Source organism: Protobothrops mucrosquamatus, unplaced genomic scaffold, assembly GCF_001527695.2.
Source record: "Protobothrops mucrosquamatus isolate PMUCROS unplaced genomic scaffold, P.Mucros_1.0 scaffold712, whole genome shotgun sequence".
NCBI lineage: Eukaryota > Metazoa > Chordata > Lepidosauria > Squamata > Viperidae > Protobothrops > Protobothrops mucrosquamatus.
Window position 1 is genome coordinate 199,477 of NW_015386993.1, and position 72,089 is coordinate 271,565.

At 38.6% G+C, this 72,089-nt stretch overlaps 2 protein-coding genes across 2 annotated transcripts in view; both read left to right on the forward strand.

The window, feature by feature from the left end:
* Positions 1-4,333: 4,333 nt before the first annotated feature.
* LOC107289535 (receptor-type tyrosine-protein phosphatase V-like) lies at positions 4,334-40,019 on the forward strand. The gene is made up of 28 exons (XM_029284564.1): positions 4,334-4,475; positions 5,232-5,498; positions 6,754-7,023; positions 7,828-8,097; positions 8,721-8,990; positions 11,111-11,380; positions 11,641-11,913; positions 14,508-14,690; positions 16,981-17,253; positions 19,027-19,299; positions 19,880-20,161; positions 20,272-20,406; positions 20,503-20,713; positions 21,017-21,084; positions 22,312-22,438; positions 23,615-23,708; positions 24,851-24,941; positions 26,481-26,557; positions 30,673-30,807; positions 31,498-31,620; positions 31,955-32,115; positions 32,520-32,655; positions 33,337-33,410; positions 33,920-34,007; positions 34,566-34,656; positions 35,849-35,925; positions 37,494-37,628; positions 38,767-40,019. Exons 1-28 carry the CDS (start codon positions 4,334-4,336, stop codon positions 38,917-38,919), a joined length of 4,749 nt encoding a protein of 1,582 aa, XP_029140397.1. The 3' UTR covers positions 38,920-40,019.
* A 14,251-nt stretch (positions 40,020-54,270) lies between these two features.
* The window catches only part of LGR6 (leucine rich repeat containing G protein-coupled receptor 6), a 128,068-nt gene continuing 110,249 nt past the window's right edge, over positions 54,271-72,089 (forward strand). The window contains exon 1 of the mRNA XM_015818304.2: positions 54,271-54,497. Coding sequence (XP_015673790.2) covers positions 54,271-54,497 — 227 coding nt within the window. The remainder of the gene's footprint in view (positions 54,498-72,089) is intronic.

Consider the following 72,089-nt stretch of genomic DNA (forward strand, 5'->3'; position numbering starts at 1 on the left):
TTTTATTTAAGAACCATTACCTGTGCGGGATGTTATCTTGAGTCATGAAAGTCCCTCAGTATTATTGGCCTCCTGGAGTGAATCCCCAGGCGGGAAAGATGTCTACCAGTTGGTTCTCTACCACATAGATTCACAGGCTCTTGTCAAGAATGCAACCGTTGCTAGAGGAACCACCACTTTCCGCTTTGAAAAGCTTTTACCAGGCAGTGAATACGCCCTCCGTATCACCACTTGGGCTGGATATTACAAAGCAAGCACCAATGCACGAGGATGGACAGGTATTGGGAAATGGATAGATTAACCAGTAGGCTAGAGAATAAAATCAATTATGTGCAAGTGAAAGTATTAGCAGAATCCATCCAGCTGTACCAATAGGCCCCTGTCACCTGATTATGAAACATGTATGTTTCATAAATAGTTTGTGGGGTAGGGATATAGAAATTTAAGTTAGCATTATTGAGCCAGACTTGATAAGCCCATAAGAAGCTCATGCAATAGCCAAAAATCTATACCATCTTCAGATAAACATCAAGACAGATTTTTTTTCTTTTGAAGCAAAGCTGCGCAGTTTGAAGTATATCTGAAAGATTTGTGTGCAAAACCCCTCCAAAAGTTATTTCAAATTGTAATATTAAATGATACAAGAAAGAAACAATTCACTCTAATGAAATATATTTCATTTCATTAATTTTAAGAGTTTAGTTTAAATGTCAACATAATTAAGCCAACTTTGATATTTGTCCAAGTCAAACAAAGGCCATTTTGATCTAGGAAAGGTATATGTCAGTAGGTTGAATTTTAAAAAAACCTTCCAGATTCAGCTAGTTTATGAACATATTTATAAGGTAGCTGCAGTTCCATGTTCCCAAGACTAATTTATCAATGCAGGCTACAACAAAGGTATCTAAACACTCTTTCTACCTAAGGAGGAATCTCACTCCTGAGAGACACAGAGAGAAAACAGGGTTGTCGAGGGTCACGAGGGTTCCGTAACTGTAAGGTCTTGTTGTTAAGGTCGAGGTCGAACTGACGGAGTACCTGATTGAGTCTCCCTCGTCTTACCGATATAAAGTGAGACGTCTTGGACGTGTACCCTGCTGACAGCAGAACAGTGTCACTTAAGAGAGGCTTAACTAATTATACCTTCCAGCATTTGGAGCCTGGAACATTCTATCAACTGGAAGTTAAAGCCATGTCTGGGCCTTACCTGGTTAAGGGTCCCAATATCACTGCTTATACATGTAAGTATGTAGCAAGCTATTTGCTTACAATACTTGGCTGCCGGGAAGGAAGAAGGAGATTCAGCAAAGGTAGGAGAGCAGACCCTATGAATCAGATGAATTTCAGAAGAGGTTCACCTGTGTGAGAATAGAGAGTTTTTGTTCTAAGAGGCCAAAAGCGTTATCTATTATTGCTTTATAAGGATAGCAAATACTCTATATGAATAGATGGAATTTTTAGGCTGGTTATAAAGACAGACTTACAGTGTTTGTTCTCTATATATGTTTCTCTAGTACAGGAGATCCTCCAGAATTGTCCGTTTTTATAGGTACACTATATATATTTTATTTATGTAGTCACAAGTTTAGAATTTCAAAAAGCTAATTGGATGTACTTTCATTTAACTTACCTGCCGCAATTGATGTTTACTTTTTAAAGCAGGTAGTCCCTTCAGATCCCTTTGCCTAGCATTAAGCTATCTCTGTGTTCTAATACTAATATTTTCAAGTTTGCAAGAAATACTTTTTCTGTTCATTTTTCATCAGTATGACTCTCTCCTGGCATTTCTACATCTATGAAACACACTTTTTTATTTTCAATAATTATTGTCTGGTATGTTGTGTTTCAGGTATCTGTATTTTTTCAATTAGTCTGTACTTTTTCACTTTACTGAAATTATTTGAATTCTTTCACAATTTTTTGTTTGCATTACTATTAATGGACATTGGAGATGTCTGCCTTCTCAGTTGACATCTGACAGTTTGTTTGAAGCATCTGATAGCAAGGCAATTACCATTATAGCTCTCAGCCTCACTGAAGAGAGAGAATTTGTTCCAAAGGGAAATTATTATTGTTGTTGTGACAATTGTTGTTGGAAATTGTTATTATTATTGTTTTACTTTCTGGAATTCAGTTCTTGTTGGAAATCAACATGATGGAAATTGAGTCTTTTATCCCCCTTTCAATTTTTATATTCAAAAGACTTCTTTGAAGTCTGTGTCCCCTACAGCCATTATGTTTTTAATTAACACTGTTTCACATTTTTCTGCATATTGGATTAGATTCATATTCTAAATATATCCTTATCTATTTGAGCTATCCAGAGCAGTAAAGATCCATCCTGATTGAGTATTGAGTTGGAAGTGGTCTGGAAAAATATGCCTGTTTTGATACTTCTGTCTCTCATTATAGAGTCTATTGTACTAAGTAGATCTTCTAGCTTCAGGGATGAGATAGAGAACCAGGAAGTATGTGAGCAGTTGAGAATTTGAAGAACTATGATTGATTGATTAAGTGATAGATCTTTAGAAGGTTTATGTATCAGTAGTTTCTTCTTTGTGTGAAATAAGGGAGATGAATTGTGTGAAATAAGGGAGATGCATTCTACTCAAGACTTGCCCTATTTAATGGTCTCCAGATGGATTGAATTGAATATGTTTTTTAACAAAGTGTGATTATACACATGAAGTAATTGTCTCCAGTGCAGAAGCTCTTGGTGTACATGTAAAGCAACAGAATCATCATCATCATCATCATAATATTAATACTAATAACAGGGAGGAGTAAGAAAAATAAGGATAAATAATTTATTAAAGTCATACTATATGGTAAATATACATAGACAGTAGACAACACTGTGAGAATTAGGTGTTCAGCAGATTGATGGTGTGAGAGAAAAAAATGTCTGTGTCTAGTTGTTTAGGCCTGCAATGCTCTGTAGCGCCATCCTGAGGGGAGGAGTTGAAACAGTTTATGTCCAGGCTGTGTGGGGTCTGCAATATCTTCTCAGCCCACCTTTTGACCTGTGCAATATACAGGTCTTCTTTGAAAGGCAGGCTGGTTGCAATTGTTCTTTCTGCAGTCTTAACTATCCGTCGGAGGCTGTACCTGTCCTGTCTGAAATACAAATGACAGATTCAATAATTTCTCTATAAAACTATTAATAGCTTCTGGGCTGTCTGAATTTCCTGAGTTGACACTGGAAGAACATTTTTTGTTGTGCCTTTTTAATGATGGTTCTAATGTTAAGTATCTATTTCAAATCCTGGGAGATTATAGAACCCCAAAATTTAAAGGACTCTACTGCTGATATTGTGCTGTCGAATATGGTAAGAAGTGATAAAATAGAAGAACTCCTCCTAAAATCCACTCTCATCTCTACAGTTTTAGGTGTGTTCAGCTCCAGATTGTTACAGCTGCATGAATCATTGGGCCAGTTGTTCAACCTTCCACCTATATGTAGACTCATCATTGTTTCAAATGAGTCCACTGACCATTGTATCATCTGCAAATTTCCAAACTTTAACAGAGGGGTCCCTTGATGTGCAGTCATTGATATAGAGCAGGGGTAGGCAACCTTGGCTCTTTTATGACTCATGGACTTCAACTCCCAGAATTCCTGAGCTAGCATGGCTCAGCTTGGAAACCTCTCCCTTTCCCCTCAGCATGGCTGGCTCAGGAATTATGGGAATTGAAGTCCACGAGTCATAAAAGAGCCAAGGTTGCCTACCCCTGGTATAGAGAGAAAAGAATAATGGAGACAGCACACAACCCTGAGGGATGCCTGTGCTCATTGCCCGGGTACTAAATGTAATTTTCCCCTAGCCTCACTTATTGCTTCCTATTTCTCAAAAAAATGATTATCCACCTACAAGTATGAGTAGGTATAGTGAGCTGGATCAATTTAGAGTAGAGAATTTCTGGAATGATGGTATTGAGCTGAAGACCACGAAAAGGACCAGTGCATAGGTTCAAGTTGTTGCAGAATGTAGTTTAATAACATATTGACAGCATCATCTGCAAGGCATCTAACAGATAACTTGTATTAAAGTACATTATCTCTTTTATCAGTAGCCCCCAATGATGTTTGATGGAATTATGTAACACATCTCGAGGATATCTAGTTGGGCATGATTAATCGGAATGATTTCTAAATTATTTACTTATTATGAATGTTGAATCTTCCTTTCATCTTTTCATAGACCCCCTGAAACCAGACAATGTATATTTGATCAACTATGGCAAAGATAGCACTTTGAAAGCTTCGTGGAACTCAGTAGCTGGTAAAAGAGAATCTTATTTGGTGATTCTGCAAAAAGCAGAGGATGGCATTATGGTCAGAAATGTATCCGTGGGAGGGAACAGCACATATGTCATCTTTAATGACCTGGCCCCTGGAAGCCACTATACTGCTTGGGTTGCAGCTATTGCTGGGCCCCATAAAGCAACAGCAAAAAGCATCTCTGCCTGGACTTGTAAGTAAGAGCTGAACTTCAGATCTTAGAAGAAGAAATGGGGAAGAGTGGTTGCAAATTAACCTCTAAAATACCTCCCTGAAAATGTTTGATTTGAGGGGGATACTGGCTGAGAGAAGTAAAGATCCATTATCTTACACTCAGAGATTGTCCTCCAGGACTGTGGGGGTGGGTGGGTGTATATTTGCATTTGGTTCCTGGGGTCAGTACCTAGGACATTGTGGAATGGCAGCAAGAGCCAACAAAAGGCAGTGACATAAAGTGGGTTCGCCCAAGATACCAATTTTTTTTAAATTTTATTCTTGAATTTTAAAGAAAATGATGTTGACTTATTTTAGAGAATACTTTACAGTTTTGTTGTGTTTTCAAAATGGAAAAATGTGATCTTGATTTTTGGCAGTTACAGGAGGAGAAAGCTCAAGAGATTGCAATAAAAGGTGGTCAAACCCTGCTAGATCCCAATCAATTGCTATGATGATGGTGAACACAGAGTGACAGATAACATCTGTCTAATTTGAAATTACAATTTGGTATGGGACTAAATAATTTCTGCTGTGCTCTAGTAAGGAGAAGAAAATGAACATGTGATTTGAATATCAGGATACCAGAACAAACAACCATTACAGGCTTTGTGAGGAGGTCTTTTTTTTTGGCACTCTGCCATTCCTCAGACCACAGTTCCCCATCTTGGATTGTTCCAGGTCTTTTATAAGAAAACCTGCACACAACATTCTGGTTCTTTTTTCTCCCTTTCAGATCCCATGGCTCCATCTAGTGGGAATTTGTTGAATCAAGGCAGTTCCTTCATGCTTCAGGCTCACTGGCAAGAGACAGCTGGGACTGGTTATGTGACAACGTTGTATACCATGAAGCCCCTTGTTATGTTGCAAAACAGTTCATTGCCTAAGCAGTCCTCCATCCAACTTTATGAAGGGTTAAGACCAGGCACTCAATATGCCTTGGAGATCTGCACAGTTGCAGGCCCCCACATTTCTCTACCGCTCCATCTCAACAACTGGACATGTGAGTGTCAGAAGAGCAATATTGTTCTGTTATGGAGAGAGGTTCCAAGATGGGGCACAGAAAATGCAAAAAAAAAAAAAAAATTAAAAAAAACCCTCACATCAGGGATGCAAAAAAATGCAGTTATCCTGTATCCTTTTTTATTGCAAAGTTTTTGTGCTCTCTGAACTTGCAGACATTTCTTTATCCAGGCTAAGTAGCAACACTGAGGTTACTTAGCTAGGTAATGAATATGGTATTGGTAGTTTAGCGTTACAGTTTTTCTTCCAAACAACATCTGGAAAATAAGTATAGACATTGTATCGGTGTATATGTATCTACACAATAAAACTATGTAACCTATCCTCTTGGCTTGAATAGGAAAGTTACAATCAGCACAACTTCTCAATCTTAACCCCTTATGCAAGAGCTTGCAACCATAACAGCTTTAATGAGGAAGGGTAGAAATTCTAAAGAGAGCAATAGGACCCATCAAAGGGACTTGGCATGCACAACTGTCCTGCTGATTAAGAGAAGTTTCTCCTTTGCCTTTGAGAAAGAAGCCTCTCTAACAGCAAGCTATCATTTTATGAAACATGAGGGAGCTTTATCCCCAAGTGGGAGAGGCCAAAATATCAACTGTTTCGGGTTTTTTTTAAGTAAGGATTTTGGGTGAGGCAAAAAGAATGTCTCAACTCTTGCAGAGTTCTTTATCTCCTTCATCCCTCTAAACAGTCCAGTCTTAAAATGTGCTCCTCCACTTCACATTTGCTGAGAGAATTGTGCATTTTTGTTCTAACAATTATGATCTCTTCTAATATTGCAACACAAAAGCTGATTTGATTTTTTTAAACTTCTAATGCGCACAGGAGCCCACATAAGATCTGGGTTTGGCAGTCCTTGCTATACATGATTTCATATTATAGAGAATAAAAAAATGCATATAATTCCGTAATTATTAATGTTATTTTAGATTAGATAAAGCAGCTATAGGGAGAACATGCAACCATTAGCAGGTTGTTTTTTATGAAGACTCTATTGCACAGTCTATTCCAATGACAAGTAGGATCCAGCTGTTCAGAGCCTCGTGATCGAGATTTGCCTGAGAATCAACTAGTCTTGGTTTAGGATTCCATGTTTCCTTCAGGACAGATGTTATTATGCAACTGTCAAGGAAAGTTTTGGGCAACTGTCTAGGAAATAACTTTGGTCAATTGTAAGTATTTGCTTATAGTGTATAACCTGCCTGATATTGATTCCATTCTCCTTCCTTCAGATCCTTTGCCTCCAGAGCACCTGAAACTCAGCAATGATGGTCATAGAATGAGGTCGCTCCATGCTTCTTGGCAGAATCCTTTTAAAAGCGGAGGCTTCTACATAGGAGTTCTTCTGGAAACCAAGTCCCAATTAGTGATAAAAAATTTGACCCTGGCAGAGGCTAATATCACCTTTGAAATGCTCATTCCAGGACGTCAATACACTCTGAAGTTGGCCAGAGTGGCTGGATCATTTCAGTCTCATTTTCAAATAGTTAGTGACTGGACATGTGAGTATGCCGCCATTCTCAGTAGTAGTAGAACAAGCCTCCTTCTCCAATGTGATACTTTTCAGTTGTGCTCAACTACAATCACATCATCCCAACCCTCCCTTTTACCATACTGGGAGACGCAGTCCAAGTCGTCAAATTAATGCATTGATGAAAAGTTGCAGCAGAGGATTTCTCCTATTCTTCTGTTTGACTTTCAGTGAGTCATATACTTACAAGTAGAAAAAGTATTAGCAAACATAAAACATCTCATTGCAAATAAAGACAGGAAGAGGAAAAGCAGAGGTAGAAATGAGAGAATATTTGTGAGTTTGAATTTTGTAAGGATCCACCCTGATTTTTGTTGAGGTAAGAGCTCGATCTGATTTAGAAAGGTAACCGTATTTCATCCAAATTCAACAGATTTCCCGAGATTTCAGACATCATATTTGAGTTTTGTTTTTGTAATTTGTTCAAAAATTAATTGTATCACAATAATTCATGTTAATAGGTTAATTATATCTTAATTCACATCAATAGTTTACAATTAATAATTTACAAGGCAGGAATAAACCTAAGGTACCTGTATCTGTGTGAGTTTAGTATCTCTTTGCTATTATCGAGTGGTATCTGGATGCTTATAGCCCAGAAACAATATATTGATTAAATGATTCTCATATATGTGATCTTTACTACTTTTATTGATTGTTCCAAGATAAGTCACTTTTTTTACTTAGAAATCTTTCCTTCAAAATAAACTTCTGTTCATTGCCTGAATTCTCCAACTTGGAACGGAATAGTAATAGATTAACCTCTTTCTTTCAGATCCTTTGGTGCCATCAGGAGTGACGCTGGCCAGTAGCAGGCGGTCCAGCAGCCTTTTTGCTTCTTGGGGCCAGCCTCTAGGTGACAGAGACCAGCTCTTCCTGCGATTCTTCAGTCTGGAACATCCGTTGCAGAGGAATATCACAATTGGGCCAAGCATGCTAAATTTTACATTTGAAGGTCTTCAACCTGGCAGTCAGTACTTACTGGAGGTTACAGCAATGGCAGGACCATACCAAGCTTCATCTCAGGTGGTTTCTGCATGGACATGTGAGTATTTCTGCCAATAATGAGACCCTGTAGCTGAGACTTTCCTGAACACACAGTTTTTATTGCAGGCTAACATCTCAGTAAGGCTAAGCATGTATAGCGTGATGTACCAAAGTTGCCTTTTCAGGGGGCAACTGGACTTTCTTGTTTTTTCTTTGAAGACGTTTCACTTCCCATCCAAGAAGCTTCTTCAGCTCTGACTGGATGGTGGGGAATGGAAGGATTTATATTCCTTGCAGACAGCTGGTATTTGCATTCTTTTGGGGAGTTGTTGAGGCCTAAAATTTAGAGATTTACTTGTGTCCTCAGGGTCACCTGAGCAGTGCAAATGTGTGTGGAGCCTTCTTGGCTGCAGGATGTTTTCTGCCCTGTGTCCCTTCACTGTTGAAGACAGGCGCAGGCTGTTGGGGATGAGTCTGTGTTGTCTGCATCTCAAACTGAAGCGCAAATGGTTCCTGTAGTCTGTAATGTTTTCCGGAGATTTGTTCATACTCCCGCACCATTTGAAGAGTGTTCATCCCAAAATGCATGACTAAATGTCTATGGAGATTCTCAGTCATCCAGACCATGCCTGCCTTTTTCTAAATTCTGGCTGTGATTTGCCAACCTTTTTATCATTATAGATCCTCTATCTCTGGCAAATGTGAGTGTGAAAGGAAGCCAGAATCCCCAGCAATTGATTGTGAGCTGGATTGAATCAGGAAGAGGACGAGGATATTGGGTACAGCTCTATTCGGAGGAATCCCTGTCCATTATCCAGAATGTGTCTGTACCACATGGAACTACACAGGTGACTTTGGATAATCTGGTGCCAGGAACTCGGTATCGTGTTGAAATTGTCTCCAGAGCTGGACCTCACTACATTTCTTCCCAAACAGCCATTGGCTACACAGGTATAATTTAGGGCTCCTTCTGCCTTTTCTTCCATTCTGTTTATTCGGCCTGAAATAGCTTGGGACTGCAAATTTTTCTAGAGGTCTATCTCCAATTGCTGATTTTGACAGAAGGATCAGAGCTGGGTTATGACTGAGATATTAAGATCTAGCTAATCATTGGTTCTATATTTTCTCTCCCTTGCCTTTTGAATTTGCACCAATACTATCCCATATAATTACATATTTTAGAAGAGGTCAGACAGCCGTCATTGGGGATGTTCAGTAATTACTCCCTACTTTACAAATCCTGAGTGAAATGGATTAAACAAGAGGGACACCAGTATCACTTTTTGATAGTAGTAGTAGTAGTAGTAGTAGTAGTAGTAGTAGTAGTAGTAGTAGTAGTAATAATAATAATAATAATAATAATAATAATAATAATAAAGTTGGAAGGGACCTTGGAGGTCATCTAGTCCAACCCCCTGCTCAGGCAGGAAACCCTATACCATTTCAGACAAATGGCTGTCCAGTCTCTTCTTAAAAACTTCCAGTGTTGGAGCATTCACCGCCTCTGGAGGCAAGTTGTTCCACTGGTTAATTGTTCTAATTGTCAGGTTAATTGTTCTAACTGTTATCCTTTGGATATTTCCTTTCTTTTCACCATGATCAGCCCACTACTAAATTTTTGTAACATTTTTAGAGTGCTATATTGTAGTGTGTTTATTTACTATTTATTATTAAATTTACACCTTGTCTTCCTGATTATATAAGCACTCAGAGAGTGTATAATAAAATACAAAGCAAAACCAATACAATCAGAACAATTAAGATAAAAATTTAAATTAATGTTAAAATAATTAACAATTCAAAGTTTCATAGTACACATTTTGCTATTTTCCAAAGTAGTTGGTGAGGAACAACCAAAAATGCCTGTCTTGGGAAGGCCATTCCATAGCCTGGGAACCTTGCAGTAGAAAGCCTTTTTCCTCTGTTCCAGCTTTGCTGTTCTAAGTAACCTGGCAGATTCATAAACCATAGGTCCTGAGTCTTTTAGGATTTTAAAGGTCTATGAGATTTGGCAGAACTAGCCAAGACACATTCCTCCATCTCGTTTTCAATGTGGGTCAGCCTGAGATAACCAAAGCATTTAATCAAGTACATTCTGAATGAAAACCTGTTTGAAATGTGTCTGCATAGCATGCTATGGCTTGCGAAAAGTCGGGCACAACTTAGTGATTGAACAACAATATCACATGCAGTACATCTGAACCTTCAGAACAACCACTTTCTTGATTACCCTATTCAATAATGAAATATTTGAGATTGGTTTATAGTTAGAAAGGTGCTGGATCATAGGAGGATTTCTTCAGTGCATGTTCTATAACCACCTCCTTTAAGGAGACAGAAAATGCATCCCATGTTCATGGGGCAAGTGCCACCCAACCAATTTAATCAGTCAGGAATGGTAAATATTGAGCATGCAGAAGTTGGGATTCCATATATACTTTTTTTAAAAAGTATATCAGCAGAACATGCAACTACTATGCCACTCTATGTTCTACCCAAATGCTTAAGTCCAAATCAGAGCAAATCTGATTTATTTTCTCTTCAAAGAACTAGGCACAGCCTCCAACTGTTCTGACTCCTGATTCCAACATCTTGTTACTGTACTGGGTGTTCGTGTGTATGAGGAAAAATAGATAGGATTCTTGGTGTCAATAAAAAGTATGGTTAAGGGCTATCTGTGATTCATGGGTATAATGATAACTTAGTCTCCACATGCCAATATTAATATTTGTAACGTACAATACAACATTACATATATGTAGTGTACAATAACATTACATAAAGACCCAGAGCCATTATAAGAGACAATATTGGAAAAGGAATTGGCCTTTATCTCCACTAAGTCAATAAATGAGACTCTTATCTTTTCTGGTGTTAATGTTCACATTCCATATTGTATTCATTATTACCTAGTACTTCCTCTTTTCTATCATTATATCTTAATTACTTAACTATGTCTTAATTACTTAACTACCCTAATGGGACAATAAAAAACCAATGAGCCTTTGCACTTGTCTAATTATTTTTGTACAGCAAACATTTTCTGATACCACTTGTGCTGCTTCTTCTAGTGCCCTTGTTGCCACTATCTCTGAAAGTGATCAGTCACAGTTCTTCAGTGTTATCTGTGCAATGGAAGGCCCCAGCTGGGCAGAGAGATGGTTATATGGTGTCTGTATCTAAAGAGGGATCTACAGATACCAGTAATCACATGTTTGTGGGGAAAACCAGCACCAATATTACAATTGTGGGGCTAGCCCCTGGAACCTGCTATCTGATTGCGGTGTGGTCACTGGCTGGACCCTACAGCTCTGCTTCTAGGAACAGCTCAGCTTGCACAGGTAAATGTCGCACTGGGGTGGATTTCTAAGTGAGAACAAGAATGGCATATCTTGGATAATTGATCTCTGAACGTATTGTATGGTGCAATGAGTGAATTCTGATGCAAAAAGATTTGTTTATGTTTCTCATGCATGGACTTACCTACTCTTCAGTCTTGTTCACATTGGAAGATAATGATTAAATTTTATTGTTTCACCATGTACTGTATGGTACTATACTATGAAAACAGTTTCTGATTGAAACTTCTTTCTGACTGCAGCCCCTGCTGCTCCTATGAACCTGATTCTGAAAAATATGGGCAATTCATCTGTACTATACACATCTTGGACTGAACCTCCAGGAGGACGAGACCACTATAGGATGATCCTGTATAGCCTGGATCCTCCAGGCATGAAGAGAGTTCGTGTCATTGGCCCAGGGGTCCAGGATTTCCTTTGGACAGGTTTGCCAGCAGGAGGCCATTTTGCTGTGCAGGTTATTTCAGTGAAAGGACATGCTGAGGCCTCCTCCACCATTGCTGCTGAGTGGACATGTGAGTCTGGCTGTCTAGATCCTAGACTTATGGCTGTACTGTTATGCATAGATACTAGATTGATAAATTCTTTGAACAGCTCTGTTCTCAAGATCTTTTTTTTTATCCAACTCTTCCTCAGTGTTTTTTTCCATTTTCTTTAGCCAACTCTTCCTCAGTGTTTTTCCACATGCTTGATGATTGCTCATTAGGTCACGTTTCCTTTCCTGAAGTCTACTAAATCAAGCAATTGGATATAACCCCAAGTTGACAGAGTTTTTATTATTCTTGACTGATTTGATCCCTCTTCTATATGTAATTAGAGGAAAGGAAATGTAGGTCTTAGTAACAAGAAATAATAATCTGTAAATGTGCTTTGAATCCATTAGATTCAAAAATCCTATAAACATTGATATACATTAAATCCTCATGTGCATTCTCTCAGAGACAAGATAGGCAAGCTTACATATTAACATGAGGCCAAACCCGTTCAACTGTTTGCAGTGATGAAAATATGATGGTGATTTATTCACATAGAATGGTACCTACAGCAGGTTCTTACCACTGTCAGTCGTTAGGTTCATTTCACTTTTCACTTTCTCAGCTTGGTGCCTTGTATTGGACTTCAACTCCCATAACTTTCAACCAGCATGGTTGGTAAATATCAGTAGATGTGTAGATGTGTAGCATATCTGGGAGATACCAATTTGAGAAAAGCAAAGTGATTTTTCTTTGGGAAAAAGCAAAATGAATAATAAGAAAAATGGATAAAACTTAATAAATGTATTTACATATGAGGATGAAGGTTCGTTCTCCGAGGTTATGGGTTAGCTTTTGAATGTTTCATTACCAGGCTAGATAACATCTTCAGTGGATTTTAGGGGATGTCAGTGCAGTGCTCTTCTGTTTATAAGGGCTTTGTGTGGTCAGTAGATCTTATGATGGGTCAGATGTGGGTGTGTCAAGGGAGGGTCTTGTAATGGGTCATTTTGATGGGTCAGGTGTGAGTGAGAGTTTTTGATGGGGAGGTTACTTCAGTTGAAGGTCATTGGCAGGTGAGTGCTGGTGGGGGGGCTTGCGTGGGTTGGTTGAGGGTTGATGCTGTCTCTGGTTGTCTGTGCAGTTGATTTGGTTTCTGAGGGGTTTGTAGGCTGGTTGTAGGTGAATGTGTATGTTGATGGAATTGCTTGTGGAGTGCCAGGCTTTGATGAATTCACAAGCATGGCGGGTGGTAGTGTGGCCAATGATTTTTGTGTTGTTCCAGTTGAACTGGTGCTGTTTGGTGTTGGTGTGGTAGAGATTAAGGATTTGGGATTGTGGCGTTTGGCCAGCCAGTGTTTGTGGATTCTGGTTTTTAATTGATGTGATGTTTGTCCCACACAGAATTGGTTGCAATCGTTACAGTTGATTTTGTAGATTACACTATTTCTTTCATCCTTCTGTGTCTTGTCTTTGTTTTGGATAATTCCTGGTGGAGTTTGGCTGTGGGTTTGTGGGCTTTTGAGAATTCTGGCTGTCATTTCCAACATCCCTTTTGTGTATGGTAGGGTTAGTTTTTGCATGGTGGCTGGCTGTGTGTGGTGTGTTGTGGTTTGGATGCTACGTCAAAATACAAAGTTTTTTTTAGATAGCAGTTACAGAGAAAGACATCAAGCAGCCATTTCTCTTCTGCTTTTCTTGGTGTTGTGGTGCTGCAGTATGTACTGGCCCTTCTGAAGAGAGTCTAGACACAGTTTCATTTTTGTGTGGTGGGGTGATTGCTTGCAAAGCTGAGGATCTGGTCCGTGTGTGGGGGTTTTCAGTAGACACGAGTTTCCAGTTTTCTGTTGTCTAGTCTCCTTATGTTGATGTCGAGGAATGGGAGTTTGTTATCTGTTTTCTCTTCACATGTGAAATTACAGTATGCCTTCAAGGTTAAGTCTACCTGATTCAGGTTCCAGTGTTTCTCAACCTTGACAATTTTAAGGCATGTGGACTTCAACTCCCAGAATTCCACAGCCAGCAATGCTGGCTGTGGAATTCTGGGAGTTGAAGTCCACATGCCTTAAAATTGTCAAGGTTGAGAAACACTGGGTTAGAGCTAGAGAGCTGCTGACAGTAAAATAGTGAGTGGGATGGTTCAGTGGTCTGATTTAGTGTAAATCAACTTTCTGACGCTGACTTTGACCAGTCTTTATTATATTTTCTATTACTTTGTTCTATTTATTGATAATTGAGTATTGATAAGTAGGATTTACGCCTATCCTCCTCAACTTTGTAGTTCTGCCTGCTGTTCAAGACTGTCCTGTTTACTCAGGATGAACATGCTAATTATGTTTGTTATTTGGTAGATTTAAGGTATTGCTCTTGACAGCTGGTTTTAATCTTTATAATTTTGTGTTTTTTATTTTGTTTTGTAAACTGTTCTGTTTTATGTGAAGTACAACTTATACATCTAATAAATATTTTTATTTATATACATACAGAGAAACATAATTATTAGTACTATGGTATATGCCATATATAATCCATTATATAGTTACCATCTTCCCAGGCCCTGTAGTACTGCCATGTACTGCCATTTATGTCAATTACTGTTACTCGCTTTATCAAATAAATTCTTAATTACTTTACAGTTCCTCTGCCAGCTTCCTCTGTGCAAGTCTGGAATGGAGGATACCCAAACAGGCTGCATGTGACTTGGGCACCAGCTTCTGGAAGACTGGATGGCTACGAACTGAAACTGTACTATGCAGGATCCAGCACTTTAGCAACACAAGCACATCTAGGAAAGGATGCCACTGATTTTACTTACTCAGGTTTGACACCTGGAATCAATTATTTATCTGAGATTCTCTCAAAGGCTGGACCTCATAGGACTTCGGCAGGGAATTTCAGTGCTTGGACAAGTGAGTAAATGACGATAAGATCCTGCTCCTCTATTATTGCCATACATGATTCTAAAATGCTGCCCCTTGTTATAATGATTGGCTTCTCATATGTGTAACTTCAGTTGTAGACAGTAGGGTTTGCCCAAAGCAATTTACACTCTTACCTGAAAATAAAATGAACTTGCAAGGTAAAATAGGTAAGTAAGACAGATAGCCACAATCTGGATTGCCATTGTCCTCATCCTAATGAGAAAATCCTAATATTTTCCCTTAGTTTATTCTTGCGTGTTTGATAATCTCTTTGATACCCAACTATATATTTTTCTTCAAATCCACTTCAGTAGACTCACTCCTAAAAACACATTTCTTCCTCACCATAATCAGTTATTAGACAAATAATGTAAGAAAATTCCTTCATCAGAAAAAAAATAGTTAAACCAGAGTCATCAAACAGCATCTTTGCCATGCATTCCAAACAGAGTAGAATTGTCATGAGTAAAAGAAAACAGCACAAGTGAGTTCCTGATTCTTCAATTGCTCTTGTAATTTTGAAAATGATAAACTCCCTTACTACACTTGGTCTTGTGACCCAGAACAAAGACAGAATCCAGAAACTGTTTTAAACAGACCAAAATGTGTACATATGGCCAAGAACTTGTTAATTTAATAAACAAGTTTTATTTGCAGTTCCATTCCAAGCAATGCAGCATGTTGTCATTCTGAAGCTAAGAGGAAAACAGGTCCTGAATCTCACTTGAAATGGCAGACACCTCCCTCACTTAGGTCAAATAAGGAATAATGCTGATCTCCATAGCTTGCATAGTTTGATAGGAAATTTTTTGCATCAATAAATATTAGAATCAAGGAGGCCAAATATATCCAGCAATTAATAAACCCAGTAGCAATTTTAATATAGAAGATTAGCATCTGCTCCCAGAATAGAGTAGAGTAGAGTAGAGTAGAGTAGAGTAGAGTAGAGTAGAGTAGAGTAGAGTAGAGTAGAGTAGAGTAGAGTAGAGTAGAGTAGAGTAGAGTAGAGTAGAGTAGAGTAGAGTAGAGTAGAGTAGAATAGAATAGAATAGAATAGAATAGACCTGGAAGGGACCTTGGAGGTCTTCTAGTCCAGCCCCCTGCTCAAGCAGGAGGACCTATATCATCTCAGACAGGTGATTGTCCAGTTTCTTTTTAAAAACTTCCAGCGATGGAGCACCCACAATTTCTGGGAGTAAGCTGTTCCACTGGTTGATTGTCCTCACTGTCAGGAGGTTTCTCCTTAATTCCAGGTTGCTTCTCTCTTTGATCAGCTTCCAACCATTGTTTCTCATCCTTCCCTCTGAACAACCTGGCCCCTTCTTCTTTGTGGCAACCCCTCAGATACTGGAATACTGCTATCATGTCTGCACTATTTCTTCTTTTCTTTAGACTGGCAAAACCCAAGTTCTGCAGCCGTTCTTCGTACGTTTTGGTCTCCAGGCCTTTGATCATCTTTGATCAATGGCCAATTGACTAAATTGGTCAATTTGGAAATGGAGCCTTACAATTCTGCTTGGTTTCAACAAGCAGACATCTGATCCTGTTCTTCTGGTAATGCAGCCATTGCTACATCCCAAAATAAGGCCTCGGGGAGACACAGTCACTTCAAATAATGGCTGAATTATTATCCATCTTTCTAGGCACAAGGGAAATATTTAAATTTTGTTGTTCAGTCACTAAGTTGTGTCTGATTCTTTATGACCCCATGGACCGTAGCATGCCAGGCCCCCTTGTCCTCCACTGTCTCCCAGAATTTGCCAAAAATCATATTCATTGCATCGATGACACTATCTAACCATTTCATCCTCTGCTGTCCCTTCCTTTTGCCTTCAGTCTTTCCCAATAGGGTCTTTCCCAATGAAATTTAAACCTATTACATCAATAATCCTGGAACTTTACAATAGAATCAATAATTAATCATCGCATCTAAGAGCTGACCAGGTGTTTGGAATCCATTAGTTCACATTTGACTTGACCAAAAAATACTGTGTCTGAGTTTGCACTTGAGATCTGAGCTGCTGCTAACATTATACCAGAAAGAAGATCTAACACTTAAGTAATAGTGTCAGTAATTCTTTCCTGGCAATATCCATTATGTAAAAGATAAATTCACACCGATTTGTTTGTTAAATTAGTATCTCCTATTGATACACGTAACTTCCACTTCTCTTTCTCTTCTGCCTAGGTCCTCTACCTCCTCGCAAGGTGCTTCTGTCAAATAAAGGGCACACTGACAAGCTGAGTGCTACCTGGGAACCTCCTGCAGGAGATCAAAGTGGCTATGTACTTACACTCTTTAATGCTGCATTGGGCACTGTGGTAGCCAAGGTATCTGTAGAAAAGGACATTACTAATTTCACTTTTGGAAGGCTCATCCCAGGAAGTAAATACTTGCTGGAAGTTGCTTCTATAGCAGGGCCATATCGGATATCATCAGGGAACACCAGTGACTGGACATGTGAGTCTGAGTTTTTTCATTGTCCATATATGGACATTTCCAGATAGGAACTTTAAACCAATTCAAAATCTACTCCAGAGCTCCTGAAACTCCCAATGTCAGTTGTATCTGAAGCTCAGTCAGTTTATTACTGGCTTTGCTGTGGAATATTTCAAATTTTAGCAAAGCTGGTCTCCCCCCCCCCAAGTACTATGCCTCTATAATTTACAGGCAGTCCAGATTCTTTCACCCTTCTCCCCTGCAATTCCTCCTTCCTTGTCGTCTGTACTCTATTCTGAAGGTGCAAGAAAGAAGACAATCAGTTTTAAAGTGGTTTTGAAGAATGAGGATTGGACACCTTAATATGATTGAAGTGTCTTAACTTTTACATTGGTTCTAAATTTCGTCCACTTTTCCTATTGACAAAGTCATTAGCTGCCCCACAGAAAATTGGTATTTAGTAGTAAGTGATTAGGACAAAGGATGCATTTTTTTACTTCCTTTTATCCGTTTTAATTAGCAATTCTGTTCAAAATTGTTTGAGCGATCAGGATAGAATAAGACAAAAGAGAGATATGAATGTATGAATGATGGAGGTGTATGAGCCCCTAACTCACAACATGCCAGCATGTTTGATCTTCAAGTCCAAAATAATTGTCCATCCATGCTGTAATGATGGTTGATTATCAGCTGAAGTTAAATTCAGCTCTAGTAATTTATAGCATTGATATCAATCAATGAATCCAAAATGATTTGGAAGAATTTATGCAGGCACTGAGTATCTAAGTCCTTTTTTTTTTCTGCTCCTGCACAAGATGGGGGGGGAGCTTTTTGAAAGAGCAGCCCTAATCATTTCTGCAAGGAGAGATTTAAACTGAATAACATTCTTAATTACCCTTAGATTTCTGAAAAATAGATTTAAACAGATTTTTGATTAATGTAATATTGTGTAAAACAGCAACATGTCCCATTGTTTTTCATGAAATTCTCCTTAAATTAAGCCAAAAGAACTGACTAAGTCTTTAAGGATGGTATGAATGTCTTTGTAAAAAAGCCTGATACCTTAAAAATGGTGATAGTAAAACCTTTGTTTTAAAAATAGCAACAGCAATAACAATAGCACTTAGACTTATACACCGCTTCATAGTGCTTTACAGCCCTCTCTAAGCGGTTTACAGAGTCAGCATATTGCCCCAACAACCTGGATACTCATTTTTCCAACCTCAGAAGGATGGAAGGCTGAGTCAGTCTTGAGCCTGTTAGAATCAAACTCCTGACAGTGAGCAGTGAGTTAGCCTGCAATACTGCATTCTAACCACTGCGCCACCATGGCTCTTTCTTTAATCCAGGAGTTCCCAACTGGGGATACGAGACGATATTCCAGGGGGTTCAAAAACTTGGGTTTTCAAAATTATAGTGTATATGCATAATTCATTGCCGTTATTTCAAATTTTTGTAAGGGGTGCGAGAATATATCAGAAGCGTTCTTGGGGTGCAGAGTATAGAAAAGGTTGGGAGCCTCTGCTTTAATCTATTGGACTGAATAGTTTCTAAACAGTCTTTCATGGACAAAATATTCTTGGGCAGTGTTCCCGTTATGGCTTTGGAGATGATGCAGTTCAATTGAGTTTTACGTGTAATTACAGAATAATGATTGTGCACCAAGGCAGCCAGACCAATCTCTGTTACAAACAAGTAAGGGATTATTGATTATTCAGGACTTCATTGTAGAATGTTATATCAGCATTATCATGCAGCTTGTTCACTCTGTATTCTTTTGTTTTTACATACCAGACCCATTGATTCCAAGGAAGCTGTCTGTAAAGGCTGAGAAGGGAAATCCTGCATTGTCTGTGGCCTGGGCAAAACCTGTCAGCAAACCTGAGCGCTGCCAGCTGCAGCTGTGGCATCCAGAAAATAGCACCTTGTTACAGCATCATACCTTGACTCAGTGGCAAGTCCGGCATATTTTTCAGGGACTAGTTCCAGGGAGAAATTATTCTGTATCCCTCACCTGTGTTGCTGGACCATATAAGAACAGTTCTGAAATGATAGTTATGCCAATAGGTGAGTATGTGTTCATCTTTCCAGGACATTCATATTTCCATCTTAATCCCCAGACTTATCCTTTCAATTGGATTATCCTCATTACTGCTAGGACATCAAAAAATTGGTTGAAGTTCAAGAAGCAGAAGAGAATGTTAGGCCAAACTGCAAAGCACAGTATGCTAGGAAATAAAATTCAAATCAATATGAATGCCGGAGACATTTTCTTCATTCTATGCTTTGAAGCAAAGAACCAAGAAATTCTCTCTGGCATTCATATGGATATAGGAAGCTTCCATCACGTTGTGTAAATATTGTAGAATCTTTTACACTTGATCTTTGCCCAGATGGATCAGCATAAGAGTCTTAAGAAGCAAGCCTGTTTTTGTTCCAAATGCCAGATATCAGAAGCATGATTTTCATACATTTGTGGTTCAAAGCATCTGTGATTTCAGTGCCTGTTTCCACTAAAGTTGTGAACAAAATAGTGTGAATTGGGCAGAATTTGTTCTATCCCATTTTTTCCTGTATTGCAGATATTTATTAACATAGAGACAGATATGTTTGGACTTGCTCAGTTGATTGTGTCCTGTCTCTCTAGAACCTAGTCATGTGAAGAACCTGCAATGTCTACCGGACACCACCAGTATGTTTCTAAACTGGACCATCATTGAGAATGACATTAAATCTTATGAGCTGACTGTGAATACATTTCCAAAGGGAGTCCTCCAACAACCTGTACTAGCTTTGGTTGTTTCCCAAACTAATGTTACTCTGGTAGAGCTGACTACAAATACCTCCTATCAAATCCAAGTTAATGCTGTTGGCAGGAATGACATAAAGGGCCCATCTGTGACAATAGTGTGCAACACATCTGTGGAAGGTATTGATTCTAATCTCACCATTGATTGTACCAAGGGTTACACTTTGTGCGGCATTTTAATGCGGCACCATCTATCAATTCCAAGCAACGTTTCTTATTTTCCGCTGCAGTTCTTCCACCTCCTGTGAGAATGGACCTTCCCCAGTTTGATGCCAGTTCCAGAATCATCATTTCTCCTGATATGTTCAGTGAAGAAAATGGTCTCATAGAGTATTATGGAATTGTTGTCACCACCAATGAGTCTTGTAAGTATCTAGCTCTCTATGTGCTTTACTTGGTAGGAGAGGTTTCCTAATGTAGTTAGGACCTTAATGCTGCAATGCTTATCGCTATCTTTCCAGTACTGAGGCCTACTCAAGAAATCATTTCCCACACGTGGTATGACCACTATTATGGGCAGGAAGACTCATATTTGGCTGTGCTGCTGCCAAACCCATTTCATCTTAATGAGAGCACCAGCCTCAAGGCTTGGCCAGTGCCTGTGGGTGCAGAAGATTGCAGCAACTCCCGAGCAACTTGTAATGGAATGCTGAAAACAAATACACAGTACAGGTAGGAACGTAAAAAGAATTCTGCTGTAAAATACTATAGGTTCATTTGATTTTCATTGGTCATCATCTGGGGAACCTTGACGGAGTTTGCAACTATCCTCTAGTATTTCCTTACTGAAAGTAGTTAACAATCATACTAGTCCCGTCCATCTCCTAGATTTTTGTGAGAGTAAAAGAATGGCTATCAAAGAAGCATGCCCAGTGGCCGAACTCTTGGGAGAGTTGAGGATGATATAAATGCAATTACTGAAAGTGTAAGTCAGTAAATAGAATAATCAGAAGTTTTATTTCAATATTCCTATAGGTTCAGTATTGCTGCATTCACTAGATATAGCCAACAGACTCCAAAAGTGTCCTTCACAGCATTCTCAGGTAAGGTCTATTCTTTGTTTATATTCTGAATTAAATAGATGTCTAGTTTCTGTCTAATTAGGGTTTCTCCTGCCTGTCCCAAATATTCAAAGGAATATGTTAAATTATCTCATTACATTACCAGTTGTCCAATCCTTTGCATTTCTATCTAGAAATAAGCTCCCCTCTTACTGCCATATAAGACATATGGTGTCAGGTGCAAGTAACCAGGAATGGGAATTGAGTTCAAAGCACTAAAACTTTATTTATATGCTACCTATACACAAGAATCTGATCTACTAATGGTCAAGCCACATTGGCGTTAGATAAAGATCAGTGGAATTCATGGGGGCTGGGCTTGGATTTCTTGTTGGAGCACAATGACTACAAAATTATGATGTATTTGACCCTGCCTTTGGGCTCGCCCTGCTCATCTCCTACATATAGAAGGTATGTACATTGGAGCTGCCATTAACCAAACAAGGCTTGCTTCCATCACCTCAACAAGACCTGCCGAGTCAGAGTCCAACTCCAAGTGAGTCCATGTGACTTTATCTGCCAGATGCCTAATTTTTTTCTCAGAACAACTGTCCAGATGATCTTGAGGATCATTCCTCCAGCAAGGAATATTGATTTATTTATATTTATTCTTGCTGGAGGGCTGCCAGGTGGCTAGCTAGGTGGTGTAGGTGTGATAAGAAAGGGGAAATAACTATGTTATTATGCAATCCCCAATATGGGGATCTTACTTGTCTTAAATGTTGTTGTAAGTGTCTCTTCTGAACAGGCTCTGTGGGTACAATATTGCTGGAAAATCTTTTGGTTCTGTGGGCTACACAGTTCACTCAGTGACATTTCCAGACTACATCTCTGCATGCGCATGCATAACCCACTGCTTCTTCTCTGTACCCATCTTGTACCCCAGTACACACTGTTCAGTTTTCACAGTATCTTCCAGCATCCTGTCTTCCCATCCAATTAAACTATATCAGACTACTCTATATTGGTCTTTGACTGTAATAATGGTTGGTTGGTTGATATCTGAATACTACTGGTATTCTATTCTATTATGGGTTATGAAATTGTTCTTATGGACAATCATTTGTCTTTCCTCATAGGATAGTGCCTTAATGATAATGCTATATGCTTTCTAATTATACTACAATTTATTATGACAATGTTTCTTTTTCTGGGCTTAAGAGAAAGTTACCTTTTACAAATGTAATTTTTCTTTGTTTTGATATCTAGCAGCAGCTGCTTCAGCAGATTCTGCAACTTTGCCTGCCCCAGTTGTGGCTGGAATCATTATGGGATTCCTTGTGACAGTCACAGCCATTTCTGTATGGATTTATTGGAAACATTTACGAACAAGAAGGTAATAAAATAAAATAAAACAATAAAATAAAATATAGGATTGTCTGCTTTGGAGCTGGGCATGGGACGTGAGTGGAATTAGTATAAAAATGGTTCTAGCTTAGATTTTTTTAGATAGCTGATCTATTTAAATGTGCATGTTCCTGCCCATAATATATCAGTTGGTTGAATAGCACTAGAAGGTAAGAAAAATAGTTCAACAAGAGTCTATCAAAATGCAGTTATGAACAGTTGCAGAGATCGAGAGATGATGATGGATATGGAGAGATATGGACATGGAGATGGAAGGGGAGGGTAAAATGAAGAGGGAGGGAGGGAGGGAAGGAGAGAATGAGAGAGACGAAGTACATTTGGAAAGACATGCCTCCTCACCAAAACAATAGCAATGTCCGTGTTATGATTTCAGAATAGAAAAGGGTAATATACCTCAAGAAATGACCATCTACAGTCTCAGGTAAGTGAATCAATACTCATCTTTCTTAAGCCAGATATTAGATGTGGTAGGATAGATATTCCTATGTTTTTATGAAAGAACAATTGCGACATTCTCAGAGCTCAGCTTATAGGTTTGATTTGCAATGAAAAATTATCTCCATGTCGACCTTGGGAAGTTAGAAACAGCATTTGATTTTCTTATGGCATAAACAAGGATTTTTAAACTATATCCTTAAAACAGGGATAAGTAATCAATACCTATCCACACTTTTCTAGCATATCCGAAGCTTTGAGATAATAGCAGACATGGTATCATAAAGAGTATAACTGGATATTGAAGTCCATAGCTGTAGTAAAAGCAACTCATGAGCATCCAGGGAACTAAAGTCTTTAGCATTGCAATAAAATTCAGTTAATTTTGCTTCTATTGCAAAACAAGTAGTGTATATTGCTAGCTTAGGACTTAACTAAAAGAAACATGAATTCTATCTAGCTTATTGTATATGTTGGTTATGTCAGCCTTGTGGCGTCTAAGTTGTCTGCTTAGCACATCTCCTGTTTCATTGCTCTCTCATTTTTTTATTGTGCCATTGTATTTGTCTCAAGTAAGTTTAACTTATGTTTTAATAATTCCATTTGTATTTTCAACTTTTTCTTTTGAGGGTCTGATTGTAATTCAGCTTCCAACATACTAAGTTGTTCTTTCAATCTATCTCTCTGAGCATTTTTTAATTCCTTGCAGGAATACCCATCGGCCAATCCCTCTGCAAAGTTTTAGACAATATTATGAGACAAGGACAGCAAACTCAAATAATGGGTTCTTTCAGGATTTTGAGGTAATGATTCTAGGTAAAATTCTATCCAGGCTTAACTGTGGCCATAATTAAACAACAGCTGTATTCTTTCTAGCTTATATAATGCTAGAAAAGAGTTAACCAAACTGCACCATCCACTGTATCTTCTTCAATTTGATGCTCTCTGGACTATTTTTTTCCAAATAACCCTTTCCTGTTTGCTTTTTAAAAGTCAATTAAAAGATGCTTATTACATCAAGCCATGGGCCTGTTGGACTTACAAGCAAGGAATTCTAGAAATTGAAGTTCCAACATATCTAAAAAATAGTAGATTGGAGAAGGCCGGTCCATTACAGGCAAGCCAGATAATTAATACAAGCTACTGCATGTATTAATCTATGTACACTGTCTCTTTTCTTCTTGCTACTCATAGCTGGTAATTTGATCTGGAAGAAATGGCCTTTCTTTGATAGTCACTAACTCTGCCAAAATCCATTAAGTGCACTCCAAAGGACTGTATTTCATGGAGCCTATAACTATCAGTATATTTTCTGTTTTCTGTATAGTTGACTCCAAAAGAATAACCTATTTAAGAATTTTAGCAGTTTGAAGTTTATAAGATATGAGCTATGGAGGGTGATGATTGTTCGTCTCTGATGGAGTCTTCACTTTTTATAAATCAGCTCACCAAGAATATTCCTTCATGAACAAGTTTTGTCCTAAACGAGTACTGTAAATTACTTCTCTGTAGGTGGTGTGAGGAAAATGTTCAATGATACAGTATCAAGTAGCAGAGAGTCTTTAAATTTAAACACATTTTCCACCTCTAGGACATACATTTTTAAACATTTAACAGAGATTGAGGAAAAGTTGAATGCAGCTGCTTCTTGCATTTGATCTTTTAGCTTTACAATTGATCAGCTTCAATACTATGGGAAATATTTGTTTCAAATATATCTTAACAACTGCCTTTCCAGATTCATTCCACATCTTTAGATCCCTTGGAATACAATTCCCATCATCCCAAGAAGCATAGATATTGGCTGTGCTAGCTTATAGGAATTGTAATTGAAGATATCTAAATTATGCTTTTTTCAAATTGAAGCTTGGCTCAAACTGGGAGAAGGATTTTGAGAATATGTGACTATACTATGAAAGATTTTTCTCTCTTTTGCATTGTACAGGAGCTGAAAGAAGTTGGAAAGGAACAGCCAAAGACAGAAGCTGAAGTTCCAGCCAATGCCATCAAGAATCGATATCCTCATGTTCTACCATGTAAGAGCTCAACAGAGTCATACTTTTAACATTTATTTTTGTTTTGTTGCAAGTTTTTAAAATTACAAATACAAAAAACAGAAAGCCAGATAACTATTAAAAAAACCCTAAACAAATTAAATAAGGGTGACAAAAGAACATAACATATAAAACAAGGAAAATAAAAAAGATTATGAAATATCTGAGCATATCACCTATATAGTAAATGTTAAATAATATAAGAAAATTTCAAATCAAAATAGAAAAAACTTGATGGTATACTATCATGATATCTGTGCCAAAAGCAATAAATTGCATCCATTTTTGTAGAAAAAAATTGCCCATTTTGAGAATCAATAAATCACACATGTTTGAATCAAATCCTTAATATCTCTAATAATAATGCATTTCCATTTTTTACAAATTATTTGCTTAGTAGTTTTTCAACATTTCTCAAAAGCAAATTCTATACTTTTAAAACATAATTTAAGATAATATTAACATCCTTTCCCCATAAACGTATTTACATATATATTAAAATATTGTTCCAAAAGGAAGATAGTAATTCATAGGAATCCTGAAATGTTTTACATTGCTAACACAGAAAATTTGTTACCCATCCTTTTGAATTTTCTTTGAGGTGTCCATTAACCTTGAAACATAATCTTTTGATGAATCAGTTTCCATCTTAAATCCAATGAGAGCAATTTACCATTATTTCAAATTTTGCAGCCATTAGTGTTCCATTATTGGATATTTCTTGTGTAGATGGCTGGCCACTGTGAGAACAGATTATGGATCAGATAGGCCAGGGGTCCAATCCAGTAGAGCACTGCTTATGTTTTGGTGTTCTTCTACTGTGGATAATTTCTCATACTTTCAATCATTACAACATTTTCTGTACTTTTCATTTTGCAGTTATATACATAACTGTTCACAGAAATTTCCAATGCACTTCCAGATAAATAGGAAAGATATATTTGGGTTAGTACAACCTCTGTTAGAACGCAAGAGCTCACCTTTATTTTTGGTTTTTCTTTAAGGTATCTTACTTTAACCAAGGTTTTATGTGGTATTTTGATACAGCTCTTTGGTGAAAACCTGATTTATTTTAAAGAGGCACAAAATCATACAGTAGAAAATAGATTAGTTAGTGGCTTACGGTATTGGACTAGACTGAAGACAACCAGGTTAAGTCTATCTTCAGCCATAGAGGCTCCCTGGATGAGCCTCTATGAGGCTCACTGTCAATCAGTGTCTCTTAGCCAACCCACTTCATAGGGTTGTTGCTGTGGAAATTTTGGAAGAGAGTGCTTTGTACATTGCTCCTAGGGAAAAGAATATAACATGCATACATACATACAGAATTTCCAGGTTTTGAACTTGGGTTTTCCTGATTTTTGTCCAGTGTTTTAATAACTTTACTGTTTTGGTTCTTATGTATTTATAGTTGTGCACATCAACCTGAAAAGAACTATATTACCTGTTATCACTGTAGCTGTCTATGTTGTATATTGTGTAGTTCTTCTAAAACAACTCTTAACTCTGCTTTTATTACAGATGACTATTCTCGAGTGAAGCTGAGCCTGCTGGATGGACAACCCCATTCTGATTATATCAATGCCAACTTTGTGCCAGTGAGTTCCTGTACATTATCTTGGTCCCACATTTAATATTAGGAACATTATGTTAGTGTCCCTGTAATAAGAACTTCATGTGAAATTTTACAAATGAATGTAACCATTTATCAGAGCTGGCTTTCTGATAGAAAATCCCAGGGAATAGAATATACGACTATTAATTGCATTAGAACTGAGCACAATTTACAAAAGAAAATTGAGAGAGATGTGGCTGACAAGCAGTAGGACAGTAGAAAATTGGGAGGCAAAATCGTGTGCAATACATTAAGACAACTGTGGTGCCCCTGTCCATATAATATCAGTAGTATATAATAATGGCAATAAGCAAAGCATAACTAAAATAAGAGATTTAACTACAATTAGAGGGCATAGGAATCACATCGTTCAAAACTATCTAGAGTTTCTTTTTAATTCTAATTACATCCCTGTTGTTAACTATCTTTATCCTTTATGTAGTCATAGAAGATCCAGTATTTCTCTTCAGTGAGAAAAAATACAAAGATTATACCAAGCCCAACAAGGCAAAATAAAAGAAAAGGAGGCTAAAAAAGGAAGATAAAGCTTTGTGTGCCAGATGTCCTGTTCATAACTTGTTGAGAAGGCAACTCCAGATATAAACATTCTTTCCTGGATAGATTTTTCTCCTTAATCTGTCTTTAAGTTAAAGTTTGACATCTCAAATATGTCATCTACTGGCGTTATAACCAAAAAAGACTCTCATGTTTGAGCTTTCAAGCAGCAAATGAATTATTACATTTTTCTTTTTCTTTTTTTATTTAAAAATGTAAAGCTTCTGTTGTAAGAGAGTTGGGGTGTGTGTGACATCACAGCATCTAATAAGAGTCATGTAAATTCAGTTTTTTCTTAAACATGCAGAAATTGGATTTTTTCACCAGAGGTTAATCCTAGAGAAGAATAGGTGTGTTTGGATTTAATGCAGCAAGGGCTCTCCTGGAGCAGCCCTGTTGCTCTAAACATGTTGCTTCTCTCTTCTTTTTTTCTTGCTAATTACAGCTGTATGTTAAAAAGCTTGGATGTATCCTCATGCCTCTCTGGTGATCTATCCAGGTAAAGGCTACCCTCCATCCCCAGCCCCCCACCTGTATGTGTGTGCATGCAGTAATTTATATTTGCATGCACATGCCTGTCTAGTTATACATGGACAGTGTATTTATTTGCACAGCAGTCATGTTTGCATGCCTGTGTTAGAATAACTGTGCTTAACTTGCACATTACCTTTTTCACGTAGGATCAAATTTCCTTAGCAAAAGTAAAACTGTATCGCCTTTACATTCTGCACTGGCTTAAAGCAATTGGCTAGCCACTGCTGGAAAGAAGCTATGGGATGAAAATGATCCTGTCATCCCTACAGATCCTTGGTCTTCCCTGTCCACCCAAACAGTTCTCTTGCTTTACTACTCTAGGCAGTGGGAGGCATGGTAGAAATAACAGCTTTTAACTTTCCCCCCATATTATTGTCCATTCAATTTTACGTTCCTGGCCACCACACTTTAGACCAGTGTTTCTCTACCTCAGCAACTTTAACATATATGGACTTCCAACTCCTGGGGAATTCTGGGAATTGAAGTCCATACATCTTAAAGTTGCTAAAATTAAACAAATAATTATCCATCATAACTAGAGATGAGATTAGATGGAGACACATCTGGCCCGTGGGCCGGCAGCTTGACACTTCTGATATACAGTAAGCTGAAATTGATGATCTGAATGTCTAGTTTCTGCTACAGAAAATGAACCTTCATTGTAAGTCTATAGTGGTGGCAGAGCATTCTAGTATCCCTGCAGGTGGGACCATACATCTCTAGAGTGTAACCATATATCTACTTCTTGCTAGAGACTATTTTCTGCAGAACCTTCCAGCCAGGAAGGTTCTGTCTTGTGATACCTCCTAGTTGGCATAGGTGTCCAGAACTTTATGCCAAGGTATTTCATCACTTCTAGAGCTTCCAGCTACCACTTGAAAACTTTTCATTGAGATCTCCAAGCATCTCTGGGATCTTTGAACTTTGTCAATGTCTCTTAGTATACCTGTTAGCCATACAGTAATCCCACTCTGGGTGAGAATGGGACATTATTCACATTAGCATCTATCATAAAAATGAAGGTGTGCCTAGATTATTTGACCCTGCCTAACCTATCTGTGCTCTGGGGGATGAGTTGGTATAGCTGTTTGGCCCCTAGCAAAGATGGATGCAACAAGGGAGGCCCTTATGACTAAGGCCAAAGTCTTGTGCATTCCCACTAAAACAAAAATCCCTTCTGCTGTTCCTCAGGGGTTTGGAGATGCGTTCCATATCTTTACTGTCTGTCCCAAAACCAGAGCTGCCATAGAAAAACTACTGGGGGGGTGTGTCTTGAGAATGTCTAGAATGCCTATGGAGAATCCCACCCTAGAGCCTTTATTCTTCTAAAAATTTTTACTAAAGATCATGCAAAATAGAAAACATGTGATGTTAGCTACTGAGAATACCTCTCCCAGAGAAAAAAATGAAACTGCCAAAGCAGGAATTCACAGTTTTAATGTTAGGGAGAACCTTTAGTCAAGACAGATCAAATACCTCTCCAAGCCAGCAAGAGAACAGCCAATCCATTGATTTGCAAAAGGGGGAATTTAAACTTGGACCATAGTCCAGAATATATGGGTTGATTCTTGTGTACTGTCATATGTGGCTTCATACATAAAGAAACGAATGAAGCTTGTGAGCTTTCTGCCACAAGTTAGTTATACTAGTTCCTGTATAATGTAATATTTGGAGAGTTGAGATTTTCATCTTTACCTCTGGCAGTTCCATGAGGAGGGTATTGCATAGTTTTCAAAGTAGTAGCTTTTTGAAAACAACTGATGGATTTAGTGAATGGCTATTGGTCTCCTTCCCACTCCCTTCCTCCTCATCCAATGTCCTGGAGAGAGGTAACTGATTAACATGCAATATAAAGTAGTTACAGAGTGTTTCTCCTTTATTCTGATGACCTGTGCTTGATATGTTGAGGCTAAGGTCTCCAGATGAAAGGGGGTATAGAATGGGGGAAGACAGTGTTTAATAAATAAGCTATGGCTTTGGGTGAAATATCCTGGGGTCATCAACCCAAGTCATTCGAAAGGTCCTCTAGCATAATCCCAGTGAACAGCCCATGCAACTGTTGGCATCTTATGCTTGACCTTGATCTTCAGGGAAATAACAGAAAAATAAGAAGGGAAAAAAGGAAATTAAGATTAAGAGTCTGTTGTGAAGCTGACATGTTGTGGAGGAAGGACTATGCTGTCTCCTTTTGCAGGAAGCAATGTGAAATCTAGTCCAAGTCTGCCTCCTGCCTTAGGATGACCCAGCTCCATGTACTTATGCATACATAACTAGTGACGCATGTAGATTCCTGTCTAGTTTGGACACACAAAAAATCCTTTAGCAGAATTTAGTGGAATTTTCAGAGTTCTTTTGGATAAAGCGTCATGTAGTTCTGGGAAACTTCAGTGATAGAAACAACAAAGAAATTGATTAATAAATCATTGTGGAGCATCCTCTTCTTCAGATAACATTGGGTTAGTTCCATTCACTTTATCTTGCCAGTCAATCTTTCTTTCATCAAAGGAACTATTATTAAAAAGGATCATTTTTCCTTCTCTACTTGCTGTACTGTACATTAAATCATTTCTGTATAATGTGGGACATGAAGGAAGGATGGATTTTAAGTTTTTAGTTATGTTGCTCCTTGATTATTAAATATTTTAAAAGAATGTTCAGCAATTGTTGATTAATTGGAAAGTTGATTCTTTAGGACTGGGATTTTACAGAATTAGGACATCAATTATAAAATCTCAGAAGATCATTTGAAGGGGGCTGATTACATCGACATTCTACTTAAGAATTTAAAAGACTTCCTATGCATAATGCACAAAAAATTAATAGAGAGTGAGATATATCAAACATTTGCTAGTTCATATCCATATTTATATTAAGATTTAACATTACAACAGGAGAGAAAGAGAGTCTTCAAGATGAGGAGAATGAGGAGAATGAGGAATGCTTTCTATGTTTCTGCCTCCCAAAAAAAATACTCAGTTTAATTATTGAAAGCTTTGTCTGTTGTTGCAGGGTTTTAACTCCCCACAGGAGTTCATTGCTACCCAAGGACCTTTGAAAAAAACTCTGGATGATTTTTGGAGACTGGTATGGGAGCAGAACATCTGTACTATTGTGATGTTGACAGTGGGCATGGAGAATGGACGGGTAGGTCTGGTGAACACCTGTTTTGGTATACAGAGGAAATTATTATTCCTCACTCTGACACATCAATGGTCCTGAATAAATATGAGGGAGGGAGATTTATTTTCATGAATATTCTCAGAATCCTATTTTTTCTAGATCTAACAAGGTTAGATTAAACCTTGTATGCAGAAACTTAACATATTCCTAAGATTTCTGTTTAAAATGATGGATTGTAGTTATATTGAGTTAGTGGGGTGAGCAAGTTATTTCAAAACATTTGTTGTGGAAAAAAGCATTTGTTTGAATTACTGTACATTGGTTTTATATAATGCAGCTGGTCACAAAGTAAATTTGGATTTACAGGTAGATTTCTGGACAATATGTGGTAGATAAGCAAGAATTTTCATTGCCCAGTTATTTTCTTATCATTTGTGGTCTTATATCATTGTTTCATTTTCACTCTCTGTAATTCTGACAAGTAAAATATGAATATTAGCTGACTCTGGTCTCCCATACCCTTCCATCTGTTTTTGATTGATGGAAAAATCAGCCTATCCCTACTATGTGGTATATACATTACACAAAGCATCTTGAACAAGGACAGCCAGCAACAATATGCTTTAGTGCTGGCTATTTTCTATTAACATTGTTTGAACTACTCTTTCTTCTAAACCTTTGAAAATGTGCATTCAGTCCTTCTATTTTTTATAGGTATTATGTGAATACTACTGGCCAACAGACATCTCTCCTGTCTCTTCTGGAGAAATTAGCATTCATCTGCTTGCTCAGAATTTTGCTGATGAGTGGACAACACGGGAATTTAAATTGCAGCATGTAAGTGGAAGCCCTGCAAAGTGCTCCCAAATCTTCCCAAATCAAAACAGCGAACAGGTTCTGTTAATCATTGTGCTATAATATTGATTCTTACTAATAGGGCCTGGATTAACTTTCTTGACTGCAATAGTTGAAATCCACCAAAATTATCTCATATAGTACCAGGTCAAGGCTCTATCACCTGCAATTTCAATATTAGGACCTAGTCCGTGGTATAACATGTGATAGCACAGTCATTTGATTCTGCCAGACTGTTACTCTCTTTGTTGGCCCAGACCATCTCTGTTAACTGACTTCCTGTCATAGACATTAATATAGTCCTTTCCTATCACAGAAAGGACTAAATATGGAACGAAGACTGAGTCACTTACACTACACAGCATGGCCTAATCATGGTGTTCCTGAGTCTACCATCTCCATGATTGCTTTCATAGAGCTGGTACGAGCACACATGCAGAGTGTAAATGAATGTGGACCTATCCTGGTGCATGGTAGGTAAGTTGCAATCAACCCACATGAATGCTCTTTTTTATAATAGAATATTTCAGTTAAAAACAAGACCTAAACTTCCAAAATCACCCTCAAAGTCATTCCTGTTCAGTAAAGTGATGTGTCTCTTTACTTATCAATCCTCAGCCTCCAGAAATGTTAAGTATAACTCTTGCCTATGAAAATACAGCCCATGCTAGGAAAAAAAAGGAATGCCTTTTAACCATGGTGACAAGAAAGTCTAAATTACAGGAACTGTGTTACATCTTCCTCATTTTCTGAAGGAACAGGAGTTCTTGTCCGGTTCCCTTGTTTGTTGGATTTTGAAAGAATGGAGGTGAGAATGGGTAAAATGAACAAAAATGTGAAACTTTTTGCTGAGAAAATCCCTCATTTCCCTTCTATTGCAGTGCAGGAGTGGGCCGCACAGGCACCTTCATTGCCCTTGATCGGCTCCTACAGCAGTTAAAGCATGAGAAGCTGGTTGATATCTTCAATACCGTTTACAGTCTTCGAATGAATCGGCATTGCATGATAGAGACGCTGGTGAGAAAACCTGGACCTCTCTTTTAGATCTGCAACTATCCAGCTATTTAAGGATACGAGAAAGTCTTTTCTTTCCCATGAAATTTGTCACCAGTGGAGGTGGTGAAATTATAGTGGAAAGGAATCCTTTGTTATGAAGAGGAACTTAAAACCTTAGTAATGAGAACTGATGATTACCAAGCTAAAATAGATGAAAGAATTATTACATTGGAATGAGTAGACTATGATCCACATACAATTTGCTGTCCTTTTTGTGTGGCTGTTTGCGGCCCCTGAGATGATGCTAAAGATGAGTTGCAAAACCGTGTCCCGCCAATTTTCAGCAGGAAACAAATGGAAATATTGTTAGAGATCAGAGACATGTTCCAGATGTTATAAGAAGCAGATATTACAGAGTGAAGACTCGGTAGGAAATTGTGCTACATAGAAAATGTGAGAAGACATGGTATGGGAGACCCTATCAAATCTAGAGTTTATTCACAGTATCACCAATTGGATTGCAGTCTTTCAAACTTGTCCTTCTTATCATTGTCTCTTACTTAAATACCCAGGGTTGAACTTTTCTGTAGTTTTGATAATCCATACAGGGGATAAAAACTCTCAGTTTTGCACCTCAGTAGCATTAGATGTAACATTTCTGTTTCAAAATGTGCTGTGTAGATAACCATATATTTTTCCCAGGGGCAATACATTTTCCTGCATAGCTGCATCCTAGAGAAGATCTCTGAAGATCCACTCATTGGCCTGTCAGAGATGTAAGTTTCTTCTCCACATGAAATCCTTCTTAGGTTCCCCATCATAGCTATCATTCTTAGTCTAATAGTTCATGCCGTACAAAAGTTATCAATCATGGAAACTTTCCTTTGTCTTATCTTCAGGCAGATCAGCACTCTATTGTGCCAGATTATAGCTTGTACAAGTATAAGGCTAAGGGAAACAAAACTATAAACAATGTTTATTTCACATTGAGAAGGTTTTTTGGAAATCACATGTCCATGCAACATACTTATAGCAAACATTTTTGTCTTGCCCTGCATTACAATAACATCAGCTTCCTTTCAGTACAATTATAGAATTATCCACTTTTATTCTTAATCTTCATTAGTACTTTGCCCGATTATTGATGTCTGCTCTTTTTACCAATATAGTAATATCAATCAACAGTACCAGGTCTTTATAGCTGCTGATTTTTCTGATCAGTTGTCAGCTGATGTTAAATTACTGCAATCAGCAATTGAGTAAACTCATTTATTGTCTTTTCCAGCTCTCATCCAGTCTCTCTCAAAAGTTTTGCTCAGCATCATGCAAAAAACTGTTCTCAGTCCAATGCTGGCTTCCTAAAGGAATATGAGGTAAGATTTTGGCATAAGGATTTGAGTTTAGGGAAATTCTTCCTATGATGCACACATTATAAATCCATAGCAGAGGCCCAGGTTCAGAAACAGCATGACTAGATAGGGCTGAGAAGTATCCTTTCTGATGTCCTTAGAGCTCCAGTTAATCAATGTCCAAAGTAACTGGGTTAAACAAAACCTCAGCATATAATGTACTTTCTATATTTACTTTCCTATCTTGTTCTGTGTATTTATTCAAGTAGACTTTTTTCCCTCAACAGTTTTCATTTAAAAAATAAGATGTTGAATGCATGTAAGCTGCACATTCCAATCAATATGGCTTTTATTGTTGATGTTATCTGTTATAAATTATAGCCCTCCCCCCACAAACAACCAAGTGACTTACAGACCTTACAGTTTGGAAAGACTGTGGAGCATAGTGATTGTATTGATAGTTCCTACACCCACAGGGACAGGATTTTGCCAAGCCCTTTGTGTATGAAAAGTATGTCAGTAATCCAGAACTAACAATTTTCCAATCTTAATTTTCCTTTTCTACTGTATTGTCTTCAGCAGATGCTCTTGGAAGTTGCAAAAGAGGAAATAAATTCTGCCATACCACCCTCTGTCAATCAGCAAATCAATCTCGGCTCCAGCAAGATTCCATGTGAGTGATAAAGAGTTTTGTAGCCAGTAAAACATGTCTTAGATTTGTACTTAAGGAGAACAAAGGGCTTAGAGTCCAAGGTAATCATATGGAGGTAATCATATCAGCATAATTTGTGCTGTCCCCACAACATGCCTTTCATGTGCATTTAAACTGGGGTTATGCTGAGCTGTTGCCCTATGACCTTTCCAAATGACACTTTAAGGGCAGTAATTGAAAGTTTTCTCTGATTGAAGATTGCATTAATTTCATAAGCATGTCTGATGAAGTGCGGATAAGGTCTGGACATTCCAATCACTATTTTTGTTCTGTTGTTTTCTCTTCAAAGGACTTTTGCCCCTAGCAACTATTAAATGGTGGGAAATACTTTGTCTTTCTTAATTACAGTATATCCATTGTCTGGATTTGTGCAGCTGAGATTGGTTATTTGATAAGGCAGGTTGGAAAGGTGAAGTTGGAGAAATCAATTTACTGATCCCTGTGTCAAATTAAAGTATTCATCTGAAATATCCCCAGATCAGGGTCGCCCAAACACTCAAGCTATTCAGTCTCAGTAGAATTGAATCAGAAACAGTTTCTCCCCATCCAGACTTGCAAAGCCTCCAGGTACTTGAACTTTTAGCCATTCCAAGATCAAAAATATAATTGGGTATCATCAGCATACTAGTAATACCAAATCCCAAACCAGTTGATAACCTTGCCCAATATAAATATTGAAAAAGAGGGGAGAAAGAGTAGAACTCTGTGGCACCCCACAAAGAGGGAGGGGGCCCAGGGAACAATCCATGTGCAAATAACATTGATTAGAACAAAGGGAAGAAAGAAGGAGCAGCACTGTAAGATGATACCCCCATTCCCCAACTCACAGAGCTAGCTCAGAAGGATAGTATGATCAATAGTATGATAGTCCAGCAATTTGTAGGAAGTCATCGCTTTAGTTGTGGCTCTCCCTGAGGTCAGCCTTCCTCAGAAAAAAATTACAGCCTAAGCTGGAGACAGCAAAATCATTGACATAAAAAGGCTAATTGCTCTGAGACTTGTAGAGTCCATAGCAAGAACTATAACAATAAAGCTAAATTAACTAGGCGGAGATAAAAGAGATGGGATGATAGGTGTGGTGCTGGATGCGCTCAACTGAACATGATACATATGTCTTCCAACCATTGTCCTTCACACTAAGTCTGTTTTGCAGATGATCGCTCTAAAGTGAAGTTTTTACCACTGGATCGAGATCCATTCTCAGATCTTGCACATGTCTGGTTTATCCCTGTGAGTCCACCATACCTTATATTCTCTTCTTTCTGCTTTCTGTTATTGCAAAAGTATTTCTTTGCTGTTTGTTTCATTTATAAAAGGAATAATTTACATGCATGTAGATATTTTTTTCTATATTGCTTCTATTAATCTAAAAGGAATGTATTAATATATACTTTAAAAATACCATTCTCACCCCTATGAATGGTATGTGTCTTCCTCAATCTTAGGTCCTCTACCAGAGGCCTGGAAGTTTGAGGATTTTGTACAGGATCTAAACAGTTTCTAGTACTGAACTCTTCTGGATAGAGAGCTCTAATGTTGTACGAGGGATCTATTGGAACCACTCTTCCAGTTTAGGAGTTACAGCCACGAGTGCTCTTACCACCACTAGGACCACTTTGGTCTTTCTGTCTGTCTGAACACACACACACACACACACACACACACACACTGTATAAAGGCATTGTCATAGGATGTATGGTGCTCCAAGTTAAGCTGCATTTTGCACTTATTATTACACAATGTAGTTCTTGTCAAGATGGGAACAGATAATGGATTATGCAGAAAATCTTAGCTCAGTATGTCCATTAATAACATAGATATTGCTGAAGAAAATTCAATATCAAAGCATGCAAGCTAACATAAATCAGGGATCATTTGCAAATGCTTTTGAGGACATACTTAGAAATCCAAAGTATCTTGAAAATCTAGAGCAAGGATGTAAAAATATATCAATGTATACACTGTAAAAGGTAAGAATATCTTACGTCCAACAAGATACTATTTTTGCCAAATTGTTAAATGCCACTTTAGTTGCATTGGTAGAAATGTATTCAAAGCAAAAGAATTTTCAGCATTCCAGAAAGGCTACTAAAAGAATCCATAATTAAATCAACTTCTCTATGATGACAGTTACTATGTTTGGACATGTATACCTTGAGTAAAAGCAAGCAAAGGGGATATGATAAAAGTTTATACAATTATACTTGGTGTGGAAAAAGCTATTTTTTCCCATTTTCTATGATACTTTTTTGCTACCATTGACAAAGGATAAGATGATGCCCTTCTCCCTTCTGTTTCAGTGTGGAAACTAAACCTTATGTCATCACTGACATAACTTCTTTCATTTGTCTGTAGAGTAGTACTGTAGAATAACTTATGGATTAAGTGAGGAAAACTGAATGCTATATACATAGAGCCTTATCCTTCTGTATTCCCAGTTGCCGGCATATCCTGCCCAACCATTAGACTACTTATACTGGAGGCAGAAGATTTTGGTTCTAGTACTAGTTTCAGCAACTCCTGACACCCCATCCTGAGCACCTGTCATGTTGCATGGGAGAAGAGGCAGGTCCAGATATTGTATATTTACAACTTATTTGTGTAACTCACCTGCAGTTTTATAATGGTATGCTAAAACTTAGATCAGGGTTAGACAAGGTTTACCTTGTTATTCCAATGTTAGACCAAACTTACCTAGTATCATTTGCTTCCATAATTTTCTGCACTTTTTCTACAAGCAAATTATATAAACAAAGCAGTTGTGTTGCTAATTAATTTATGTCTTTTTAATATGACAGGGCTGCAATTCAGCCAAGGACTATATTGCTATAGATGGACCTGACAAGCTGGCCCTGGAGGAATTCTGGGGACTAGTCTGGGAACGTGGTGTCCATACTATCATCACTTTACTACCTAAGCAGATGAATAGTCCGGTAAGATAGTCATCATATAATTTCACAGAGAGGCCATTCTGGGATAATGATATGAAATGATTCATCAATGCATAATAATATGAGGAGTTTCTATTTAAGATTGGTGGAAATGCCACTAAGATACTTTCCTAGCTGCATAAGAGTCGTTCTTCCATGAAAGTGGGAATTGTGATGTTAATTCATGAAGAGGGCCAAAAGCTTGAGACATTCCTGTAGAGGTAACACCACCCTTCTTAGGAGAGTGGTGACTCATGGGAAAAAATCCCTGCTCACAGTCACTCTTGAAAAGCACTTGTGATGATGTATCTCACTGCTCTGGGAACTGCAATGGCTGTCAGGCAACTTCAGATGCAATTCAGATTCCTAATTGTCACCTTCAATGCCATATACTGTTTTGGTTATTTGTGCAAGCATCTCCGTTATTTATCTGCCCATGTGAGCCAATTGAATAGTGCCAGCTCCAACTTTCTATACGAGAACTTCACCAGATGTAACTTCAGAAATGGGCATTTTCAATTGTATTCCCACACTGGAATTCCTAGTTTGTTCCTTCCCTTCTGGATTTCAGGAGAGCACTTAAAGCCTGACTGTTCCAAACTGTGATTCAAGACTTGAACTTGACAGATGCATGATCGTGTATATTTCCTCTTTTTGTATTATGTTGATGTTGCATTTATTTTATGAGAGGGTTCATTTATTTTTCTTAAAGGTCAAAGAAAGTTTTTCCCTTTTTTTATATAGCTGCCTCAAGTTGGCGGTATGCAAATTATGTAATTAAATAACTATCCCTGCTGCCATTTTTATGAGTCTTTCTTAGGACTCCAATATGTCGAAGACTGTCTTGTTTATTAGCATCACCATGATAACGAAAGGACACCTGCTTTTTTAATGAACGGGAATGGGTTTTGAATGAGCTCTGCCAAAATATCCATGTGAGAAGCATTACTTCAGTAGCAGCCAATTACAATCATTTGACTGGGTAATCTGGTATTGTGAATTTTATGTGGGGTATAGGAAACTGATCGTATGGATCTTTTCTTGGCTCAAGGACTTTGAATAACCAGTAATTGCTATGCGATTAGTTCTACTTGGAAACATGGATTCGTAACTGCAGTGCTTTTTTTTTTTTTTTGTATAGGCTCCAGATAAGTCATGCTGGCCATCAGAGGGTGAACCTGTCTGCACAGAGATGCTCACCATACAGCAAGGGCCTGAAAAGATTATTTCAGGATGGCCTTGTGTTCAGCTCAGACTAAAATATGTACGTGAATTGGTTGGGAGGGGAAAGTGAACTGTCATGGAAACACGAACACCAAGGCACAGAGAGGGCTTGCTGGCACAGCATGTGGAAGTTTAAAATGAGCTTGACTAGAGATGCTTGTGAATTAACTAAATTTCAGAGGCTGAAGATGTCAACTTCCCTCTTTCCAGTTTGTGGCTCATGGTGGTAAATGGACATGTTTTTATTCTTCAGACAGCACTTCATTGTATTTGGAATTGCCAGTCAAGGCAAAGCTAGGAAGATAATGTGGGAGATGTTATATTTTCTTTGAAGGAGCTCAAGTGTTTTTTTTTCTTGGAGGAATTAAGTGGATCTGCTCATACTTAGAAACTAATTACTGTTTTAAGTGAAGAACACCCCTTCCCCAAGATCTAATAACATTCTGGATTTTGGGTTCTTTTTATTGTTTTTACATGCTTAGACTCTTGAAGCTTGGTTTTATTGTATGTGATTTGCATACCTTTGTCTTGTGAATATATATGCATACACACACACACACATAAATATTATATACACAACAGACAGAACTACAAGTTCTGATTATGTTTAATGCTGGTTGGAGATAGAGAAGTAAAAGCCCCAATAGCAGTTGTTTCCATGTGAAGGGAAAGTGAAAGTAAATGGAATCCTGTAGAATTAGTCAAATCCTGATTCTCCTTATGGTGATGAACGTGCACTGTCTCTATTTCTTTTGAACTCACAATGTGCTTATAGCTTACTCCTTCTCAGTGTACATAGGTTTATGAGTTACACTGAATTTTTAATTCATGAGCTGTGCTTTTGCTGATGATGTTTTCATTACTTTGTCAGGAGAAAAAAGCAAAGGAAAGACTGTTGCAACAGTTTCGATTTCCTTTGGGGGAAGGAGAAGATTTGCCAGATCCTGAGGTTCTGGTGGGCTTTCTCACTGTTGTCAGACAGCTAGTGCCGTACCGGAAGAGGACCAGCCCTTTAGTTCTGCATTGCAGGTAAGAGCCCAAATCCCATCCTGGGTCAAGGGTATCTTTCTTGGGTATCAGTCTTGGATTGGTAAATACCAAATACTCAGTGTTGTCTGGATTGGTTGTCAGTATACAGCAATTATATGGCAACCTCTCACTACTACTTCTTTCCCAGTTCGGGAGGCGTAGGCCAGATGGGGATACTCATTGCCTTAGATACTCTGCTGCAGCAGCTGAAAGGAGAGAAAAATGTGGATGTGTATGGTGTTGTTTTGAGGCTGGTGAGGAGCTGTTGTCTCATGACTCCATCATTGGTAAGTAAAGCAGAGAGCTGGATCATCAGTAGAAAGGTCCAGCCTCTAGACTCATCATGATTGCCATGTCATTAAAGCCAGCCCCTGCACAGGCCATTGTCCCCTTAACTGTGCTGATATCTTTTCTGATGATCAAATGTGCTTGTTTTAAATTAAAGTTAAAAGAAGCAAAAATATATTAGATATGTTTCAGAACATTCTTATTAGGAATATTTAAGATGCATTTTTGGCTTGTTCATCACTATGGCAGGAACAGATAATTGTTCTAGGTCAGCCTTATCCAATTGATGCCTTCCAGATATATTGGACTACACTGTAGCCATTGATGGCTCATGTCCATTCCCCATTCAGTGCAAAAGGAAATATACAATCTGGAGAAGAATTGCAGCTTGTCAAATCAAAATGTTTCAGTTAGAACGAGGAAAATATATGGACCATACTGTGAATAAATCACAGGCTTTTTATTGTGAAGACAAGATAAATGCGTATTTATTATATTGAATGATATATTGTAAACACTTTCAGTCATGTAAAATAAGTCAGTTCATCTATATTTAAAGTACAAATAAGATTGCAGCTTGAGCAGCTACAAGATTAAATTTTACGGGGAGTTGAAAGACAATACTGAATATAATATTGTGCCACCAGAGGGCATTGCATGCAATCTGTTTCCAGACTAAAAATTAAAATACTGATGTAAAATATGTACTGCATAGATTTTATATTTAGCTCTGTGACGCTTATGCAAGTTTATTTAATCAAAGAACTCCCTGGTCCTGCCTGCAGAATCCAACATGGAGGAGATCAGGTCAGAAATGACCATGATGTTTTAGCCTTGGAAATTTTCACATATGTAGCAAAGTGGTCAGTCTGTGGTTTGTTTTTTTCCTGCAATCATAAAACAGTAGCAGATGCTAGTGCTCATGCTGTTAGTATATGAAGCTCTTCATGCTACATTAGCAGTTCTGGCCTGAATTTCCTGTAATTTCCTGGACTTAATTCCAGTGTATGTTTCTCTCTCTCCCTCTCTCCCTTCCTCCCTCTTTTTTATAGTATCAATACAAATTTGTTAAAAAAAATCTTGTTTATCTGCATCATCTCATGTATTACGTGTCTCTTTCTCTCTCTCCCCCACTTCCTTTCCTCTAGGATAAATATATTTATCTATATGAATGCATTCGTGAGGTCATCACCCAGAAACAAGTTTAGGCTCTGGTCTGTGTTCCTGGTTAGATGATGGATAGAACTTCATTGTGCAGCAGAATTGTGGACATAGACTGAACTGGTGCTTTTCTGTGCTGAGATGAGCAGCTACCCCAGGGCTCTGACCTTGATCTGTGCAGAAGGTGAAATAATGAGTCTGTAAAAATGCTGGCTGTGATGTTCCACTCTTCCAGTTGCAGGAAGATCATTTCTGCTGACAGCAGACTTCTGTTCCTCAAGGCAGGGTTGTGCATGCCATAACAACTCATTCTTCATTCTGGATACACTGTTTGCTGAGGGGAAAAAATAGAAAAACCACCTCCTGAGCCTTCCCCAGTTTTGTTCAGTCCTTAAAATACAATAAACCATGTTGAATATGGATAGAGTTGGTAGGTTCAAGATGTTTCATGATGTCATTGTATAAATTTACAATAAGTACATTTCAGATAATATGGCTTTGTGACAAAAACAAATATAGCTGGAGAAGTTGCAAGAAGGGACGGTGGAATAAAGATCCAATGAGTCTCCTCCTCCCTCTGTTTTACATTTCTGATGTTGTGTTTTGGGCCTTTATAGCAATGAGAGCTTAAGTGCCGCACTTAAGTCCATGATACGAAATGGCATGGCAAAGATACCAGCATTTTTCCCCCTTATTTTGACACTTTCCAATACAAATAGGCTGAGTAAAATAGTTTACTGTTATCTAACTGACATGTTAACATTGGGATAATTCCAAATTAGTGGTGTATCTTCTTTCCACATTCACAAACAAATTATGCAGAAAGATAATTTTCCATATATAAAATTATTCATATTTTTAAAAACCACCCTAAACCTGGCTTTCTTACAAAGAGAAAGAGAGAAATATATTCTAAAGAGATGTGTTATTAGATCAAGTCTGGGAATCTAAAATTATAGGTAAATAAAAGAATGAATTAAAAGTTTACCAGATGAATTTTGGCAAAGAAGTTGTCAAAAAGGATATCCTTATAGAGAATATGAATAACTTATTGAATTTGGTATAAAAAAGATTTGCCTCAGCATTTGCCTAAATTCTTATTTAATGTAGAATAGGTTGAGAGATTAAAATTACAGAATGGTCTGGAAAAGATGATGCCAACTACAACCACCATCTTGCCTTATTTTTAATATTCCCAAAACGTGCCTAACTATTGTTGCAGATAAGGCAAGTTTTCCTAAGTCCCTTAATCCATATTCATGTGCAGAAGCAGCTAGAAAATATAGTCTCTAAAAAACTACTGCAAGGTCCATATTGCAAATTTATAACTTCCTCTGTTTCTCTTGAGTTCCATTCTTCACTTTGACTCTGGATTCCTGAATCTCACTTGGTTACAATCTCAAAGTGTGTAGCAAAGACAAGATTAAAACAACTTCAGTAGTAAGTTTTAGAGACACACCTGAAAGTTGGGCTTTTCCTCTTGTTTTGATCTACGATCCTATACTCATTGAGTGAAAGTAACTCATTGTACTAAACTGGATTTAATTATTCAAATTAAAATTCACAGAATTCCATAACAGGTTTTTTCTTATTCTAAAGCATTGTTCAAGAAATTTATTTTGAGTTTCATCAAATCCAGTTTTGCTTTTCTTTGACTTACCCTTAATTCCATTTCTTAAAGTTGTAACTTTAATTTTAAAATGGGATTGAACTATCCATTGGGAGAAGTGCATTTTTACAGATAGGTACGAGTTACCCCAATTTGTTGGGGAAAGTGGTTTTATATTAATAAATTATTCTATGAAAAATGAAATATTTTGCATTCAGTTTTGTCTAATTTCTTCATTGATGTTTATGCTAGGCAAAAAAAATTGTCATAATTTGCAATATGCATGGTGTTTCACTAGAAGACAAAGTTATCCTTAGTAGTCTTCTTCCAAAGGGCAAAGAAAAGACAGGGAGTTTTAGAAACAATGAATTCATATATCCAGGAAATGTAGGCTAGCACAAACCAGCAATCATGTGGCTTGACATGTAGTGTAGATCATAGCTTTCGTGGGACACACTTTCTAGACCAACTTTTTCCAGTGCAAGCTGTGAATTCTTGAGTACTCAAACATTTCTGGGACTGTCAACTTGGAAAGGGATACCTGGAGTTTACACTCTTAGAAATAGACATAGTAAAACAATGGGAGAGAAATAGATGGAGGTAGGTTGAACAGCAGTATTCTTTCAGCTATATGTAATTCAGCTTAGATCAAATATAGGTGGTCTTTGACATGATTGGTCACTCAGTGACCATTTGAAGTCATCATAGATCTCCCCATAGAACCCAGTTCCAACAGCCAACCCCCATCTCTGTGGGCACATGACAGCATTTTATGACAGTTTTTCCCCCCAAAAGCATTTACTTCTGGTTTTTGGCAAAGCCAGCCCATTGTGAACAATTGGTTCACTTAACAACCATTGCAAAAAAAGGTAATAAAATTGGTCAGTCACAGTGACCTGCATTTATGCAAGAAAAAACAATGTGCAGGTATAGAATAGGTGGTACCTGGCTCAATAGTAGTAACTTCAAAGAGAGATTTCTGAGTGGTAATGGATAATTACTTAAATATGAGCCAGCTGTGTACTGCAGCTACCAAAAAAGCACTTGAATATCAATACCACTTTATAATGCTTTGGTAAAACCACACTTGAAATATTGTATTCAGTTTTGGTCACCTCTAATATAAAAAAAAAGATGTTGAGACTCTAGAAAAAGTGCAAAGAAGAGCAACAAAGATGATTAGGGAATTGGAGGCTAAAACATATGAAGAAAAGTTGCAGGAATTGGGTATGTCTAGTTTAATGAAAAGGACTAGGGGTGTCATGATAGCAGTGTTGCAATATTTAAGAGGCTGCCACAAAGAGGAGGGGGATCAACCTATTCTCCAAAGCAATTGAAGGAAGAACAGGAAGCAATGGATGGAAACTAATCAAGGAGAGAACCAACCTAGAACTAAGGAGAAATTTCCTAACAGAACAATTAATCAGTGGAATGACTTGCCTCCAGAGTTGTAGGTGCCCAACACTGAGGTTTTTAAGAAGAGATTGGACAACCATTTGCCTGCCTCCTGCTTGACCAGGGGATTGGACTAGAACATACATGTCAAACTCGCGACGTCATGGAGCTTTTTTGCCATTGCCGGCAATGGGATGGGCACGGCTCTGGTATGATGAAACCGGCTCGCGGGCTGGCAGTTTGACAACCCTGGACTAGAAGATCTCCAAGGTCGCTTCCAAATTTGGTATTCTGTCATGACTTACAAGGCAGGCTTCATTACTGTTATAAGTCAAAGACTACTATTGTAAGTAGTCTTTCCAAACCCATTGCAGTTGAGATATTGATTGATTAACTGATTGATTATGTGCCATCAAGTCAACGTCGACTGTTAGCAACCACATAGATAAACCATCTCCAGAATGAACATTTGAGATAAATTTGATTATAATTTATTGACTCAAGGGGAGGCAGCACATAACTGATTCTGCTGGGTTCAAAAGCTAAACTGAGTTATGTCTGTATATCACTTGAATTAATAGGAAATCAAGAAAATATCTCAGATAAAAGGAATAGCAAACTACTTATTTACTATTGCCAAGAAAATAACATGGAAGTGAAGCCTGAGTTAAAAAAAAACCCACTTTTTTTCCTCCTTACCACTGGGTCATAATCAGCAAATATTGAGGGAACACATTACAAAAGAGTACAAGGTATTATTTTGACTAGAGGGAAAATTTCTATTGAAATGGAAAAGGTTTTGAGAGATTTGGAGGAAAGTCACAGCATTCTGAGAAGCATAAGAGACTTAAGAGTAGGCAAATGGTAGAATCGGATGGGAAGTAGGAAAAGTATAAAAAATGAGAAATTTAAAGATTGACTCTCTTTCTGATACAATTCTGAGAAATTCTAAATATGCTAGTAGTCATATAAATTGATTTTGGACAATGAAACTGAAAATAGCAGAAAATCTTCCATAAATTTCTGTAACCTTCTGTAAATTTCTTACGCATCTTCTAAATCAGTCTGCTACCTGATTACACATTTATTTATATATTGTCTGGCTAGCATATTTTCAAAACATAGTACAATGTAGTCATCAGAATGAAAATACTGAAAAACCCGAACAACTGAAATGCAAGACAGATGAGCCGGCTAGCATTTATTTATGTGGTTTACTTTCATTATTTTTAAATATTATTTATATAAGTCTTTTATTGTCCAACTTCCCATTTCTCAAATCTTAGTGCTCCATTTCATTATGAGAGAATACTGGGGTGTATATATTGAGCTATGCCATGTTTTTGTTTTTTTTAAGATTTACAATTTGTTTCTGTTAATTAAATCACAATTAAGCCCAATTATCACAATTAAGCCCAAACAAGCAAACTATATTAAGGCTTTTATGCAGTGTGAGAACCCAGTCAGTCAACCAACTCCTTGGAAAGTTTCTATGAAAAGCCCAATTTGTTTTAGTGACACCTTTAGGCCACAAAACTCGTTTTGGAGAAGGCACCTTGCAATCTATGATCAAGAATGTACCACGGGGGCACATCTATGAAGAATATACGCCATGCTTCCCTTCTACCGCCACCAGAAACACACCTTAGCTTCTGGGGAAGCTTTGCAGACAGAGCAGGTGGGCGGAAGACTCACTGCTCAGAGTGAGTCTTAGATTTCTGGCTTTGCTGGGTTTCATTCCTGGAGAATGGCCTTAAGAAAAGGAGGCCCTGAAATGGAGATCAAAGCTAGGGAGTTTGCTCTAAGCAAGTAACAAAGGCCCCAGATAGTGTCTGGCTCCCAGGAGCATCACAATTAAAGAGAAGGGAAGAAAAGACAAGAAGCAATTGAAGTCTACAATGGGAAAAGCACACAAGCAACCTGATCTGGGGGGTGTTGCCAGGAAATGGGAGATAGAATTGCTCCTAAAGGAGTTGGGCAATGTTCAGCCTTTCTCTCCAGCCAACATTTGCAGCTCCCCGTCCTGGCCTTGCATGGCAACTGGGAATATTGCTAGCATTCTCAATGGCTTGGCTCTTGTGCTCTTGTGCTCTTTGAGCATGGCATAGCCGATGGAACTAAAAAAATGGGGAAGCCCTGATCTGTTTGTTTCTTAAGCCACAAACACGCAGGTAAATAATTTGTAATAAATTTGCCAACCAATATTGCCAATCTAGTGAATACATTGCCTCATGCTTCCCCATTGCTTTTCACTATAAAGGGAAATGGTCAGACTGGGATACAGACATTTTGTGATCCTTCCCAAATCCATCATTCTTACACTGGAATAAAGAAAATGTATTATTTGCTGGTTATATTTATTGATGAGACAATTTATATGGCTGCCCAACTTTCACACAGGTGCTCCGGGAGACTTACAACTTCAAAAATCCACAACATAAAAATATTGTGTCCCACCCAGGACAGCAACAATATATTTCTTTAAAAAAAAATATAGTATAACAAATGTATATAGTTTTACCCTATGATGTTCTGTAGGAACTCAAGACAAATTATAGAAACAGGGCTGGAAGGGACCTCTGAGATCTTCTAATCTAACCCTCTGCTCAGTGCAGGAGCTTTATACTATCCCAGTCAAATGGTTGTCCAGTCTATTTTCAAAAACCTCCAGTGATGAAGCACCCACAACCCCAGGATGCAAGTTATACCATTGAAAACAATTAATGGAATAGTGAATTACATCGTTTATTTTCACAAAAACAATCTGATGAGGTGGATTTAAGATGACAAAGTGCTGGCTCATGTCTGTAGGTGGACTTTAATTTGGGTCTCCCCAGTCTTAATTCAACACTTGTATCAGTACACCACATTGAGTCTAAGCTACACAATGGCACAAAGTCTTGCTACTAGCCTTAGTACTTGTCTAAATGTATTTTTATTTGTAAAATAATTTAAAAATTGATATTAATATTACAGTGTATACATTTAAAACCTTTATCAATCGAAATGAGGGAAAGTCAGAAAAGCTAGAGGAAAGAAATGAAGTTTCATCTGAAAATGAAGAGTTGGAATTGGACAAGGAAATGGACAAAGGTATATTTACTTACTCGTGGAAGGTGCTAAGCCAAAACCAGTCTCATGACATTTTACTGTCATGAGTTAATATTGCAAAAATGGTTTTAAGCTATGGTTTAGGGCTTAGCATATTGTGCAACTTTAACATAGCAAACTATTACCTTAGCAAAATGCATGGCCCCATCAGATACTTAGATTCTTTCTTATCTACAAACTTTAAAATCATGCAGTCTCTCCTTCTAACATGTTTTTATATATTTGTATGTAGTTGCACACACATGTATGTTCATAAAGAGGATGATTTATGATTCTGTCATAAGGTGGCCATCTTCAGTTGGCAGAAAAAGATAGAGAAGAGGACAAAGCCAGACTAATTATAGGTTGCTGCCCATTTAAAAACAAACAAAGTACAAGAGCAATGGGTTGTTGAGTGTAGTCTAGACTAGAGTTAGATCACAGGACCAGCTACTGCCTAAATTAATAGCTAAATTAATAGCTAAATTAACCAAGCCATTGTGGTTAGTAAATTATGAATATATCTTTATCAATCCAGCCAACTGTGATTTATTCAATAAATCTGGGACAAGCTTATTCTGTGTCTGTCCGGTATTCTAGGCTTGTTGAGAAACAGCTTTTGTTCTTGCACAGCCTTTTTATCTGTTCTACTTATCAACAGATTAACTAAAGATTTATTCCCCCCTCTGCTATTCCCCCTTACTTTTCTTTTAGCCTTTTTCCACAGAAAAATACAGAGTTTGTTGCACTTCCTCTACTTCATGAAGAGGCATCAAAAAAGAAACTGAACTTTGGGAGGAAATACAACTGAGGGTGGGAGAGGAAAATGTATGGTCTAGGCCACTCTCACCCATGATCTTTCAAACCATTTTGGACTATGTTCTTGCCTACTATGTTCTCACACTGACATGGGCTTGTATTTATATCTTGGAGCACCTCCAAGAATCATGGGCTGAGATTGCCTGCGACATTTCAACCCTGGATGGCCCTGCTGGGAGCAGTGGGTCAGTGATGCTTTCCATCCCACTTTGGTCCTGCAAATGACTCCCCAGTGGTTTCCTCCAAGCCACCAACAGTGCAAGCACACAAAGATCAAAACCTTTGGTTCTCATCCTCTCTCTCTCTTCTGCTTATTTCTTCTGCACAATTCATAAAACAGGAAGGAAAAGACACTAGTGCTTTCCCCCTGTGGTGTCTGAGACACATAGAACTCAGAGCATCCAGCCAAGCCACCAGAATGCCAAAGCATTTATGACAAGTGCCCAAGAAAAAAAGTAGGAGTCAGAAATATCTAGAGGAGGAGGAGGAGGAGGAGGAGGATGCAGCATAACTTATGCTTGGGAGGAACATCCAAAATGTTCATGACTTGGGCATAATCAAAGAAGATAGCTGAAGACAGCAGGTCTCAAAAAGAACATTACCAATACTCAAATTCCTGAGTGGAGTCACAACTCAAACATATTGGCAAGTATTTGTACAGACCATCAAGGTATTTCCCTCTTTCCACCTGAGAGAGTTGTGCATGAAAAAAAGATGGAACTTTGGTCGCATTCTCATGGTGACCATCTTGACTTGTTCTCTAAGTTGCACAAGGGAAGAAGAAAACAAGAAGTTATACTTATAAAAACCTCACTGTGGCTAGTTAACTGATGTCTCAGGAGAAAAGGGCGTGGAGGTGCTCAGGAAGAAGATTAAATGTTTCAGCAACAAAGAGGTTAATCCTTTGAAATCGGTAAAAGGTCAGAACATAGTCAATGAACTGGCTATAGTGAGTATCTCATCATGAATACTGTTAGTGAGTTGTGACAAGGAAGATGGGATGGGCTTTTTTTCTCCCTACTGAGGAGAGAGTCAGTTGAGAGCAGCAGGTCTGAAGTAAACCCCAGATGGAGCCCAAGTGGACAGAGATATCTATTCCCCTTTCTCTTGCCTTTATGATACCCGTTTCCTTTCTTAAGCTGGAAGAAGAACTGAGAGCTTTTATTGTATGCAGCATTTAAATTTCTCTGTACTCGCTTCTAGAGTTGCAAGTTGCCCACATATGTCCTCTCTTGTGAATTGGGTTCACAGTCTAGGGGCGCTATTACATGCAGCTTGATCAATATACTTTTGTGATACAAAGCACCAACTGAATTCTATACGCAAGTTATAGCCCTCCTGGATAGTGCACAGTTGTAAATACTCAGGTAACACCCTACCACATTGTATAAGTAGCTTCCATTAAAGGCCACTTGGAAAGCATGGTTCAAAATATAATGATTAGATTGCTTAGCTCAAGAATATAGAGCATTTATTTCCAGGTTCAGAGCAGGCACATGAAATCCTACAGTCTTCATTTTCATAAAGAAAACAGGACTGTTTTCAAAGGGAAATATCTAGCCTTTAAATACTTTTTTGTCAGGCTTGACATAGTCACCATTTGTATTCCAATAGTCCACTTTCAGCCATATTCACTGTAATCTTAATTGCTCAATGAATACTTCCTTCCCAAATAGCTTTGTTAATTTCTCCATCTGATTTCCTTTATTTAAGCCAGTTGCAAATTTTCCTACTTTGAGCCCATGCAAAGTTAATCAGTGCATTTCTAAAGTTTTCATGGTACTTTAATTTTCTTTTTCCATCCCATTAAATTAAGAAAGGATTTAGCCCATTCCATATTTTGTAATGTAAAGTAAGGAATATTACTTGCTTTCAATAATTATATCTATGGCAAACTTAAAGGAGATTTGAAATGCTACTTCCTAGTTCTGTTTGCTTTAGCATTCATCCATGTCTGTGCATGCTTTATTGCCTATTGTGATTTGATATATTCTTTTTGAAAGCCATTATGAGAAACATATTGGCTGGAAACAAAGGTAGTCTAGATACATTGTATGAATGGCTAATTCTTCTACAGACTATGATTATGCATATAGGGAGCCTTTGACTGGCGATTTGTGGTAACTGGATTCAACCTTTGTGCTAAGGCATAATGTGGCCTTTTGGGGGGGGACCATTGCAGTATTGCCCCTGAGTTGAATGGATCACCTTTTTAATGACTGTCCAACAATGTAGGGCACATTTTCTATACTCTATCCTTTTTTCTTCACAGAAAATATCAAGAAACATAGACTGACTTGATATATTGCACTAAGTCAAGATTTGCTTAATGATAGTTTATTCTATCAATCACAATTGTCTGGGTTCAAAATCAAGTTAACCTATAAACTATTCATTACATACTGCAATGGTTGTCCCCCCCCCCCAAAAAAAATTGATTGCAGATAGGTTTTCCACACTTTTTATTACGGTTCCCTGTAAATCGCCAGTCATAGGCTCACTATATGCATTTTAGCCTTTGCACATCTCAAGGAACAATTAGCTATGGTATCTTGATGTAGTCATGAAAATCCAAGTAGCAAAATTATTATAAAAGCTACTAAGTATGCTTGACCTAGGTCAAATGAACAGAGGGCTCCTACTAATGCAGGCTTCTCCAACATGGCATCTCCAGGCTATCTGGAGGTTGCCAGGCTGGGGAAAGATGTTCTAGAGCTAAAAACTACTGTAAAATGGTAACATTATTTTGAAGGATGCATTAGAGTACTAACTCTCAGCTTCCAGTTAGTAGAAATAAACTTTTAACTGAGCTTGTATTAATTACAGTAATTGATTTTATTGTAATTTTGTTTTATTAGGATTTTAATTTTATTAATGCTATTTTTATTTTAATGGATAAATTTTACTGGGGTGAACTACTTTGATTGTCAGGTTAAAAGGCAGGGTCTGAGAGCTACAGGATTTGACCCTCTACAAGTAATAAATGAATAAATAAATCCAATGAATAAATGACACCCTAGGCCCGTGGTGGCGAACCTATGGCATGCGTGCCACAGGTGGCACGCAGAGCCCTCTCTGTGGGCATGCGTGCCCTGGCCCCAGTCCTAGACCTTCAGCTGGGTTTTATAAAACCTTTTCGCTTTAGGCCTCTGTCGCCATGTGCAAAAAAAAAAGGTTAAATCAAGCAATCAGTTTCAACTTCTTGCGGGGAAAAAAAAGATCTCACAAGGTTGGAATTGATTGATTGAACTTTTTAGTCCCACCTAGTCTGCCGTTACCACCGCAGCCATGCCCACCCAATGGGCCACGCCCATCCAATGGGCCACACCCATCCAATGGGCCACACACACCCATCCCCCAATGATATATAAGTGGGTTTTGGGTTGCAGTTTGGGCACTCGGTCTCTAAAAGGTTCGCCATCACTGCCCTAGGCTTTCTTCAGCACTGTTTTGTCTGCTGTCACTATCTTTATGCTCATGCATGAGAATAAAATCAATTTAAGTGGGGAATCTGGTTGTCTCTAACTGATTCTATATCTAAAACTATCTAAATTCTATCTAAATAATAGTTGGCTAAGTAAATAAGTTTGATTCTGTTGGAATCTCCTTTGGAGAATTTGTCCAAAAGTTCAGATAATATCCTAGCCAAATTCCTTTATTTCACTTTTCCTTAATCTGACATTTATTCTGGAGAAAACCAGTCTATGTGGTTGCTAATTGACTTGATGGCATAATCTTCGTAATCTGTATTCTTCAGGCATCAGCCAGTAGGGGTTCATGATTGCAGATATGCAATGGATCAGGTGTTACTCATGCCCAGATTTCTGTCTTGAGTGAGAGGAATTGAATTGCAGTTTTGCAGCACCAATGCAAATGTGACTTCCCAGTAACAGGTACAGACAACCACATTGCCTGCAAAAAGACCAGTGACTATAAGGACAAGGCTCTTTGATGGCCTTACTTGAGCAGACTAAAGCTGCCTGTCTGGAAAACAACAAGCAAGAGCAAGAGTGAGCCACTTCTGAGTCAGTCTAGCAAATCCTTCACTCTTGCAAAATCCAGCCATTATAATAGCCCTACGTAAGGCCTAGTAACTTGCACATGTGAAGGCACAAAGGCAAAACCAATTCAAACATATCTGGGGGCCTGTATAAAGCACTGCACATTTGGGGATAAGCATGTACATTGGATTGAATCTGTTTACATGCTTTACTACTAGAAAGAAATAGTACTAGTGAGAACAGGCTGCACAGGTTCAAATGCCCCTTCCAGTTCAATGATTATACAGTTCTATAAGACTAAACAGGTTTAAATCTGGGTAAGCAAAGTTGCAGGTGTTTATTTGAGCAACAACTCAATATATGAAGAAAAAAGACTATCAAGAATAAAAAAGTGAAGCATTGGAAGTAGCTTCTGTGAAATGCATTGAAATAAATCTCTTGGCTGGGTGCCTTTGTTACTTTGCTGACTGAACTTTTCCAGCCATTATGTGTTTATGTTTTTCTTTCTATTTAAAGAGGCTGCATTAATTTTTGTCACCTAATCTGAATCTCTTCTGCATAATATGTCTCTTTAAGCCTCATTATGCTTTTAAATCAAATTTTTCAGGCACACCTGTCACTGGATTGTCTCTTCCCTGGAGGAAGAGCCTAAATGGTCTAAATTAACTGCCTAGGAATCTTTACATTAAATTGCACCAGTAAAATTAGGATTGATTCAATGGGTCAATGGAACAATATATGGCTCATCATAGGGGGGGCTTTTTGACAGTTTCCACCAAAAATCTGAACGGAAAAAATTCTCTAACAATCATGTAAAAATATAACTCATCCTTAATGGTAACAAAAAACATAGTTACTCAGAAGTTCAGGGGAAAGAGTTCTCTGGGGATTTAATGGGAGTGTAGAGAGCCAAGAAGACTGCAAAACATTGGACAGAGGATTGCACATAAACATAGGACATTCACCCATAACCCATGGCAAACCTCATTAAAGAAATGCATGAACCCCCCATTTTAGCCATGGAATAAGCCTGCTGTTCTCCACAGTTCCATTTTTTTTGAATGAGAACAGTTAGGAAGAAAAGGAGTAATAAGAGAAATTCTGACCCAGCAGTCTACATTTCCTTGAAGTTAACAGAGTCCTGGGTGTGCAAAGGAAAGCTCCTTCTGGAACTGCTGGCACATGCTTTTACAAACTAACATTCTCTCTGAGGTGACAAACCCCACCTCTGTAGAATAGTAGACAGGAAGGGCATGGGACCAAAAGTCCTTGTAACAGAATGGGCCTAGGCCAGGGGTAGGCAACCTTGGCTCTTTTATGACTCATGGACTTCAACTCCCAGAATTCCTGAGCCAGCTGAGCCAAGGTTGCCTACCCCTGGCCTAGGACAATGCTAGACAGGGATAGGCAACTACAACTCTCTTTGAGTCCCTTTTAACTGGCCATGGTAGTTTGGGCTGGCAAGAACGGACGTCCAAAACGTCTTGAGGTGCTTAGAACGGACGCTATACTTTCCTCAGAAAGAGCCCTCCCTTCCTCCCTTCCTTCCTTCCTTCCTTCCTTCCTTCCTTCCTTCCTTCCTTCCTTCATTCATTCATTCATTCATTCATTCATTCATTCATTCATTCAACCTCTCTCTCCCCCGCCCCCCCCTTATCTTTCATTCTCTCTCTCTCTCTCTCTTCCCGTCTTTTCATGAGTCTCGGTGCAAATGAATTGCTGCGCTCCTGGCAGGTCTCTTCTCCGCTCTTCTCTTGGAATGAGATGCCTGCGCCAGGGAGGCAGAGGGATCGAGGCGCCCGGTCTCCTAACTCCTCCCCGCGAGTCTTTACCTCCCAGCCCAGCCCAGCCCAGCCCAGCCCAGCCCGTGTGAAACCCAATAACCGCGACCATCCAGCCATGCCTCCCCTTCCCGGCGGCGCCGAGGAAGACGAGCACAGGCGCTTCGGAAGGTGCAGCCGGCCGTAGCAGCAGGAGCCTTCCTGCGCACCGCTCGGGCAGAGAGGGAGGCGGCCCAGCGGCGCCCAGCATGCTGGCCGCGGGAGGTCCGCTCGCCGCCCGGCTGGACAGCCTCTTGCCTTGCTGGCTCGTCCTGTCGCTCTCCGGCACTCTGGCCTCGGCGCAGCCGCCGGGGGTCGCGGTCCTCTGCCCGCCGCTCTGCCACTGCGAGGAGGACGGCATCGCGCTCTCCGCCGACTGCTCCGAACTCGCGCTCTCCTCCGTGCCCGGCGGCCTCAGCCCCTTAACTGCCTACCTGTAAGCACCGACCTGTCAGGCGCTTGGCTTGGCTTGGCTTCTCCCGGGGTGGGGAGGGGGAGGCGGGTGGAGGGGCAGAGCTGCCTGCGAGATCCGCGAGATCCGAGGGCGACTCTAACCGTAACCCCTCTGTGTGTGTGTGTGTGTGTGTGTGTGTGTGTGTGTGTGTGTGTGTGTGTCTGTCTGTCTGTCTGTCTGTCTGTCTGTCTGTCTCTCTCCTTGTGGTCCTCAGCAAAGCCTGTTTATACTGCGATGTTCTGCTTGCGTTACTTCTTGATTGCTACGGATCAGCTGGAACAGAGCTTGTTTGCAGAGCAGACTCTGGTTGTTTAAGAGCATATTTATCTTGAGTAATTAGGGCAAACGGCGACGGAGATCCCATCTCTCTCCCCGTAGTTCTCAAAGCAAGGGACTGCGATCGTTGGGGGGGGGGTGTGTTGGGGTTTGCAGACTCGGGGAGATTCAACATCCAGCTTGAACCCCGGGGCTTGGAAACTAAAAGGGTCGGGAACAAGCTCTTCTGGTCCGGGGTAGAGAAGAACCGTTCGATGTTTCGCTTCCACTCGTCCCAGCCGCGTCTGTTCTGTTCTTTGGAAAGTTATTTGCTCGTCTATCTGTAGCTGAAGCGAGTATGGAGCAGAACTGGGCAATACTTGCCTTCCTGCCTGCTTCGTGGCTGTTTTCTCCGAGCGGCGCTTTCGCTTTGAAATCAGACGGTGACCCGCTTATGAAAGAGATTTTGCATATTTAGGCAGGGAAGGTTTAGCTAAACTTCCCTGCACTGAAGAAAGGAGTGAAAGAATTTGGCTTTGTTTTGAGAAATCATACAAAGAGACAATGCAAAAAAAAAAAAAAATTTGGGAAAGGCTGTCCGGAAGTCTGTGGAAAAGGTTTTGTGGGATACCTGACAAAGAGAGTTCGTGTCTGTTTCTTCACACTGTGTCAATGGTTTTTTTTTTTTCAAATTTGGCAACTTTAAGACGTGCAGTCTTCAGCTTTCCCAGAATTTCCCAGTCAGCATTCTGAGAGTTGGTCCACGCACCTAAAAAATTGCCAAGTTTTAAAAACACTGCACTAAATAATCTGTTATTGTAAGCAGCACTGCCTAAAGGTCAGGGCAAAGAGTTGGTGGGAGCCTTGCCTTTGGGTCTCGCTGCATTTACCTGACTTTGTGGGAGAACACTCACACCTGGTGTCTCCTGCCAAGCCAGTTATTCTCCTTTAAGAGGAGCATACGGCCATTTCAAAGAGAAAACTGGATTCTGTTCAAACTCAGGAAGTAATGCAATTATCTTATCTCCCAGACTTTGGCTTTCTGATTGCTATTTGGATGTGTTTCTTCTTTACACCAAGCTGGGAAAAAAAGACACACTTAAGAGGGAAAGATTTCTAGATAATTGAGGATTTGATCTACAGTACAAGATATCTAACTTGGTAAGCTATACATAGCCAAGACATTGGCTCCAGTGCCCAAAGTTCTGTATACAGAGTCCTTCTGCAAAAAAAATGAATCAGTGAAAATCTTTGGCTCCAGCAATGAAGCCTTGTGGGGGATTGAAAGAATAGAATTGATAAAGTCAAAGTAAGTTCTTATACTAGTCAACCTAGTGCAGGGGTAGGCAACCTCGGCTCTTTTATGACTCGTGGACTTCAACTCCCAGAATTCCTGAGCCAGCTCCATACGCAATCTTATTAAATAATTGAGGTCAGCCCTGTGCTCCAAAATATTCTTTCCTATATATAATACCATCCGTGGTTGGGAGACTCTTCTCTTTAAAATGCATCTTTTCTAGTCCATGACATTATATTTGCACAGTACATGCGAACAACTGATTTTTACTGAACACACTTTGGAATCCAGCAAAGTGATATAAGGATGGTCTAATTTGGATCTCATCATAGCAGCATTACATGGTACTACTCAGGGCTTTTTTTTTCTCATAGAACACCCAGAACGGAGTTCCGGCACCTTTTTTGGATGGAACCTTGTAGGGTAGGCAAGGCGGGTTGTATGACATGTGTGAGTTCCGGCACCTTTTTTTTTTTAACAAAAAAAGCACTGGTACTACTGTTGAAAATGCTCTTAAGGGATCCAGTCCAGACTGTAACTCATCCAAATCTGCTTGGTCTTCAAGGCCTTGCAGAAAATCTTTTCCTTCAGTTTGCCCAAGACCAGCCCTAGAGACAGAGGTTTCCTGATCAGACTCCTGATTACTTACAGAAGTAATTTACTTACAGAAAACTCTGCTTACACCTTTGTGTAATTACTTTACAAATCTTTGAGCTGCAGCAGCAACTGTTGATGGTGCTTCCCTTTTCCCTGTACAGCCTGGTTTGACTTTGTATGACTGAAAGCTATGCTGCAAATCAGCACCCCTTTTAAGGCCAGCGACAAATGCTCTATTTGTTTGGTGCTGAACTAGCCCTGGGTTTGACACAGCAAGCTTAGCCACAAGGTCAACACAACCAGCCTCTCATCTCAAAGCTGGAATGCCTACTGTACATACGAACTCTGTGAGGAAGGCTTCGTCTTTCAAGCATGAGAACAAGAATATGAAAGGAGCACCAAAGGTCCTTTTCCATTGTAGCTATGAATTTAGAATTATGCTATCTTAGGAAGAAAGGTGAACGTGAATTTAATCTCTTGTGAGGAAAAAGTCTTTGAGAAACTTTGGAGTAGAGAAATAGTGAAGAAAAAGCTTAAGTACCTCCCCCTCTTTGAAATTCCGTCTTGACACATCTTTGCTTTTGTGGTTTGTTAACATGTGCATTCTTGCATTTATTAATATATCCTGGAAAATTTGATCCTTAGTAGTCATCGTTCTATTGAGATTGCCAGATAGCATATGATAAACTTCTACAATCAGGAGCTTTTCAGGGATTTTTGACTACAACTCCCATCTTTGGCATAGCTGACTGAAAATCAAGCCCTACTCCAAAAAAAGCAGCAGATTCAAGGAATCTACTGAAAAGCTTATTCTGGCTATGGAAGCTCAAAGATCATGTCTGGGTGTTAAAAGTACAATGTCTTGGGCAGGAGGAATTTTTGTTCCAACTAGAAAGCTCTGAATTTAGGGCATCTGCAAATATTAATTGCTTTCATTTGATCTATCACTTTTCATGAGCAAGCTTCGTGTAAATCTAAAAGTCTGATATAAATACATACAAGAATTGTAGCCTAGATCTGGGAGTTAAAAAAAATCTGGACAAACCACTTGTAAATGTTTGCCAAGAAAATGACATTGACTTCTCTATATAGTTACCTAGAAGTCTAGCTAAACTCAAAGGAGTGTTTAATCACATTGTAACTCTTCTAAGAACATCCCTCTAGGAGACAATAATTCAGTTTCAGCATGTGGTGGCGCCATTGACAGTTCTTTATGGGAATCAACCTTATACTGTAAAATCGTCTCCAAAATGCATCCATAGATAAAGAGTTGCTCCAACTTTTTAATTTCTGAATAACAATTCCTTTAAAACTTTTCCTTTGCACTTTACAGAAACATCAGGCTTCCTGCAAATTCTCTAAAAGGCAAATGGACTCTATCCTGCAAATGAATTGTACTCAGAAGATATTTAATATAGAATAGTAAGAATAACTAGATCTCCCACATCAGGGCTTAGAAATCTTTTGATCATGGTTGCATTCACACTCATATTTAACTTAACCAGAGTTTATTAAGATTGATGTTCTGACTTGCAAAACACATTGAACCATGCATTAGCAATATAAATTGGATTCACACAACACACTAGGCAAAATCTGGTTTTGCAAACTACACCTGCAAATATTTTTGTGCAAAGTAGATAGGGTATTTCTATCTAAAAGTAAATTAAGTGAGTTTAGTTACACTAGTTTTATTTCCAGGATTAAAACTCTCCCAGTGTGGATATAATAAAGCAGTATCTTTATTATCTATTGGAACTGTAGCTCAAGAGAAGAGGAATCCTTTAGAAGTTGATAGTTACTTTTTAAATAGATTTATGTACAGTCACTGAGTATTTTATTCTGCCATGGCTGATTTTAGCCCAGTCGAGCTACCCACACACTTTAAATTATAATTCTTTTTCAATAGTCACATGGCCATGAGACAAAGGTGGTAATATAATAGTAAATCAACATATTCATCTAAGGACAGGTTCATAGCATCATTCATACCTTCAGCTTACTTTTTGTATAGTATTAGCAATAACAATAGCACTTAGACTTATATACCACTTCATAGTGCTTTACCACCCTCTCTAAGCGGTTTACAGAGTCAGCACATTGCCCCCAACAATCTGAATCCTCATTTTACCAACCTCAGAAGGATGGAAGGCTGAGTCAACCTTGAACCAGTGAGAATCAAACTGCTGAACTGCTGGCAGCCAGCAATCAGCAGAAGTAACCAGCAGTACTGCATTCTAACCACTGTGCCACCCTGGCTCTTTTAATTTACCAAAATTAATTAAATCAAGGTTAATTCAAACAGGTTTGACTGCTTGAATAAAAGGCTATTAAATTTAGGATATCTTAGGAGTGTAGCTATGACTTGGGAAGTGAAAAAAACATATCCTTAGGAGGAAGTAGCAAACTACTCCTGAAGAGCAAGCTTGTCTTAGTGACCCTATAATGCTCTTTTTCCTTCCTAGTTCAGCTATTCTGTGTGTTGTGTTGTGATATTGATTGTTTGTAGCAATAAATAGCAATCACTCTAGTTACCTCAGCTTCGTTCTTTCCTCTCTGCTGCTGAACTTGTGCAAACAGAAATTCAAGTCAGTAGATGTTCACTGAGTTTCCCATTCTCTTCAACATTCTTCACCCATCTTTGGAATTTCACACCCTGTGTATGAATTTGACATTCAAGTGCCATCTTTCTCCTCTCTCTTCTAAATTTCTTACTGAATGCAAACAGGATAGCCAGTGAAAAGTTGCACAATCTGGACCTTATCCCAGGCAAAAAGCTGTTCCCAGTCAACTTGAGCTTAGTCTATCTTTTCATCAAATCTCTCTTTCTGGGTACTGAGGAAAATGTGTTGGAATTTAGTATTTGAAATTACCAAAAAGCTACTATCTCCATTAGAATGTGGGCAAGCACTGGATAATAACTGCATTCAAAAGAAGTTGTAGAAATGTCATTGCTACATTCCAACAATTGCTTACTAATTGGATTGAGGCAGAAGTGGAAAATCTATGACATTGTAGATATTGGCTGAACTACAACTCCCAGGAGGCATGGCCAATGATTAGAGTTCCTCACTCTTAAATAGGGTCCAAATGATATTAGGGTTTAGGACAGCTACATCTGTTGTGAAATTTCTTCTGAATTTCAACTGTTCTGCTTAATTCAGTCCATTCACAGATTTTTCTTGCAACATGATTCTGAATATCACTTTAGTAAAATGCTTCTTTCAACCACAACTTGAAGTTTCTGCGTATACTTCAGAAGGAGCCAACTCCGTATGTCATGGAAAACACTGAATGTATAATATTGAGATACAATCTTGGGTACTTTCACAGGAAGAATTTGGTGTCATTCCCACGTAGAGAAACTGGTTTCTAAATAAAGCATCAAACTGGGCATTTAGGTTACTAATAATGTTGGTGGCAAAATACACTGCCCTGAGGAGTACACTAAGGAATACACTAAAATACACGAAGCCCTAAGGAACTTCAATGTTATGATTTTTGTCTGTTCAACTTCATCTTCCAAAGATCTTGTGTCTTTATTTATTTTGCAGCATAGCAGTCCATGAAACTGCTTTCCAAATGCTGCAAAAGAGAATGATATTTGTAGAGAGAACAAGTATTACCTATATTAGTTATGTACTAATCCTGATGGATTTTACAGTCTGAAATCCAAATTAATCAGTCTTGTTCATTTTACATTCAAATTTAGAACAGAGAGATTAAGAAAAGATTCTCTAGCAAGGGAGATTCTAATTCCCAGTTCAAAAAAATGTCAAAGTAACAAAGGCTCTATTCTCAGTCACATTCTGCTTCAAACCAGATAGCAGAATATATAAACTGAGGATGTACTTGTGGCATTTGGTCCTAAACCATTTATTAAAACCAGCACCACAAATACACAAATGGATCAGAACTAGTGAAGGTGCTGTAAAGCTACTAATATATGTGTTACTAATATATCAGCAAAGCTACTAATATACCAGTTCCCATAGTTACACATTTTCTATATTATCTATGGTCTTTGGGGTCTCTTCAAACAACCCCTTGGACAAGACGTAAGATATAAATCTTTGCTTTATTTTTTTTTGTTGGTGTTTATCGAATTTATATGGCTGCCTATCTCACAAAAAGCAATTCTGAGTGACATACTATAATAAGTTAAGTCAATATATAAGGACAATTGTTGTTAAAAAATATAAAACAGTCACAGAGGGATTCTGGACAGTGTACAATTAAATACCAACAAATACAATATTAACCACAGTCATAGACCCATCTTAGAATTTCACCAGTCCCTTGAAATCCCTGGATCTGGTGGCATAGTCTTGAGGACTTCATGAATACTAACAAGGATGGAACTAACCTCACTTCAGGAGGCAGGGTGAGAAGAACATTTCATAAGGCAGGCACCATAGTACAGAAGACCCATTTTGGACTCTGCAGTATGCCTTCTCTATCATACCTTAGGGGACAGGCAGCTATATCTGGGGAGAAGCAGTCTCTCAGATAACCCAATTCCGTGCCATGAGGGGGTCTAAAGCACCTTGAATTGAACCTGGAAGCAAAATGCTTATGGAGCAGAGATATAATCTGTGCCACTTTATAATTAGCTGCCTGGTTGCTGCACCCTGCATCAGCTGAAGCTTACAAGTACTCTTCAAGGGCAGCCTAGGACCCCTAATGAAAAAATGAAGAAATTCCATTCTATATTCACACCTTAAAGAATGAAGATCAAGTAGGATTGCTAAAATTATTGGGTTGTTAAGTGTAATACTTGTATAGGCAGGAGTATATGAATGAAGTAACCTGGCCCTACAACACCATGATTAATATTTAGAAAGATTTAAGACAACAATAGACTTCCAAGCCATCATATGAAGGAAAACCACATGCACCATGATGATACAATGGAATTAAGCCTAATAATGTTAAAGCTGGCAATTAAATGTCTTATGGAAATATTGAAAAAGTAAAACATGAGATAAGTCATTCCAGATGCCATATTGCATTTTGTCTCTGGCAGCTGAGGAAGTTGAAAAGCCAATTAATAGGCTTGTTTATAGCAAAATATTGCTGTAATAACACAGCAGTGTAATGTTACATGCACATGTTTGTAAGGACATGGAAATGTCATTGTGGTTGTGTGTGTACATTCATGTACTCAGTCTTTTTCAACCTCGGTGCCCTCCAAGTGCATGGATTTCAGTTTCCACAATTGTTAGCCCTGGCCATGCTGACCAGAGGGGTCTGAGAATTGGCATGTCTGTATTAGAGAAGAGTGTTGTATATTCTAATCCTACACCCATAAGTTTTAAATGCCAGGGAGCCATGAAGATCTACAATTTCTCTAGTAGCTACAGTGGTGGGATTCAGCCAGTTCACACCACTTCAGCAGAACTGGTAGCTAATTTTTTGTTGCCCAGGCCCAGAATGGACTTCCGGATGTGGCATCCGTACAGAGAACCGGTTGTTCACATATTTGAATCCCACCACTGAGTAGCTAGGCTTTGACATTAAAGTGAGCAAGCCTTGAAACACAATTAACATGTACAGTACCAATAAAGGAGAATATTTGTAGCCCAGGGTTGAAATGAGGTGCTCTCGGTGCTCTCTGAGCTTGGTTGTTTTCTTGCAGTTGTTTCACTACCCAAACTAGGTAACATCATCAGTCCTAGTCAGTCACTAGCATTGATGATGTTACCTAGTTTGGGTAATGAAACATCTGCAAGAAAACAACCAAGCTCAGAGAGCACTGAGGGCCCCTCACAATAAACTTAAGATGCCTTCCCCATCCTAATAGGCTCAAGTTATATTGGCTCTTCAATGTTTGGTAGGGTGTTGGAGAAATCTGGTAGTTTTAATCTCAACTCATCTGGAGAACCCGTTTGGAGGGAAAACTGAATGTTTGCCAAGGAACAGCTGCAAGAGGGAATGAACTGCATATAATCAGAAGCAGCAGAATCTAATAATGAGCACAAGATCATGTTGTTTGAATGCACTTTATTTTGATATTCTTTTGTATTTCTATAGCGTAGGCTTACAGCCGGATTCACACACCATTCTAAACCATAAAGGGAATGGCTTGTTATGGCTTAGTATGTTCTATGAATACTGTCAACTATCTAGCCAAATTGTTTAGTCAACGAATTATAATTAAGGCACAATATGGGCTTTAGGTCTATGAGCAGAGCACCATTTCTGCATAAAAAGTCACTGCTAGTCACTTTTCCTCCTCAAAACACTTGATCCCATTTTCACTCACACTCAGTTTTCAACTATGCTTTCTCACCTCTTCTTAATTATCAGCACTATTGTATAATCAGATCTCTGATTATACAATAGCTACTATCCACATTTTTGGAGTTGTCACCATAAAGATTATCTGCACTCCTGCAAACTTCAGTTCTCTCCCAGCCTCCTATTTTGGACAGTTGATACCATCTGAACTATATAAAGACTGCCTCTCCTGCCTAAATATCAAAAAGTAGAAATACTAATATACTATTATTATATGGCATAATTCTGGTATAATATAATTAATACTTAATTCTATTCCAACAGAATCATTGTAGGGATTATAACTAGATAAGCAAAGCAATTTAAGCATTCAGAATTGCTATTGAAGAGCCAACTAAAACTATAAATCAAAATTAACTAAGCAGCTAAATTTACTGCAGAAACTAGCCTTTTGAGGGATCTTAACCACTTATGATGCTATTGATAAAAGCCATAATGTCAGCAAGATGAACAGTTTTTAATTTTTCTCATCAGGAAGTTTCCAATTTAGGGAAATTCATCTGATCCCTGCAAATGAAGCACTGGACCAGGGGTCTTCAAACTTGGTCCTTTTATGACTTGTGGATTTCAACTCCCAGAATTCCTCAGCCAGCGTGCCTGGCTGAGGAATTCTGGGAGTTGAAGTCCACAAGTCATAAAAGGGCCAAGTTTGAAGACCCCTGCACTGGACTATCCCTTCTGATACAAAGATGAGGAAACTGTATATCTCCAGCTGTCACTGAATACCAATTCCAGCTGTCCTTGTTAGCATAATCAATAATGGGGCATTCTGGGAGCTGTAGCTTCTGAGACATCTCTACAATATCAGCACATTATAATGGTGTTGGTGAAAAACACAAAGATGAATAAGCTTACCCAAACCTTGAGCAACACAAAAGGACTCTGCTGCTCTCTTTGGGAGCTCATGGCCTGTTGACATTGCACCAAAGCAATATTTCCAGGGAATTCAAGAAAGAATGATGGAATAGCAAAAGAGAAATAAGCCATGCCTCCCTGACTCCTGCCTGTCTCATCCCTCCTCCTCCTGGAGAAGCAATTTATAAATCTGCCAGGGCAGTGCAAGAATTGAGCTCGTACCTTTAAATCTATATGTTAGGAGATCTAACTAGTGATTACGGTAATTTAGGACTTGCTTTGAACAGCCTTCTTTTTTAAAAAAATCTGGCAGGGCTGGGATTGCCAAAGGGTGAATGAGGACAGTGTAGGGCAGCCATGTCATATGTTTCAATTTCTTTTTTGCTGCACCTGCTGAGGTTCAGGAAGCAAGCAAAGAGAATGGTGAGAACTTAATATTTCCAAACAAGTTTAAGATTAGAAATGGTTTTTATAGCTTTCCTTTCAGTTCATTTTATTCCTTTTCAGATGATTGGCAAGCAATAATAAACACTGAAACAAAAATAAATTTTATTTTATTAAGGGTGGACAGTAATTTGTAAGCAGATATCTAGTATCAGACAAGGACAGTACTGAGCAGCTTCCTCCATCCAATTTGGCAATGTGCTTTGAGGATACTTCCTCTTCTTCAAACTGTGTTGGCTTACCATTTCCAATATCTCCAAATAGTATGATCCATACTGGTTAGGAACTGCAAAGGATTGCAGTTCAACCCTCTAGTCCACATTTTAGAAAGGGTGTTATCTTAGGGAAAGATGCAAGTGGTAGGAGCCAGTGAATAAATACGGTCTACAAGTTGTAGCCAAGAGTAAAAATGTAGATATGATGGCAGCATGATCCATGTAGCACACATATGGTGCTGAACAAAAGGAAGGGACAAGGGAACAATTGAGAAACAATGGGTGGGACGGGAGTGTCAAATTCTTCTTTGCCTTTAGTTTCCCTCCTGAAATGCCTCTTCATATTTGTTTTTCTTCCAATATGATTTACATCCAGTCTTGGAGTCTGGCCAAGGATTGGGTGGTACATACCAAAATAGTCTTAGCTTCATACGCCATGCAGCTTAAAAACAACTTGTGACTAACAAGGGCAGACCGAAGATAAATACAACAAAGGCATATAAAGAGAGCAGGAACTGTCCTAGAAACTACCTATCTTATGGCACCAATGCCTCAAGTAGTTGCCCCTTTTGGAAGGATGACAACTGAAGTAGAAGGGTATGTATAAAGTAGGGAAAACTTTATAAGGATGCTACCATCCTTGACAGTGAATGAGTATCATCATGGTTGCAAAATCCTCTAAGTCAGTGTTTCTCAGCCTCAGTATCTTTAAGATTCAAGGACTTCAACTCCCAGAATTCTGGGAGCACTGAAACATTGATCTAGATTGCAAATATTCTAAGGGTATTTTGAATGGCATGATTTTGATTCAATGGCAGAAGAAGAATCGGCAGAAAAATAAGACAGGATGTCATCAGGGTTTTTCTTTTTAATTTTTCTTTAACTGAACAATCAAAACTTCAAAGCTAAAGATTCCACATTTTTTTAAAAAAGGAAAAGTCATAAAAGCAAACAAGCGTACTTTCTTTTTTTAGATTCCCTCTCTCCCCCATTTGAGGAAAATAAAAATGTATTTGTTTAAATTTGGAATAGATTCCCCATAGCTGGTGTAGCTTCTTTTCAAAGCACTCACTTGCATAATCCGAATATAATTCCTAAACAACCATCCTGAAGAGTAATGTAATAATCTGGGTCTATTGTGAAATTAACTATTACAAATGAAGTGAAACTCAGACTCAAAGACAGATTCATAAAGCTCTTAAAGTCATCTCTGTAGTTCTAAGGGTACTACAACTGAAAACTATGAATTATTAGCCTGTTTGCCATGGAACAGGAGCCATTTTAGAATGGCATTATAAGCTTTTCCTGCAGAGCATTCCCAGAAAGATTTAAAGCTACACACAAAACTGTCTTGCTTGCCTTTCCTCCCACCTCCTTCCAAGTACTGTGTGGAGGGTAGCAGTCTAGCATAGGTTTGAAGGGAGAAGCTTTCCCCCGTAAAAGGACCCCCTTTTTCCGGGGGGGGGGGAGTGAGTCAGCCACACCTGTATTTGTGGGAGCCATTCCTGGAACCTCTTGGCTCCCGGCGGCCGGAGGTCTCACTACAAAGGCACCCCAGGGAGACAAAATAGTTTCCAACCGAAAACGTCCCCCCAGGGCAGCAATTAATAACATTCCCCGTGTTCAAAGGGAAGGTGAGGCCCAGGCACGGCAGCATCTTGTTGGGACCCGGCCTGCTGCAAACAAGAGAACCACAAGTGAGAGGAAATGCCTTCTCTTGAGGAGGATGGGCAAGGGACTGGGAGATGGGAGCTGCACAGAATACGCCACAATTTCTGCCCCTGGGGCACTGCAGGATCATCTGCCCAAGGGGGTTATGAAGGGCTTTAATTGGGGCACCTCTGCCTATGCTAAAGAGGAAAGCTCTAGTGGATGGCCTTGGGACATATGATATTCAGGAGCCTCACTGGTCCTTATCTTTAAAATGTCTGTACAAAGACAGTAAAATTATATCTTTATTTTGGGGGGTCAAGCAGTAAACACATACCTGTATTAGGAGTGCATGAACGTGGGTTGATCAGAACTCTTCTTCAAGCTTAGAGATAAAAAAAAAGGGAAGGATGGGGAGAGAAAAATGAAGAGGCCAGGATATCCTTGGCAAAATGCTTAATATTGCAGGCTTATTTTACTTATGAAGGCTGCCGTGCTGTCTCATATCTGATTCCCAAACAAACTGCACTGAATCCAGAAGAATTTACTTCAGATCTGATAGGAGTGCACGCAAATGCTAATCATATCTCTCAATTAAATATTACTTATTACCAACTGGAGCTTCATGACAAGTTGATTTCCCCTCTGTGTGTAGCTGAGTAGATTGAGGTGGATATTTTTTTCCTTTTTGTAATATAAAACCTTGGGGAGTGTTTTAGTTCTATTCAAAGCTTCATTGTGATTTTTGGTTGATTATCTCTCTGTGTGTTGTTATGAAAGAAACATTTAGTATCTGGCCAAAGAATCAAACCTTCAGTTTCAAAGCCTTGTGTTTGTGAAGGGACTTTAGGCAGAGAATTAAAACGAGTAACAAATATGCGTTGAAGAAAAATAATGAAGAGTTGTGCCCAGTTCTGTGCACAACTGACAAGATTATTAGACAAGGAAATAATCTCTTGCTAAATTCAAAGTGGCTTACTTTCCATTAAGGCTTCTTGTGCTGACCATTCCCATTCTGAAAATTAAACAATACTGATTTTTATGACAGAAGGGGATATAGGAAAGCGGGCACAGAAACAACAAACAGAATACTGGAATCAGAACTACCCACCTCTACAGGATTAATGGCAGACAGTTAGTGATATGCTAAACAGGGAGGCAAGAAATCTATTCTAGAGCAATCAATCAAGGGCTTTTGATTGACAGCAGCATTCAGGGTTACTCAGAAAAATAGAGGCAGGGTAGGGATCAGGCCAATATAACTGAAACAGTGACATGCTCTTTTAATATAAGTGTCGTTCAAGAAATATTTCATGTCTCTAACCATTATAAAAAAGTAGATGTGGCTAAATTAACCTTCTGGAGACCTGGCCATCATGGATGATCTTTGACCAAGCTAAAAACCAGGTTTTTCCACCCTTGTTTCCTCCCATATATTCCTTTCTTTTTATTTGGCCAATCAGGTAGCAGCATCCATAGCGAACTGTGATGACTCCAAAGTCATAAGTGCAATGACATTGTAACCTATTTGCATAAGTGTACATATACACACAAAGATGTGAGTCATAATTTTGGCCCTTTACCAATCATATAAAGGTATTCTCACCATCCTGAAATTTGTATGGTGCCCAGCCTGACTTTAATTAAACCAGCCTTTAACTGAAACAGTGCCATGGTTCTTTTCCTAGGTCTTGGCCTGGAGAGGTAATGAGATCATTTGAGTTGTTTGGTTTGTGAGGTGGTAAACAATCATTAAGAGCTGTTTCTAGGAATTAAACTGATGGTTCAGGTACTATTCTGCCTGCTTGTCTTTAGAACTCTCATTGTCTTTCCGAGTGGATCTTATGGTTTGTCCCAAGTTTATTTATTGAAAATACAGATAATTCTGTGAGAGCAGTTCTGGACCCCTGGGATCCCATAACATTATCAATATTCTGGAACAGAATTGATTTATTTCCAGCTCTTCCATGATTATTGGCTTGTTTAATGTTTGAAATTTTGAGTTTAGGCCTCTCTGGTTTTCCCATTGGCAGGAAAACTTGTCTCATCCCACTTCTGGCTCCTGAACTTGAGGGGGCTATTACTGTTTCTATCCACTTCTCCTTAGATCTGGTTGGCTTAGAACATATTTCCATCAGGATTGTTAAATGGAGTCAATTCATACAACTATCTGGATCTTCTTCACAGAAGATAAGAGCTAATAAACTTTTGCCAGTTTCATCCCTTCTCACTCTATCTGGGTTCATGTGTATCCAGGAAGAGTTTCAAGGATTGACAAATAGTCAGAAGAGTTTGGATCCACACCAGCTTTGTTCCCCAGCTTCAGATCCTACGACAATAAACCATGACTAAAGCTATTGTGAAAAGTTCCTGGTTGCAAAAAAGCTCAACATGCTCCCACCATATATCTGCTGTCGGAAGACAATTAAATTGAATTACCCCTACTATTTACATGGATACCAAGTACTTCAGATCTAAAACAAAAAGGTGCTTTGGGATGGGTGTGACATGCACTGCATACTCCAGACTCTGGGTACCTCCTTAAAGTAGCTGTGCCTTTTTCTAGGCTCCCATAGCAGTTATGCAATCCCAGGAAAATAGACTTTTGAATTAAGGAGGTATTGACACTGTCCAAAACACTTCTTGCACCACGTTGGAACTTAACCACACATTTTCCTAGGATCATGTAGTTATTGAGCAAACTCAGGAAAAGATGCCAATTATTAAAGGAGACACTGTGCACATCCATGCTGATCCAAGGCAATTTTGGAGAGTTGGATCTGAAGTGCCCCAAAGTGAAGCCAAAAAAATTGTCAATTTTAATTGGGTCTCCAATGCTAAATGAGAGGAGTTTTTTTAAAAAAAATAAAAATAAAACTTTGCGGACTTCTATCTCCAAAACTATTGTTTATTTTAAATAGTAAAATGGAGAGATATTGTATGAACAAGAACAAAAACAAAAGAAATATTAATTAGTACTGTAAATAAATGAATGAATTGTAATGTAAGTTATAGGAAAGGAGAGAGGATTCAAGGTTGGGATATATTTTTCCCATCCACTAATCAAGTGTTCTGTTCAGCTGTAAAATGTTGAAGGTTAACACTGAGCATCAGCTTTTGGTTTTATAAAAAGAATCTAACACCAAAGTGGCAAGGTGGTGTATTAAATTAGCTAAGCTTAGCAGCCAATGTGAACATTCCTGGACCAAAGCATTTTCAGTTGTCTAAGAATAACAAAGAAAGTATTACAAGTAAATAAATATCTGTATTTATCTATTTTTGTGTAGATCAGAGCTGCTAAACATTTCCTGGGCCACACTTTGTAATTGAATATGATGGAAGCAATGAGCAAAATCTACACTGACTTTCCATTTGATTTAATTAAAAATAGGTGATATGGTAACTTTTTAAAATCACGTTAAAAATGCAATTTGGCAAAATTTTGCAGATCTTGGGGGCAATAACCAAGGCCTTTAAAGGTCCAGTGTGGTTTTGGGGCCTGGGACTCTGCAATTCTGATATAAATGGCTGAGTTCTCCTCAAACAGTTTCACTATATTAGAAATTGATCATTGGAACAGGGTGCTACAGATCAAGCCCAGTAGAGTGGAACTAAGAATAATACTGTATACTTAATTCTCAGAGGAAATATAGTAGACAAAATATAGCAGACTATTCTCTACAAGGTTTCTGTAACTTCCCAATTTGTATTTGCCAGTTCTCATTTTCCAACCTTAGGTGGATTCAGGATATTGCAGCTGACATCCCAATTTGTGTCACTGATCATATCCTTCTCTCAATCCAGAAGCCGGGCATCCTGAGAACTGAGAAGATGGTAATTAATGTTGGCTTTCTTTCCTGATAATCAACAGGGCATGTGGCACTACAAAGACCTTGCCACTCAGTCTAAATGAATTTCCCTTCATCTTATTCTGCATTCATATCCTATTAGTCCTGGAAGACTTAAGTTAAAACAGGCACCGGGCATGGCTCTCACCCAGTTATGACAGCATCAGTGTTGATTGAGTCAGACTCCGTAAGCATTGCAAAACCTTGGAGGAACCAAGCTCAGGTTTCACCCCAGCGCCCACACTGGACTGTCCTTCCTGTAGTGATTTGGAATGAAGTTTTTCTTTCATTTTCTGTGGCACAATGTCTGAAACCTAGATGACATTTTTATGTATCTTTACTGTAAGCTTCGAAGTCCTGCAAAAGCTACATGATTCCATGGCCAGTGACCTCGTGGAATTTGGGGTTCCAGATCTGTGGCTTACCAGCAGAGCTGAGAATGAAAGTATAGAAAGTCAATTTGCTTAGATCTGATTGTGCTGGCAAACAGATCAGGACTAGATCTTCTCCCTTTGTTCCTAAATAATTTCGATATGCACTGTTGAAGTCTGCCATACTCTTACTGTAGATGTGGTTCTCTAAACGTAGGTACAGAATCTTTCCATACAATTTTCCTATATAATTAAATTATGGGTACAGAATCAAATATTTAAACTGATGTAATATTCATTGCTTCAACCCAGAGAATCCTGGAAACTATGTACTCTACGCTAAAAATCTCAAGTAAAAAAATCTCAAGCATCCTTACTAGGAGTCATTTCCTATGATTGATAGTTATAGTTTATTCCAAACAGGTACTTAATCAATTTGCTGGATTATTGCTGAATGTAGAAAAATACATGAACATTCCACAATGATTTTTTAGAACAGATCAAATACTGTAGAGAAAAGGGAAGTGGTATGATATTCTGCCAAAGACTGGCCTAAAAGAAGTGGGACAAATTAGTATCATAAGCCTTCCTGGTCTGATACTATTGCAATTATATTTTAGATTATTCCTACCTATTAGTTTCTTTTAAGCATTTCCCCCATTACATGACTAACATTGTGTGAGAAAGTGCAATGGCACGCTGCTCCCTCTGCATGTCCCCTTTCCATGGTTTGCATGCCCTTGTATGTACAGTAAGGCAAACAGTTGAAGCAGAGAAACTGCTGTATTTATGAAGGTCCTCTTGTGATTTTTGAGTTAGCAGAATGTTTTGGAGGGACACAGTGGGTTATTTCTGTAGATTAGGAACCTCTGAACCAGGGAGTGTTCTATGAATGAAGACTCCTTGTTTGAATCTTCATTACACAGGGATCAAATTTATTTATTTATTTATTTATTTATTTATTTATTTATTTATTTATTTATTTATTCATTCATTCATTCATTCATTCATTCATTCATTAATTCATTCATTTATTATTGTCCACACTCCAATTTTATGGAGATTAACAATGGCAAGAGATGGGGTTGCAGGAGACGGGATTGAGACTTTCTAGTCTGCTACGTGTGTGATTTTTAATCAGATGGATAAATAAAGCCCACGGTAGACCTTAGACATAGCAGGCTTTAGACCAGGGGTCTTCAGACTCGGCAACTTTAAGACCTGTGGACTTCAACTCCCAGAATTCCTCAGCCAGCCCTTGAGTTGAAGTCCACAAGTCTTAAAGTTGCCGAGTCTGAAGACCCCTGCTTTAGACATTCTGTCTCTTTCAATAGTAATTGTCATATTAAGACATGCATATTTCACTCCACTCTCTGTAGTTTTTTATTGACCATTAAGTTATTAGTTATGACTAGACTTTACTGGATGAACATACTGAAATATTGTAGCAAGCTCCATTTTCACCATCCACTGGACAGAATAATACTTGACATCATATCACATCAAGTACTTCAGGGACTAGACACTTGCAGTTCATTTTCTTTCACTCATTGCTTAACCTGGAACTGGTGATGGAGCAAATACCTGAGAAGGATAGATAGTTTTGCCTCATCCTTCCTGCAAACTGTGCAGACCATTTGCCTCCTTTCAGTCTCACAAAATGAGGTGAGTGTGAGGTAGTAAAGGTTCTCATCACACTTCAGGACTAAGTAAACATTTGAACCTGAGTCATCCTTGTCAGA

Bases quoted from the DNA above. Each gene is read 5' to 3' on its own strand.
- LOC107289535 (XM_029284564.1), top strand. From the start codon at position 4,334: ATGGTCAGAAATGTATCCGTGGGAGGGAACAGCACATATGTCATCTTT. The intron at 8,991-11,110 runs GTATAATTTAGG...TGCTTCTTCTAG, and splicing joins AACAGCCATTGGCTACACAG to TGCCCTTGTTGCCACTATCT. The intron at 33,411-33,919 runs GTAAGTTTCTTC...TGTCTTTTCCAG, and splicing joins CTCATTGGCCTGTCAGAGAT to CTCTCATCCAGTCTCTCTCA.